This window comes from Lotus japonicus, chromosome 1, assembly GCF_012489685.1.
Source record: "Lotus japonicus ecotype B-129 chromosome 1, LjGifu_v1.2".
Classification (NCBI taxonomy): domain Eukaryota; kingdom Viridiplantae; phylum Streptophyta; class Magnoliopsida; order Fabales; family Fabaceae; genus Lotus; species Lotus japonicus.
The window spans coordinates 11,958,045-12,030,133 of NC_080041.1; the positions used below are offsets into that span (position 1 = coordinate 11,958,045).

Here is a 72,089-nt window from a genome sequence, read left to right on the forward strand (position 1 = left end):
AGACAAGTGAAGAATGATCAAACAAAATGAGTGACACGTGTATATAGATCAAACAAAATGTAAACCTCACAAGTGCAATAGATTATGAAAGAATTTGATCCTTTCAAGTTCTTTCTTCCAAAAAATAGTTCCAACTTATAACTCTATTAATATGTTATTATCTTTAAATTTTACAATTAGTATCAAATAATCTTAGACTTATTGTCCATCGAGTCAACCCGGTCCCGTCCTAAATAGACCCGTCCTAAATTGGACCCGCATAATGTTGGGTTGCTTCGGGTCTAGGGACGGGTTAGGGTCTACGAATTGACCCGTTAAATATTTAGGGCCGGGTTAGGGTTAACCAAAACCCGTCCCAACCTGTCCCTTGTACACCCCCTAGGTTTATCGTTATCAATGCTAGTTGAAACACTTATAGGCACTAAGTAACTAATGGTGACTTTTTAATAATTGTAACAACAATCTTTCATACTATTTTTTGATACATCGGAAAGATATAATCCTTCATACTATAAATACATGTGTATGAGATGCAGAAAAATACAACAAAAAAAATTAAGCCCGTCTAAACTTCCTCTTATTCTAATTTTCATCTAAGTTATGCAGTAGATAACTTATCATATACTACCTTTATTTGTGTGGGTTAATCTCTATTTCCACGTATTGAATACCACCAAAGGTTGCAGATCCTGCACATATATACTTCAACAATTTTGTCTCTAAGTAAATCAAAAACACATCCACTCCAGAAATCAGAATCCTATCTAGCAACAATACCAAACAGATCTCATGAGTAGATATAGAGATTTCACAGGGGATAAGAACTAGTCGAACAGATCTTTTACTCTCCCCAATTATAAAACCAACAACCTAAGTTACTAGGCCGGTTGCTCCTTCACCAGCAGTAAGCACCGTGCATGAAATGATTCGGGATTAGGAAACGACAATGTTAATTTGTCGCTTAACACCATCATCCTTGTCAGCTGAATATACAATCAGGACACAGCTCACATGGCTCTGCCCATTGGAGACATGAAAAGATTCATGTGATCCCAGCAACCACCAATGGGCTACCACTCTCAATTGCATTAAGAATTAGAATGTTGGTCGCGTCTTCCTGCATATCTTAGGTATGGTTGGGACTTGGGAACATGCATCTTGGTGTTCTATTCCCATATATATTGCCGACATAATTACCTGAGGTTAAGTGATAGCGTATCTTGCATACTACAAGGTAATCCATTTAAGACATGTGTGTATCTTGTCCTTTGTTAATAATTGTTGAGTAAAAAATAAAGTATACGGAAGTGTATATGTGCCTACTAGAAGGTAACGAAATTTGAGTTGTGGGGTAATCCCCTATGTGTGAACCTCCCCTTTTTTAGTAAATTGCAACATTAGTACTGGATTTTTCTTTTCTTTTTGTTAGCTTCACTAATTTAAGTTCTTTTTCATCTTAATTGCTTCACTTTTAATTTTATACTAATAATGTTTCTTTCACACTTCTAAGAGAGGTGAAAAAAGGTGGAATGAGGAGAGAGATAGGAAGAAAAGAAAAAATAAGAGAGAAAGAGTATGAGATGTGATAGATGATAAAGGGAGAAAGATAGAAACAAAAATAGGTGGAAATAGAGTATTTAAAAAATGAGATGTGTATATATCATTACTGTTTCAGAATACACTTCAAACTCAATAAACTCAAGGCTTAAAGAAATTGGAGGGTTGTGTGCCCATTGCGGCTCAGATCCCCAACACACTTCACTGATATAATATGATTTATTCCTGAAATTATCTCTCGACATGTCCTCTTTGATGAAACTCAGTTTCCCTTTAAACACATGCCTCCCTCATCCACCTCGGCCCTCATCCACCTCGGCCTATGACTGCTTCACTGATGACATCCATCCCTCTATTATTCATCAGTGGACCACTCCACCTCCTACTCCGACTCCCCCAGATCCCCACACCATACCACCAGCCACTATGCATCCTCCTTTGACTGGCTCTTCGACAGCTACGACCTCACCCTCTCTTTCTCCCTCTCCGGATCATCCTGATACCTCTCAGCAACCTACACCACCGGCCCAACCCGCTCTTCCTACTCGGACCATGGCCACCCGTAGCATGACAGGTATTTACAAACCCCGAAAGCTTTTCAACCTTTCTGTTTCCATTGATGATCCGACCATCTCCCCTCTACCTAAAAACCCTAAACTTGCCTTGTCCGACCTTAATTGGAAATCCGCAATGCAGTCTGAATTTAATGCTCTAATTAGAAATAATACATGGGATTTGGTTCCCCGACCTTGTGATGTTAATGTTATTCGCTGCATGTGGATTTTTAGGCATAAAAAGAAATCTAATGGCTGTTTTGAGCGTTACAAAGCTCGTCTTGTAGGTGGTGGCAGGTCTCAAATTGCAGTTGTAGATTGTGATGAGACATTCAGCCCTGTGGTGAAGCCAGCGACTATTCGCACTGTTCTCACCATTGCTCTCTCCAAATCTTGGCCCATTCATCAGTTGGATGTTCAGAATGCATTCCTCCATGGTGATTTGCACGAGACTGTCTACATGCACCAGCCGTTGGGTTTCCGTGATCCTCATCATCCTGATCATGTTTGTCGACTGAGGAAATCTCTTTATGGTCTGAAGCAGGCGCCTCGTGCCTGGTACCAGCACTTTGTCGACTATGTTTCTACCATTGGGTTCCAGCATAGTGCTTCAGATCACTCTCTTTTCATCTACCGGCGTGGCTCTGACATGGCATACATCCTCCTTTATGTTGATGACATCATCCTCACCACCTCATCCCATGACCTTCGCAAATCCATTATGACACTCATTGCCTCTGAATTTGCTATGAAGGATCTTGGCCCATTGAGTTATTTTCTCGGGATTGCCGTGACTAGACATGCAGGTGGCTTATTCCTTAGTCCGAGCGCCTATGCTCGAGATATTATTGCACGTGCCGGCATGACTTCGTGCAACCCTTCTGCTACTCCGGTTGACACCAAGCAGAAGCTCAGTACATCCTCTGGCACTCCATATGAGGATCCCGCTATGTACCGCAGTCTTGCAGGTGCTCTCCAGTATCTCACCTTCACTCGCCTTGACATTTCATATGCTGTTCAGCAGGTTTGTTTTCACATGCATGCTCCTTGCACTGAGCACATGTTGGCACTAAAGCGCATTTTGCACTATGTTCAGGGTACCTTGCACTTTGGCTTGCACCTATATCCGACCCCTATTGAGAAGCTTCTTTCTTATACTGATGTTCATTAGGGTGGATGTCCTGACACCAGACGCTCCACTTCTGGTTATTGTGTTTTTCTTGGTGACAACTTCATCTCCTGGTCGTCCAAGTGCCAGCCTACTCTGTCTTGTTCCAGTGCAGAGGTGTTGCTAATGTTGTTTCGGAATCTTGTTGGCTCCGCAATCTCCTGCTGGAGCTTCATTTTCCTCTTTCCCATGCTACTTTGGTGAACTGCGACAATGTCAGTGCTATATATCTATCTGGAAATCTTGTGCAGCATCAGCGTACCAAACATATTGAGATGGATATCTACTTTGTTCGGGAAAAGATTGCACGCGGCCAGGCTCGAGTTCTTCATGTCCTTTCCCGCCATCAGATAGCTGATATCTTCACCAAAGGCCTTTCTCGGGTTCTTTTTGATGATTTTCGGACCAGTCTCAGCGTCCGTGAACCTTCCGCTTCGACTGCGGGGGTGTGATAGAATATGATTTATTCCTGAAATTATATTGATTGTGTTCCTGTAATTAAGCTAGGCAAAATAGGAAATAATTTGACTTTTGTATATTCAGTTTTGTATTTATACCTAATTGCTATCATTGAGAAAGGCACCCATTGAAATCATACTACTCTCTTACATTCACCATCACCATGAGGCGCCATAAATCCAATAGATATGTTTGTCATGCGTGAAATTAATAATCACAAAACTCCTAAATAAATACACCCTCTGGTCACTATTATAAGCAAAAAACAACATTTTAGATTCATTGAATAAATGATGCACTAAAAAAAACGTTATTTAGTGGGGTTTTTTTTTGCACTTAGCGGGGGTTTTCAACCCCCGCGAAAAACCCCCGCGAGTTACTTAGAGGGGGTTTTGAAAAATCCCGAAGTTACACTCGCCACAAATTATTAGCGGCGTTTTTTAGCAAACCCTGGTACCTGCATATGTATTTAGCGGCGGTTTTAAACCTCCCTTATCCGCAAGCTTTTTTTAACGAGAGTTTTCAACCTCCCTTAATTGCAAGAGATTATTTACAGCTTTAAATCTCCCTTAAACCTCCCTTGGCTACTAGAGTTTATTCTAGGGACATTTTTAACCTCATTTAATTGTTGAGTTTACTTATTAACCATTTAAAGAGGTTTTCTAAACATCCTAACTAGTCTGGGTATAGAGAATTGCTTTGGATTTAGACTCACGAGATGTTGACAACAACAAGGCATCACCATTCTCAGACATGTACATGTACATTGCATACAAGTGCCAGTGATGAAGATTTGGAAGCATACTTTCATTGCCAGCAATGTTAAACAGCAGAGTCCAAGACTTGTGAACTTCAAACTCTTTCATTTGCTAAACCAAAAAATGCAAGTTGTTGTCATTTTGACAAATACATAGGCAACCACTGATCAAGAATTGTATTACTCAAGAACCATCTAGCCAGAAGAGTCTGTAGTGCTTTTGATAGTAAAAAATGGATATGATAAAGAAAATATTTTAATACTGTTACATTCGATTTCCTTTCATTCTGTTAAGTGAAGTCAATATGGTACATATACAACTTTAATTCACTCACATAACCTGTATTATGCTTATTAACTGCATAATTCACCAAATCAATTACTACTAACATTGATAAGAACATACCACAGTACTCTTTAACTTCAATTCCAGATCTAATTGACAAAGCACATTCACACAATTATATAACATGATAAACCAGTAGCCTAGAATTACCATTTTAGATTCAAAAGCTTACACATGAGCTATTTCTACCCTATAACAGAGGTTCTACGAAATTCAGTATTATCATCATCCACAACAACAATTATACAACATACCGTTGAATTGAGTCCTGGGCGATGAAGATAGAGCAGCGAGCAGACAGCAGAATCCAAACCCTAAGTATCAAAATCAGAACTGGCCAATCCAAGCGTGAAAAAAAAATCAAAAACAAAATGAGAAGTGCAAAAAGATTGATTTTAGAACCCTAAATCGCAATCTGAAAGAGAATTGAGAAGCGAGATCGAAGGGAGTGGATGAAGATAAGGAAACTTACTTGAACTGCCGCAACGTTTGCGTACAGCTTGAATTTAGAGTCGAAACAGAAGAAATCGGTGGAAATCGGGAGGATGGAATCAGGTTGAAATCGGTGGAAATCAGGTTGAAATCGGTGGCAATTGAGATCAAATCGGTGGAAATCGAGTGATAATCTGGTTGAAATCCATGGTTGAACGAACGAGTGAGAGTTGAGAACGAGAACGAACGAGTGGGAGTTAATTAATGAAAAATTTGCGGGAGTTATTAAAACCCCCCTTAACTATTAAAAATTAACGACTGCTAAAAAACCCCCACTAAATAACGTTTTTTTTTTGTAGTGATGTATCTAGTCATTATTATAGACTAGATACATCTTTTATTAAATGAATATAAAAATTTATTTTTTGCTTATAATAGTGACCGAGGGTGTAGTCGTTTATGACCTCTACGATCATTAATCAATTATTATGTCATTTAAGGACCTAATAAATCACCTCAAACATAACACCTAAAGCCAAAGCCCAAAAGACATATTTAATCTTATAAAAGATCATAGTAAATAGGGTTAAGGCATATTCACTATATTAGTAACACTCAGGGTCGGCCCAAAACTAAATGAGGCCTAAAGAGAATTTTAAAGTGAGGTTATTTTATCTTAAAAAAATATTTCTTTTTAAAATTGGGGGCTTTTTTACTTATTAATTTTAATTTTGGAGCCGTTTTTTACTTAGTAAAAAAAATTGGGGTCTTTTTTACTTAGTAAATTTTTTTATTTTTTTTAGGCCTAAAGCCCTTACTTGGGTGGCTTTACTTGGACCAGCCGTGGTAACACTGCGAAGTCTTAGAGCAATACACATAACGATTTTTAGATGACCACAATTGTATTTAATGTTTTTTTTTTACTTCACATATGTAGAGATCAAAACAAACAAAAAGTCACTTTTTTTTGAAATTAACAAAAAGTCACTTTAAAACTTACTCCCTCCATTCCTATTTATCTGTTAAGGAAGAGAAGATTCACACAAATTAAGGAAAGCAATTAATTGTGTTGATTTTCATAAAAGTATTATTTGTTTTCCTATATCACCCTTTAGAATGTATTTTATCTTTCTTCATTTATTGTTTATGTAAAGACATTTCTTGGAAAAACATCAATTAATGCTTTCTTGAAACTCTAAGTGGACAGTTATATAGGAACAAAAAAAAATCTTTAAAGTGGACAGTTAATAAGGAACGAAGGGAGTATATGTTGATGAATGTGCAAGACGCCTAACATCAGCGGACCCAATCATCTTATATAATTTTATGAGTGTAATTTTGATGGAATGTTGGAATTTTAATGTTTGATATCACAATCTTTCTTGGAGTTCCGTTACTTTTAACTTAAAGTTATCAAGATCTTTAAAACAAAGTTATCAAGATCTTTAAAAAAAAGGATAAGTGGGCTGGAATCAACTTGTTAATCTTATCTTCTCTCCGTTACTCAACAAAACGAAAATATCTTTGATCACAATTGGAAATCAAATCAAACATGTATTAGGAGCAGTGAACTTGAGGGTTTTTCGCACCATTTGGCCACGTATTTTCTGCCAAAGAAAATGAAGATAAGCACTAGACTTTGCAGTCAATATCAACAACCTACGCCTTACGGTTACAATTTTCCATCCTATAGAAAATTTGAAAATTAACATAAGTTGACATGCAATTAGAAAATTGAAACCTTATAACTATACACGTATGCAAAGTACAATAATTTTATCGATATTATAGTAACATTTAGATTTTTAACGGTTTGAATCACCAATTACCATAAAGATTATTGTCAAATATTAAAATTCCGAATGTATTGCATGAAAATATCTAGAAATTAAATACATTCCAAAATTCAATTGTTGATAACTATTTTGTAACTCCACATATTACTTGTGACGAAGTTTAACCCTAGAACTCGTATATGTCGAATGAATGTGGACACTATGGGTTAAAAAATAAACCTAGTTTAATATTGACTATAAGTTACAAATGGTGTGAGAGAGGCGTGCGAACACGATTATATAGTTTAGATGTTGGTGATCTTTTCCCAAAGTTCCACCCTCAATTCAATATCCTCTCCCTCCCTTTCAATTCAAGACTCCAATCCAATCCCTCTTCTTCCCCTTCTCTACTCTCTAAATTCATGTCTAAAAGCTATCAATTTCTAAGGTAGTTGTTATTAAATCAACCAAAACACACACATACCCTTAATTAACAAACTCTGTTAATTATCTATCTGCTTAATCTCTTGTGTTCTGTTCTCCTCTGTTTCTTCCTTCCTCTGTGATATTGATATCATGAAGAAGCTCTGTCCCAACCTTGATCGCGAGGACGCGCTCGAAACGGTGCTGGAAGTCCCCATACCGGAGGAGATTTTCACCACCAAAACCGGAACCACCACCAGAGCTTGGCAAAACATGAAGTCATGGATGATGAAGCCAAACATTGAATCCAGATCATCATCACTCTTTGGAGATCGAATCACAGACATCCAGTTATTACTCGGCGTTATTGGAGCACCATTGATTCCTATCCCTACCTCAGAGTTCCAGCAACAACCCTTCATCCATGGCAGCATCAAAACTCAAAACATTGTAAGTAATAGCAAAACAAGCAAAAACATGACAACTGTTTTTTGTTTTTCTTAGAAGAGATTGATCAAAATTGAATGACCCAGTTTTGAATGATTTCTGAAGTTGTTGTTTATGTTGTTTTTGGTTGTGAAGGAGGCTTCAATGGCGAGATACATAGTGAAACAGTACGTGGCGGCGGTGGGAGGAGAGGGTGCTTTGAATTCGGTGGAAAGCATGTGTGCGACGGGTCAGGTGAGGATAGGGACCTCAGAGTTCACGACAGGGGAATGTGGTGTGAAGAGCAAGAAGAAGATGGATAAGGAGGTGCAGATGGGAGGGTTTGTGCTATGGCAGAAGAGGCCGGAGCTGTGGTGCTTGGAGCTGGTGGTTTCTGGATACAAGATCAGTGCAGGGAGTGATGGTAAAGTGGCTTGGAGACAAACCCCTTGGCACCATTCTCATGCTTCAAAAGGCCCACCTCGACCACTCAGGCGTTTGCTTCAGGTAAATTCACTTCACAATTCACCAACTCCTTTTACCCTCAATTCACTTAAACAAGTAGTTAGGTCAAAAGTTCAATTATTGGTGAGTTTTTACCATAATCACACTTGAGTCAGAATTGCAAATACGATTTGAATTAGGGGTGTAATAGGGCTTTAACACAAGGTTTAAAATTAGGGGTGACGTTTGTCGCGACATCGCAGAATTGCGGACAAATGCGAGTTGATGCGGATGCAATTACGATCACAATGCTGATGCATAGACTCCAAAACTTATTGCTTAGGGTGTAATTGAGTCCGTAGTCAAATCACAATTTAATATTGCTGACAAGTGCGGTTATGATGCCCTTATGGTGCCTGCAACTCAAAACTGTGCTTCCAAAGTCTAACCACGCCTCTTTGTTTAATTAATATTTGTTAAGAAATTAGTAAAGAGAGAGATAAGAAGAGAGGAGGAAGAGAACAATAGTGTGAATCAGGAGTAATTTACTAGGTGCGGTCTTCATGTATATATAACATTAGGTAAGAGAGAGTAGTACACTGTAGTACAAGTGTACAATATGGTCCAAGTATACATGTGCTTGACTCCATGATGGTCATCCATTTTATAACAGTTCTCCTTAATGACGAATGTGTCTCATTAAAACCTTACTAGTAAAATTCCTATGGGATAAAAACCTAGTGAAGGAAAAAAAGTACAACATTCTAAAGTCTATTAATAGATTGTACTATTTATCCTTCACTAGATTTTATATAGGGTTTTTAGTAGTAAGGTTTTAATGAGGCATATTCTTAAGAGATGACTAGTGTTATAAAATGGATGATAATCATGGGTCAGACCCTGTATGCTTGGATCACACTGTACACTTGTACTACAGTCTCCTCTATTAAATCTAATGTTATATATAGATGGAGGCTGCAACACTATTGTTCTCTTCCTCATCTCTCTTTACTAATTTCTTAACAATATTAATATTAGTTTCTTAATATGATTTCTTCTATTTGCCTCTAGTGTGTATCTGAATTGAATGTCTTTCTATATAAGCTCATGTTAACTCTAGAATTCACATTAGCTCCAACCATTCTTTCAGATTTCAGGTTTCACACACTTTGGTCTGACTAGCTCTATGATGTGTTCCCATTTCACACACTTCCTCCATAAAAGCGAGTCTGGATCTTGTCACCCTCCCTCATCAAACACTGCCTAACCGAATCCCAAGTTGCTAAATAAAACCAAGTGCTTTCCATTTTCAAAAGAACCAGATAAAACAATGTTAATTTTTAAATCAAGTAAAGGGTCAATTTACATTCCTAATTCTTTATCATAGAAATAATCTTAGCCCTCCAACTGTGTGAATGTCTATATTTGACGAAAAAAGTCAGCAATTTAATAAGTGAAGCCGTGATGCAAGGAAATTCCCTTCTCATTAAGTATTCCAAAAGCTAAAAGTCTAAAACTGGAATTTTCCAATTAAGTAGCTGTGATTGCCAAATGTCAACAACATGCGTCATCAATTCAATTCCTCAGTGCATGACAACCTTAGTTCCATTTTTCAAAATATCTTTTTTACTTTTCTTTTTTGCTATCCTCCAAAGCCTTTTAATAGGTCATAGTGATGTGGATACAGGCTTCTTTTGGCCATTGCATTGTGATGAAGGTTCACAATCATATAAAGATATCATCTTTTCTTTATCACTATAGAAAAACACTCATATATATATATTGACTGCAATAATGTTAAAGTGTCACATTGATTAAAGATTTGATCAACAATTCAACATGATTATTATAAAGGTGGAACAATCTTCATATTTTAGCTTCTAGAGTTACCTTGTTTTGCACCATGAGCTACTAGCAATCTAAACACACTATCTACATATTTGGATACACAGTAAAAAATTACGATGAGCTAAAATTACCTTTCATATTTTAGCTCCTGGAGTTACCGTGTTTTGCACTATGAACTACTGGCAATCCAAACATACTATGTACATGTTTGTATTCAGAGTAAAAAATTATGATGAGTTAAAATTACTATCCCCAGAATAACTTAATTTTCTATGTGATTTTGTCTTTCTATAGTTTTCCACTGTGAATTTGAACATGCACTATTACTATGTCCACATTTTGATAATGAAATTTACACATTATTCTGCCAATTCTACATATCTCTGATCTGATAGTTAATGCCTTTCAAAACAGGGTCTTGATCCAAGGTTGACGGCCAACCTCTTCAACAACTCAACATGCACAGGGGAGAAGACAGTGAACAACGAAGAATGCTTCGTCCTAAAACTCGAAGCAGAGTCGAATTCACTTCGAGCTAGAAGCAGCAGCAACGTAGAGATCATCAGCCACACAGTGTTAGGCTACTTCAGCCAGAGAACAGGGCTTCTAGTCCAGTTAGAAGATTCCCACTTGCTCAAACTCAAATCCCCTGAAAGTGACGATACAATTTTCTGGGAAACCAACACTGAGTCTTCAATACAAGATTACAGGACAGTGGATGGTATCAGCATAGCACACTCCGGGGTGACTTGGGTTTCGTTGTCGAGGTTCGGCGAAGGAGGCCCTGTTGAGAGCCATTCGAGAACTAGAGTAAAAGAGGTTTGGCAAATTGAAGAGGTGGATTTTAACATCAAAGGGTTGTCCATTGATTGCTTCTTGCCTCCTAGTGATTTGAAGAAAGAGGAAGAAAAAGGGGTGGTGGCAGCAGAGTGTGCTTCTTTAAGATTACAAAATAAGATTAGATCTTCTTCTGTCAAGATTAGTGCTTCCAAAGTAGCTGCTATTAATTTGGATGATTCGTAATGTGATTGATGCTTAAGATGAATTTATTGCTTGCTAATGTGTAGTGCTAGTAACTAGTAAAGGTGCAAAAATACTTTTATACATTTCAAAGCTGCAAACCATTAACTTAAGACCAGAGTTTTAAATTGTTGACGTGATTGTGGTTGCATGCATTGTGAAATTAAAAACAAATGAGGGTTTATGTGGACGTAATTGCGAGGTCTCGATGCTAATGCGAGGACTCCAAAGCTTGTTACGTTGCAGCTGCAATAGCTGTTGTGGACCGCAGTATGAAACACTGCTTAAGATCATAAATATTCTTATTCTATCGGTAGTGGAAAAAGCATAACAATTTCATAAACTACACCTTATAATTTCTTTGCAAGTGATTTTAAAGCGACCAACCGGAGAGCCACATAAGCTCTCAAAGCCAAAGCTTAATGAAGATATATACATTACACTTCATAGTTTTTTTTTTTTGTTCAATTACACTTCATAGTTTCTTTATAAACTTCCCATGTTCCTTCTGATGATGCGGGGGTGGCGGAAGAGCCTTCGAGAGCTGCTGAGAGGGTGGTACGACAGGGGAGAGGCCGACCAAAGAAATGTTTTTCAGAAGGAAAGCAGAAGAAGGTTGTTGGACCTTGTTCTGCTTTGGCCTCGTGGACCCTGGTGCTTGAGGTTCTTGCTTTGGAGTCGCCGCTAATTCTTCCTGAGGCGTCGGGGTCAGTTGGCGTTATGATGAGAGCCAAGAGAGATTTGGTCATTGCAAAACATGTTGGAGTTGTTTTTATAGGGACCGATGATGAAGTCCTTTAGAGCTACGCTCATCTAGTAGCTAATCATCCGAGGTTATATGGAGGTTCTTAGTGGTTTTGGTGCTTTTGTCCTGGGTGCTTAGTTTTTTGGTTAGATCTTGCTAGTGGGTTCGGAGGGTTTTGGCCTAGGTTTTTGTTTTGGGCTTTGTTGTTGTATAGGGTCGTTTTCTCGTAGGCTGTTAGGGTAGTTTTCTTATATATTAGTTCTCTAATAGAAAAGGGTTAAGTTGGAATGTTGACATTTTTTTCTAACATTTCAAGATATAACTTTTCTCTATTTTTGTTTATAAAATTTCCATTCCTAGTTTAAATTAATTTATAGAAAACAAGAGGAATTTCAGCTAATTTTAGGGTATCTTAATAGGTCAGCTTAATGTTGCAACGCTAAAGACAGCCAGCACTCAAATCTGGAGCTAGTTAGATAAGTTTTAGTTGAGATAATTAGAATCTTCCCCCAGAAAAACTCAATCCTATAAAGTATATTTCAACATGACATAAATGAAACAATGACACATTAGCAGAAAGCAAGAATATTAAAATATACCGATTTGAATAATATCAATCCCTGGCTCTCCAATCTCATACTAGATTTTTTTCTTTTTACAGCAAGCTTATGCAAATCCAACTTACCCCTGGAACATAGCAGAGGGAAGGCAAGAAAATGAAGGGAAAAGAACACCCCAGAAAGAAAGAAAAAAAAAGGCAAAATGAGGAACCGTTATTTTAAGAACGTATAATCCGCATTCGGCATTTTTCAAATTATTCAGCACATCAAAATTTAGTTAAGTAAAGTCCACTCAAGTGGACATAGTAAGGGACTTCAAACCACCAACATTACAAGTTGGCTACACTCAAATTAACACTGGATTGAAATGGGGGACAAACAAGATGAAATGACTTGGTGAAGCTTTAGGTCTAACTGACTTCCAGTATTATGCATTCATGTAATGACGGTTGGAGCAGATCGACCAGTGAATTCCTCCATCTTTGAAAGTTTCAATGCAACCTCCACAAGAGGAGCTAGCGCTTCATGTGAAAGTCTCCCAATCTTTGATGGATCCTTCTCATATTGCTCAATGTAGAGTCGAATAGTTGCACCTACTGATCCAGTTCCAGAGAGTCGGAAAATCTAGGGCAGGAAATTGAAGGTAAGAAAACAAATAATTAATAGAAGTCATATATATGAGGAAATTAATAATTGAAATGCAAGAAAAGAAAGAAAAAAACTTTTTCATATCTAAAAGTCCACCTGAACTTTCTACTTCTCCCACCAAGTTAGTAGCAAAGAGGCAGCAAACTTACCAATCGTGATCCATCCTCGAAGAAATATCGGATGCCCTGATGAGATGAGATGGAACCATCTACAGGATCTTTGTACTCAAACTCATCAGCGTTGACAACATTTGAAACATCTGACCTGGCCCCCTTAACAATCCTAAAAAGATAGCAATAAAATTTATAAACATTTGTAATGAAACACAATTAAAGTAGTGTTGGAGCACTAATATTGACATACTGATTGACTTCTGAAAGTGAGGATTGCAGTTTCACCAAATAGGCCATCAGTTCCTTTGCTGCACCTGCATCCACATTCTTTAAGGGGGGAAATTGAACTGGTTAAATGATTGCCAAATCAGATTATATCAAAGTACGAGAAAATAAGTGTATCATACTTCATAGTCATATCGAGTATAATAATGGCGCCCATAAGTAGCCCAATGCTGGCGCACTATGTCTTCAACTGTTATGAGTTTGTCTTCAAGATTATCTTTATTTTTATATGCAAGTATAGATAGCCAGGCCAAAACTGCCCAGATACCATCTTTCTCACGAATGTGGTCCGAACCTATCCACAAACATGAGAATAATCACAAGATGAAAAAAGCTGAGTAACGCTACAAGTGCTTTTTCTAATGCAATATCAAACACGTACCAGTCCCAAAACTTTCTTCACCACAAATGGAACATAATCCAGCATCCATTAAATTACCAAAGAACTTCCAACCAGTGGGTACCTGGCTTTGAATAATAAACTAAATCACTATGTGTTTACAAACCACTAATTAGCACTGTCACACTTCATTGTGGCACAACAGTATACCTCAAAAAATTTCAAATTCAGATGTTTAGCTACGACATCCAGGGCAGCAGAGGTTGGCATGCTCCTACAAAATATCATAGTTCAAAATTGGTATATATCAGTAACAGTAGGGGCAAGAGCTGAAGTTACCGAATAAGATCAATTTGCTAGGAAACAAGCTCAAGAACCAATGGCAGATTAGAACTTTGGGTCAGTTGAGCAATACGTACCAACAACTATAAATATATATCTTTGAATTAAATTATCTTTGAATTAAATTCAAACTATAAATATATATCTTCAAATTAAATTCAAACAAATCCTTCCTGTTTCATTGTCCAACTAGAAACATATTTATTAGCTCTTTTTGCAGCAACTAGCTAGATAATTAAAAACAGTTTATTACCAAGCATATATAAGCATAAATTAGCCTGTCATTACTGCATTGCACATACAGACATATGCTTGCTTGCAAAAACACACACTGTTGAAAGTGGGAGTGAAGCTTAGATGTGATAGAAACCTGGCAACTCCCTTTAAGCCTGCAGAAAAGTATGGTATAGCTTCAACAGCATTTGCAGCAATAATGGCCACAGAATCTGAAGGAGTGACAAAAAACCTAGCAAAAAAGAGGAACGTAAATTACAACCAAAAGTTAGATAAAATTTAAATTTATCACGAATGAAGGGCTCCGCTACCTTTTACCAAGTATCATGTTGCGATCTGCATCACCGTCAGCAGCAGCACCAAACTCTGGGGGCTCATCTTGAGTTTCAGATTTGCCCAATCCCATGCGAGCAACCAACTCCTTTGCATATGTCAAATTGGGGTCAGGGTGTCCTCCACCAAAATCTTCCTGTATCGAAGAAAGTCATCCAAAAATCAAATTTAAATCATCACTATATCATTCAGAAATCAGAATACTTAAAGCTTATCATTATCAATAATCAAGGAGGGAATAAGACCTTTGGTGTACAGTTCAGTAAAGAGCTTTCTTGTGCGCCAAGCTCATCCACAAAAGTACTCTTTGCATAAGCTCCACCAACTCCATGCAATGCATCAAAACTTCAATAACATTACAGGAATTTACCATTATGTTTCGTGGTGAAGAAAAGAACAAAGACGAACATTATATGACAAACTTAAAAACAGCATATAGAAAATATACCAGAATGAGAATTTAGGAGATAACAGCAGTTTCCTGATAGCTTCAAAATCAAAAATTGACCTGTAAAATTTCAATCAAGGGATAAGGATCAAATCAGTGGAAGCACATAGGAAGATAGAATGTTCGACTATCTTATGAAAATTAAGATTGCAAATTGCAAGAGCAACTGGCTCATAAGCAACTCAAAACTGAAGACTCAAAAATGGGAAAGGCAAGAAAATTTATCAAAACAAACTTTTACAGCATGACAAATTATTGAACATTTTCTTCCTTTAACATTCTCCGGTTTTGCAGGTCAAGTGGCACCATCACATGACATTTATAAATCCATCACCATAAAACTCCTACATATGAATGCAGAGTGAATTGTAATATTAATCCTGTAGAAAATCTTACTTCATCAATTTTATATAATCACTTGCTGAATCAAAAACCTCAACGTCAAATGGTCCTTCAGGGCCTGTAAAGTTTGTAACACCTACTTTGGTGATATCCACCTGGGGAAACAAATTGAGTATCAGGAACAAAGTTTAGGTAGAAGTAGCACTTAGCAGTCTATGTTAGATTAGATAAAAAAGGAATATTTATAGCCAGGTTGTGAGCAGTACGTCTGGCAGATCTTCAGCAGTCAAGTACTCCTTAATTGTTGTTGTGTTTTCATATATCTTGTCAGTAATTCCCTCGGGTGCTGGTCCACCATTTTCCATGTTATATTTAATTCCAAAATCCTGCATAATTGAAATCAAACAATGAAAATCATTCAGAGTTAATTTCATAGGCAACATGGTCTCACCGTGATAAGATACATGAGATTTACATTTGAATCAATTCATTGTTTCTATTCTATGTCTTTGGAAACCAAGCCTCACATCCATCTACTTGATACATTAACCTTTGAAAATAATCATCTTATTAGCTTTTATTGTTTCTTAATGATATCTAAAGAAACTGCTATTTTCTATGCTCACTATCATTTATCTATTATCTAAAACTGAAAAGTAATTCACCATGGTAGAAAGCTTACTTTCCTTTTTTTTTAGGGAGGGGAGAACTCAGGATTGCTTTTGTGACCAAATAAACACTATCTTAAATGTTGACCTAGACCAAGCTTGCTACTCAACTTCCCTATAACTGCGTTTTATCCCACTATTTCTTGTTATTTGGTCCTTAACATTCCAATCAGAATCAAACAGATCCTAATAAACAATATCATCCGAGGCCCACTAGCTACCTTTACCCGCTTTGGATGTTTAAAGAGGCGTTCAAAAAGTAAAAGATAAAAGGTATTATCACATATAATTTATTCATTCAAGCTCAAAAAGAGGCAAGAGTAGTGTTATCATGAGATTCCATGATCACTGTTAACTATTACCAGGAACTAGAACATGAATAGAATATTAGGCAAGCTACATGCTGAAGGTTAGGCAACTTGGTTCAGATATAGAAATAGAATGTGAGAGAGATCCACACTTAAATTCGCATACCAGATATCATCATATAAAGTAATCAAATTTAATTCCAAAATTGATTAAAAGTAAAACATGAGAGTAACTTGCCTCCTCAGGGCCACCAGGGTTGTGACTTGCTGTCAGTATAAATGCTCCTGTTGCCTTGGATCCCTGTACAGACAACACAATTTTTCCATCCGTTGTTTTTCTTTACTTCAGGAGAAAAAAATGTTACCTTAATGCAATCAGAAAAATCATGGAATACCTTTGGTGAAGTAAAGAAAAAAATTCTAGGCAAAGAGAGAATCAAGGGTAAAGAAAAGGAAATTACAGAAAACATGTCTTACATCAGCCCCAACTCTTTCACGGATAACAGCAGATACTGCAGGAGTTGAAAGCAATCCATTTTGACCAACCCAAACACGTCTTACACCATTTGCTGCTGACATTTTAGTTATAATCTGCATATTTATAAAAAAGCATTCATGATGCACAATTTGATATTGAAATTAAGAAGACAAGCAAGTGAAGTATAGCCAGATACATATATCCCTAAGAGATGCATAAGCAACGTAGGATAAAGAAACAACTCTCTTTTTCATGAGTCTGAACTTTGTAGCAGGAAAATAGAAATTTGGTTTCCATATCCTTGTATTTGTAATGTCTTAACCTGTACTTTTTCATTTAATAAAAAGGAGATTATAAATTTAAGACCAAAATCATTAATATTTCCAAGAGATGATAACTGAGAAGAGGTGCAATGCTATCAGATTAGTCAAAATGCCTGCCTAGGTAAGATGTACTGGACAGTACTAATCAAATATCAACGTGAACCAAAGACTATTAACACATCAAAGCAATGCAAATGAGAATTTTTCCTAACAAACGATATCAATCTGTCAGCACTTTACTAACAGCATACTCGATAAATCAGATATTTAGACACCAAGTAGTAAAAAATCACCTGAATAGCTTCTTTTGAATAATAACGACCATCGCCAGATACAACTAGTGTTGCGCCTACAAATACAGAAGGAATAGTTCTCATAATCCCACAAATGAATTATAATTGAAGCATGAAAAGGAAATCAGTTTCCAACAAAACATATGAAGTTCCACATTAACCTTGAAAGACAAAATATAGCGAATTCCTTGTTAGGATCAAAAAAATCGCAGATTCATTCGTAACCATTAGCTGCTGCAAGTTTGAAGCAAAATAAGACATCAAGGACACCTACCTCTAACTTTTTCCGCCGTTAGCGCATTGAATATTGCCTGAACAAAATTTTCGAGGTAATGAGGCTGCACGAATACTTTCACCTGAAAATATCCAGCCAAACCAACAATCAGATATGAAACAGATATTGCATACAGAAAATTCAATTCAACATGCAATGTGATTGATTCCAAATGAGTAAGAATTTAACACATTGAGTTCAACTTAGATCTAAACAGTTTAGTTTAACAAAAATCCACAACAATCACACACTAAACAGTTTGGTTTGGTTGATCGTGAATTGCTCTAGATGAAATTGAAATTTGATAGAAACAGACAAATCTGCATATCATCTAGCTTAGTTCGTTCTGATCCAATCACGATTGTTATTCAGTCATATCATGCACAAAGCGTAAACATCAAATGATTAAGAAAATAGATCGGATTCGGAATTTCTAGATATGAAGCAGAAATAGATCGGATTTGGAAGATAACAGTTGTTGATGGTGGAAGAAGCAAAGCAGAAATGTAACCTTCTTGCGGAGACCAGAGGTTCCAGGCTTCTGGCCATCGATGGGAGTGGTGTCTATGCGTGAAACGTTGAAAAGCACCATGGCTATCTGAACAGAGCAGAGCGCAGAGAGAGTGAGAAATGAGAAAGACGAAGATGAAGATGAAGATGAAGATGAAAATGAAGAAGAGGTGGTATCGAACCTGAAGAGGTGGAGGATGATGCGTTATGAGCTTCTTACAGAAGCAATGTAATGAGCTTTATTGGGATGATGTTTGCGCGAACACAAATAACAGTAATATAGTGGTTTTGGAATTTTCTGTATTTGTTGGTTTTGGAATTTTTAAACCGCCCCATTTTATTTCTTAACCACTGATTCTATCGGTTAAGCATCGGTTCGATCTCTAGACTGTGTGTGTGAAGAAAGGTTTCTCATATTCACTTAACATGATGTACGAGCACCGAAAAATTAGTCTCATGATTGTCAGCCGTGTGTTACTTTGGAAAACTAAAAAAAACTACTAAGACATGTTAAGAATTGTTTAGTCTTAAATATAAAAAATAAAATAAAAAAATCTAAGAAATGTAAACCAGTTAGGTACGAGTTATCTATAGAGTCACAATCTAATGGAGAGGGATTGTTTAGTACTACCAACAGAGGCTTAGATCCACGGATTAACATTTTAAATCCATGTACCATATGTGTCCATATCTGTATCAGCCATTTGGTAATATTCCACATCGAAAAGGTTTATTCCATTTTATCATATGATGTACCTAATGGACCTAACCACATGTCAATAACTCCCCCCTTTTTTGGGTTAGAAAAGAAGGCTAACGCCCAGACAATAGTGACATCAAAATCTAAAGGATGAAACCCCTAAATCAGGTGAAACATATAGTGAGGAACATTTTCACTGTTAAGTCAGCTAGAGTAATTAACTACTCTGTTAGCCAGTTAAGCAACCTACTCCGTTAGTGTAATTAACTTCATACTTCATATTGTCATAGGTCAAGAGTATGAATAGGTTATAGTATTATTAAGTGTCATTTTTAAACTATTTATTTTGATTCATGACCTGTATAAATGTGAAGTTGATTTAGAATGTGTGATGTAAAGAGAAATATAAGATTTGGTGAAGAACTCAAGAATTCTGATTGTTTCTGTCGGAAATACACTCAGCATCTTTTAAGAGTGCTCAGGAACTTTTTTAAAATGAGAAAATGATTTGTTGCTACAAAAAACATGTTGAGCGAGTGGAGATCGAAAGCCGTTGAGTGGGTCTGAAGCAATGTCAAAAGATGCTCAGTGCTCTATGCTATCATTTTCATATAAAATTCATCTTTGTTCAAATTTAGAGAACCCAACACTCATAGGAGAGAAGAAAAGAAAGGAACTTTGAAATTTTTGGACCTTTCATTAAACGAACGCTACAATCTTATGAGTCTGAATTAAAATTAATCACGCAATATTCTAATTACTAGACATAGAGCTACACTTATTCTTAAAACGCCTAAATTGCATAGTTTCTTAATCAAGTGATTTAGAATTAGAGAGTTATGGTGACTCATGCTGATATCAATAAAATAGAGTTGAATTATGTATTTAACCACTAAATACACAAAAATCATTCAACGACATCTAATCCTAGCAAGTTCACATACCTTTGTTTCCCATCATTTGACTTACTCTAGTTTACTTTGATGTTCTTATAAAAACCACCAACCTATTGCAAAACTATCATTTATATTTGTTATTTGTTAAACAACATAAGTATTACGGCTCTCAAAAACAATAAAATGCATATCTATTTGCTACGACCACCTCGCGTCAATTTTACAAGCATGTTTAGATTTCAATTGAGATCAACTTAAAAGCACTTTCAATCCAACGGAATCTAAGAGTCACTAAATTGAAATTCATATTTTTCGGTTAAAACTACTGTCTTAGAACGTATATAAACTGAAAACCAAACACACAATTATTCATTACCAATTCTCATCCTCATTTCACTTTTAGGGAAAATCCAATTTTATCAGCAATAAACATTTCACAACTAACCAACTCATCCTAAAATATCCCAAACAATTTTTTTGGGTAACTATTTAAAACTTCTTTTTCTCTCTTATATCTTTTTCACGCATTTTTTCTTTCTATTTCACTCCACATTTTCTATAAAATAGATTTTACAGTATTTTTTTCTCTAATTTCTCTTCTTATTTCACTGGAGTGGAAATGAAAAAGGAAAAGAGGAGGAAACAAAATATTGGTTTATGTAAGATTGAATTCTACTTTAGAATAAAGATAAAGGATCACATGCTTCTTAATTGGTTTATGAAATAACTCTTTATTGATACATATCAAACTTCTACATTCACCTCAAGATCAAAGCCTTACATAAAACCCATACATAGACACAACATTAACAAACACAAGATACGACAGTTCACTATTACAACAACATTGACCTCACACTCGTTCCAGAGACACAGATTTAACCAGAAATCTGAATAGACTTAACCTCAGGCTTCTTCTCCTCCTCCTTAGGAACAGTAACAGTGAGCACCCCATTCTCCATAGCAGCCTTAACCTGCTCCATCTTAGCATTCTCCGGGAGCCGGAACCTCCTCATGAACTTCCCGGAGCTCCGCTCAATGCGGTGCCACTTATCATCCTTCTGCTCCTGCTCCTTGCTTCTCTCCCCGCTTATCTGCAGCACCTTCCCGTCCTCAACCTCCACCTTCACTTCCTCCTTCTTCAGCCCCGGAAGGTCGACGCTGAACACGTGCGCCTCCGGGGTCTCCTTCCAGTCCACGCGGGTGTTGGCTATGGCGGTGGTTTCGCGAGCAGAGGAAGGGAGGTTGGAATTGGAGAGGGGCAATCCTTCGAACGGGTCCCATGTGTCTAGGGAGAAAGGGTCGAAGACGTTGCTCCGTCGACCGCCGAAGAAGCTTGGAATCAGAGACATGGTTGTGTTGAATGCGTTGGTTTTGATTGAAATTGGAAGTTGGAACTTAGTAGAAGGAATAGCTTTGTTTGTCACTGGTTTTGATGTGGAGCGGAAACAGATCGAGTGAAGCTTTATATAGAAGAGAAGTTAATGAACCTGGGATTTTCTGGAGTTTTCTGCTGATATGAGATAGGGACTTTCTACATGTTTCTAAACTTTTCTTTCTATTTGATCATTTTAAGATTTTTTTTACTTTCTACGTGTTTCTACACTTTTCTTTTTATTTAATCATTTTAATGTTGACCCTAAAAAAATCATTCTAATATAGTAATACTAGTATTTTTACCCGTGCACGGGGTTATTCATTTTCATTTATCGTGTGTATTTTTTCTTTTTAAATTTGTATTTTTTCTTCAGAATTATAAAAGATTATTGAAATATGAAACTGAAAATAATCAAATGACTAAAGCATAGGTGACTGAGTCATACCTTGATATCGAAATCGACACATGTGGTGCAGAGGGCTGGTAGAATGATGTTTCTCTATTGTGAGTTGCTATTTTTTTAATCTTTTGTTTGTTTTCCTAAATGCTTGGTTGATGAATATTACCGACTCCACCAAAATTATTTTTAATGTGTTCTTTAGTGTGTTTATTTAAGTTAGAGAATTCTATAGGTCATGATTAATTATTTTGGATTTATAGAATATATTAATTAGTCTTAATGTTAATTCCTAAAATATTTAGAAATGCTAAAAAAATCATTCCACAAACCTAATTAGTATCATAATTGTCCCCGAAGGTTAGTTCAAGTGGTAAGAGCTAGGGGAAATATAAGTTGGGTGGGGGAGGTCTTGAGATCAATCCCTGCAAGGTGCAATTAATTTTTTCGATGTACAAAAAAGGAAATTAAATGGCATTTATTGCATGTATTTTTTTTGTTTTATATTAAAAAAATTAATTCATGTTTTATATTAAAAATATATAAAAAAATAAAAAAAAATCATCTTATATATCACCTTTTCACTATTAGGTTAACATATCATCTATATCTATATATATTAGAAAAGAACAACTTCTAGCATGACGTGTCGCTCTCACAGGCCAAGTTAGTGACGTGTCGCTCCCAGATTAATTCTCACATAATATTTTACATGTAAGCTCTTTCTCCTTGGCCCCACTTGCCACATGTGCCCTGATTTTTACTTACCGTATTTCTCCTTAATAAAAAAATACATTTTTAAATTTTAGATTTGATTAGGATTTAGGTTTTTTATTTCTTTATTTTATCTTAATTTATTTTTGATTTATTTTTAGAGCATTAATTAATTTTTATGGTATTTTTATTGAATTTTCGGATTTTTAATTAATTCCGGATTTTATGAGTTTTTATTGTGATTTGCTAGATTTTAATAGTTTTTATATATTTTTATTTAGTACATTTTTAAATTTTAGATTTGATTAGGGTTTATGTTGTTTATTTTTGTATTATATCTTAATTTATATTATTATTTATTTTTAGAGTATTAATTATTTTTTATGGTATTTTTATTGAATTTTCGGATTTTTAATTAATTTCGGATTTTATGAGTTTTTATTGTGATTTGCTAGATTTTGATAGTTTTTATCTATATTTATTTAGAACATTTTTAAATTTTATATATATTAGAAAAGAACAACTTCTAGCATGACATGTCGCTCTCACATGTCAAGTTAATGACGTGTCGCTCCCAGATTAATTCTCACCTAATATTTTACATGTAAACTATTTCTCCTTGGCCCCACTTGCCACATGTGCCCTGATTTTTCCTTACCTTATTTCTCCTTAATAAAAAAATACATTTTTAAATTTTAGATTTGATTAGGATTTAGGTTTTTTATTTCTTGATTTTATCTTAATTTATTTTTGATTTATTTTTAGAGTATTAATTAATTTTTATGGTATTTTTATTGAATTTTCGAATTTTCAATTAATTCCGGATTTTATGAATTTTTATTGTGATTTGCTAGATTTTGATAGTTTTTATCTATTTTTATTTAGTACATTTTTAAATTTTAGATTTGATTAGGATTTATGTTGTTTATTTCTGTATTTTATCTTAATTTATATTATTATTTATTTTTTATGGTATTTTTATTGAATTTTTGGATTTTTAATTAATTCCTGATTTTATGAGTTTTTATTGTGATTTGCTAGATTTTGATAGTTTTTATCTATATTTATTTGGTACATTTTTTAATTTTAGATTTGATTAGGATTTATGTTGTTTATTTCATGATTTTATCTTAATATAAAATCTGTGATAAGTGATTTAAATCAATAATGCATCCCATCAGCAAAAACCCTCTTAAAACCCTGCCTACCTCCACTATCTCCTCCATGGAATTCATCTCCTCCATGCAATTTTCATCTCATCTCTCAACTGAACGGAACCACCCCCACAAAATCGTCTCATCTCTCAACGGAACCACTTTGCCATCGACTTGCAATCGCATCCCTCCGATTTGCTGCCTTGGATTGATTGGGAAGGTTGCAGATGGAGGTTTCAAATTATTTTCTTCATTTGCTTGCATAATATGTTATGGTTTTTTTCAATTTTATTTTACTTTACCTTTAACTTTCATTCACTCATGTTTGACTTCAAGGTCAATTTCGTTCATCACTTGCCATGCTAATTTCAAATTCTTTTCTTCAGGTTTTTTTTTAGAGATATTCCACCAAAAGAGATTCTTTGGAAGCCATGGATGGTGAGTCCATTTTATATTCTATATGGAATTTTGCAATATTTTGATTTGTTTTTTATGTTTTTTGATTCTCCTTTGTATGTGATTCTACAGGAAATATTTTATTCTATTTTAGAGTTATTTTTAGAGTATAAATCAATTAGGATTTAGGTTGTTTATTTTTATCTTAAATTAATTAATACTCTAAAAAAAATCCGAATTTTTATCGTATTTTTATTAAATATTTTTTAAAGATTTTGTTTTGTTTTTATTGTCAATTTGTTAGATAGCCTCTCTTATGTTGTGCTATTTTATCTTGAAACCTGAATTTTAAAAGATTTTCCCTAATTATCTAAGATTTAAATAAATTATATTTTGAAAGAAGATTTACTACTACTCCTTACTAAATTTATAATGATGGCTTCGACTCCCCTCTTTGTCACGTTCCATGACTCAATTGGAGAGCTGGCCGGAAAAATTGGTGAGCATTCTCCATTTTCCTCTTCAAATTCCTTCTTTGCATAGTTTTGTTTATGTCTAATCTTATTTTGACTCGGGTTATAGGTGATGGTTCCTCCAATCTACCTACGCGTGTTGCTCCAAAATCAGTTTCTTGATATAATATTGTAGGTTGAAATGATTTTCTTGATCTAAGACATATTATGATTTGTTTTCTCAAACTATGCTAAGGAATGAAGAATGCAGGAGATTTCAAAAAAAAATTAGAGAAGAATTGTTGAAGTACATTAAAGGCTCGAGATAGAGTTTGGGAAGGAAAAGCATGTGGCTTAATGCTTTTAATTTCTGAGGTAGGAGAATGAATCCTTTTAGTTAAAAGTTCTTTATGTCTAGCATTTGATTCATAAGATTAATGTATTGGTTTGAAGCTACTTATGTGTCTGTTTTTAATTTTATTCTTTATGTGTTTTGGTTGGTTCAATTAGGCTAATTTGAATCAAATGCCTTAAATAAATCAAGGCACTACTTGAAATAAGGTATGAGAAGCTAGAAGAAGGAAATGAGTTGTAGGTAGGAGAATAGAGAGACAGAGAGGGAGAGGAGGGTGATTGCACACAAAGAATGCTAATGAAGTGGATATGTTACTTTCAAACAAAAGCTATATTGGATAAGATTTGAAAAATAATTTAAAGAAATTTTAAAATTATTTTTCCAAGAACTCCTATGCCATTTTGTTATAGCCTTGCTAAACTATTCAACTAGGTTCTCTAATGCTTTGTTTGATATGGTAGTGAAAGAGAAGAGAGAAATAGAGGAGAGAGAGATAAGAGTTAGTGTGTTTGATTGGCAAGGGATGAGAGATAAAGGGGCAGATTTTGTGGGTCCAATGTATTTTTTCAATCTTCTCATTTTGAGTAGACATAGAACAAAGTTTGATCAATTTTTTTAGCTTTCCAATTGTAATCTTATTTTTTTGGTTATTGGGAGGGAGTAATCTTATTAATTTATTAAGCCTATCATTGTTTTTATATTTTGATATTTTTATTTTTATTTAAATGTCGATTCATGGCAAACTAATTCCCTCTCTTATTCTCTATTTAACCCAACGATGGGAGAGAATCTACGTCATTATTTCTCTACTATCACAGCTCTCATACAAACAACTTATATAATTTACTCTATACCACACGTATTTCTCTATACTCATCACATTTTGTTATATTTTTTATTAATGTCAACTCCAACAATCAATTTGTCGTGCAACGCACGGGTAAAAAACACTAGGGGATAAACAAGGGGTAGTTTCAAACTCCAAGCGCAATGTTGTCTACCAAGAAGTTTTTGAGAACATATGAGTGGTTAGTTTAATTTTTTATCTTAATAGTTTTTTAATACAAACTGACTTCTAAGTGACCTAACTTTATTTCATTGTTAACATGATGTCTATGACATCTTATAAGTTGATGAACATCTGATGCAAAAATATTATTGTCGGTTTAAGGTTCGTTCTATTTTCCCTTACAATGAAATAATTCTTTATTGATTAAAACAAGTATGTACAAAGTCTGATATATATCTTAAATTTTGTAGGCACCCTGCAATATTGGCTCAAACATGGATGACTTGAAATAAAAAAAAATGAGGTCATACTTTATGATTTATCTTTCACAATTCAGATTTGTGCTACTATCACGTTCTTTTTTTTCCATGATTAATATGTATTTATCATCTACTTTATTGGTGATTCTTTTTTGTCCACTTTCCTTAGCATTTCAGACTCTTCTATTTCATCTATTGTTTAATAATCACTTTTTTTTTTAAATTAAATATGTAACAGAATCACAGTTGTTATCTAATGTATTGACACGTTGAATTTTTTGAAAAAGAATCACGTGCTATTTCTTCCATTTTCAAAAAAAGAATAATTTTTTAATGAATGTACTAAGGGTGGAATCACGTTGTGGTAATAGGACAGTCGTCACCCTTAGACATAAAATTGTTACTTGATATACTATAAAAGATCATAAACTCCCTATATATTTCGGCTCTTCTCCTTTAGAAGACAAATTTCAAGTAGACGAATCAATATATATTTCTTACACATTTTATTATTATATGCAACTAAAGTAGTGTTGACAAACTACTAATAAAAAAGTCAAACTTTTTTTTTTGAAAGATAAATATATATATATATATATATATATATATATATAATATCAAAAGGCTTGAGAGATAACTCTTAAGCAGGAAATACAAACCAACCAACACCGGCGGAAAAAACCCGAAAGTACACCCAAAGATCGAGCCAGACAAAAACCAAACAGAAGAAACCCAAAGACAGAAAGATAGGAAAACCTAGAAAGTGCCGGAAAGAAAACAGGACAGAGCAAACAAACCAAAAAAAATTTTCGATATATTTCATAAATTTTGTAGGTACCTTGCAATATTGACTCAAACTTGGATGACTTGGTATAAACACAAAATGATGTCATACTTTATGATTTATCTTTTACAATCCTGATTAGTGTTACTATCACATCCTTTTTTTTTCATAATATGTGTTTATCGTTTGCTTTATTGGTGATTCCTTATATCTATTATTTGTGTCATTGTTTTCATGTTCATGAAGAATGTGAAACGATTTCATCTTTATCTCAATCAGGCTTAGATGACAAGTCTTTTGGTCCACTTTGCTTAGCATTTGAGACCCTTCTATTTCATATATTGTTTAATATATTTTAAATAATCAAATAATTGATTGATGTATCAAATACGATAGAGTGATAGACATATTCCCCGTTCAACGCGCGGGTAAAAAAACACTAGAATTTCCCCTTCTATATTGATTTATGAAATTTATAAGATTTTGTTTCTCTGATAAATGAGAATCCATTGAGTAAGATGATTTGCATTTAAGTCTGCTCTGAAACCTAAAAGTGGTTGTTGTTTGTATTTGCGTATAATTTTCAATTGTATGTTTTAATTTTAAAGTACTATAATGCTATCTACGTGAGATTTTGTTTTATATAAAAAGTATCATTATACTTTTTTTATACAATCATTATATTCTAAACTAATTAATTTAATTTATTTTAATAGAATAAATTTAATATAATTAACTTTAGTATTATTTTCAAAATTTTAAGAGTGTATATTTATATAAGTATATAACTATAATAATTTGATAATAAGAAAAGTAAGAGGAACACAAAATATTAATACATATGTACTATAAAATTATGACATGAATTTATTAGTGCTAACAAATTAGAGTTACGAGATCTCACGGGGAGAAACATTTTACATGAAAATGAAAATTTGTACGAGTTAAAAAAAAATAAAATTCATTTTCTATAACTTAAGTGTATTTTTAATAATTTAAAAAATAATTATATATTTATGTATTGTTATATATCTAAAACACAAAAGCATTACCCTTTATGCAACACGAGTATACATCTTCACAAACAAAATTCAGTTATACCTCACATATGCAAAAATTAAAGCTTTTGGTTTATTAACTTCTGTGTTTTTCAAAATTTGTGCTCTTTAAATATCTACATCTTTATTATGATTATTCTTACATTCTTAGCATCTTAAATATTTATAATTTAAAATATGAATCGATATATCAAATACAATAGACATATTCCCCGTGCAACGCACGGGTAAAAAAGCACTAGTATTTATAAAAAGAACTTAAATTTTATTTTAAAACATGGACAACGAGCCTCTTCCACGAAATTAAAGATACTGCATATGGCAAACTCAAATTTCAAATTGCAATCTGAACTCTGAAGTAAGGGGAATAGAGGAAGCACTTCCAAATACCAAATCCATATTTATTTGTGCTGTAGTACCCGTAAAATCATACAGTTAGTTTTTATGCGGAGGTAATTCCAAGGTTGTAAAGGTAGCAATAAAGAAGTCACAACCTGTAAGGCCCCGTTTGGAAGAGTTTATTTGATAGCATAAATTTTTATGTCAGTTTGAGAGAGCAGGCCATAAGCTGTTTTGAGCTTATTTTCATAAGCTATTCAGGATAATTTATGAAAAAGAGCTTATGCTGATATATAACTTATTTTCAATTTATTTCAATAATTTTATTAAAATAGCTTATGAATAAGCGCTTATGCCATAAGTGCTTATGACCATAAGCTAAGCGCTTAATTAAGCTGTTTTTAATAGAATAATGTACTAAAACAAAGTCAAGCATAAAAAGTAAGACAAATAATTAGAATATGAACTACAACTTTTTATCAATGGGCAGACTTTTATAAGGTCTGCATTAAACTCATTAAAAAATGGTTGAGCCAATAAAAATCAGCAAGCTTCAAATTACGGTATGTGTCTCTCTGCCAATATCATAAATACCAATTCTTTAGTATGCATCCCAAGAAGGAAATCCCTAAGATGTACACGGGAAATATATTTCACAACATAAAATATAGGCACAGACCCAATTGCTAAATGCAAAGACACCCATCAAAGCCACATTAAGCTCTTAAAGTTACAAAACCATTTTGGTGAATTTTATGATTTTGGGAGCTGACCCTGAGGCTGCAGTTGGGAAGCATGCATGTTCAGTGCCTGTGTTGTAGTGAGCAAAAGTCTTAGAGAGGAGAGAATTCATCAGCAATGAACCCATAAATTTATTGGATGGAAGATTCAAAGTGCCAAATAACATGAAAACCCAAGCTAGTCAGTAAAATAAGTGATAAAACAACCATTGTTGTTCTAATTATGCATTTTAAATAAATAAAAAACAGGAACTACAGGAAACCTGATATTGAAGAAGGTTAGCATCAGAGTTCCATTTGGCTAACCTTCTATCTACTATCTATATATCATTTATGAGACTCATCCATAGCTATTCATCTTCAGCTCTTCTAATTATCTAATTAACTAATGGAATAATGGTTACATAAAACCAAATTCACCTATTGTTGAAAGATTTTTTTACCACTCTACGTTCGAATCTCTCAAGACTCAATTGTAGTATAGTAAAGGGTTTTGTCGTATCCACTGGGAGGTGTAATACTTATGTCATTCAATAGCTAACAAACTCAAATGATGGTTAACAGAGATATTAGGGGTTTGTTTAAGAACATGAAAATATAAAGAAAGCAGATAAAGTAATTGGATTCACCAAGGTAGATAGTTTTGCTGGGATTAGAGTTTCGTTGTTTGACCTCTATGTATTCTATTGATTCACATACAAATATCGTTCTATGCAATTGATTCCTCCCACCATTTCTTATCTTACTACCCAGTCCCCCGGCGTAGAAGATTATCAACTCAACTATATTAACCTTTAATCCCTTGATCGATTAACAATAGTGAGTAGCATTAAGCATGGATGTTTGAATAGACTAATGATCTAACTCTATCCCTAGACCTTAGAATCATTAGATGATTTTACCTATTTCAGATTTAAATAGTTAGATCCCACCATCCTATTAAATCTAAATTCATGTTCTAGGTGATCAATCCAAAACAAGCATGAAGCACAAGGTAAAAATCATTGAATCATGGAAAAGAAACATATGATTAACTCTAGTTCAAACTCAAGAATGTGTGAATTCCCTACACAAGTTTGAATCAATCAAAATACCCAAGGGGATCAAACCTAAGATGTAGCATGAAGCAAAAGAGAAAACCATTGATTATTTAGCATAGAAACATGAAATTTGCATGAAAGGAAATCAAATAGATTACATGAGCATCAAAACAACTAGTTCTAATCCCAACAAATGAGAAATTAGCTATCCATGTCCATGGATAGCTTTACAATCATAAAAGAGAAGAAGAACGATGAAAAACCGAATACGTGACGGTTCCCCGACGATGAAATTGGCTCCAAAGCCTTCTCCCAAGTCTCCTATACCTCCCTTGATGCTCTCCTTCGAGTTCTATCTTTCCCTAAGTTGTGGATTTCAGTTATGGTCCCAGAAGTTCTCCTCTGTTCTGCTTTAAAATTTCCTTTTAAATGGCAAATTTGGCACGACCGCTCAGCCCCTTTTCTGGCCGCTAAGCGCCCTGTTACTTTAGGGATGGGTTTTCTTTAACCGCCTTGAAGACGCTCAGCCCATTTCTTGGCCGCTCAGCCCTTTTCTGACAGGAAAAAGGAGCTCAGCTGGTTTTTAAAGGGCTCAGCTGATTTTTCCCAAACCTTCCAAAACTCTTTATCTTTTCACCAAATCTTCATCTCTTCACTAGATTCATGTCCCTACAACAACAATTGAGATTGGATCTCCATTTAAACACATTCTAATCAAAAGAGAGTCAATTTGCAAGATAATTTCCATAAATCACATAGATAAGTGCCTTAATAACAATGGAAAACTACGTAAAATTGGCACTTATCAACTCCCCCCAACTTAGCACTTTGTTTGTCCTCAAACAAAAGGTAATGACTTAAATCAAACAAGCATGACTTAAACTTTTTCAAAGCTCAATTTGCAAGATCTCACAAAGATTGAATCAATGATCCAAAACAGAAACATGATGCCCACAAGAGAATGCATGACATTAATACAACTACTTATGCAACCTGAAACTCAATAGGCATGCAATCAATTACTCTTGATCAGGGAACCACTCAATCGAGTCAGGATATAGCATGTAAATCAGGCAAGGTCTGTGTTTCGCTCATGTACATCACTGAATCACATAAGTCAAGATTGTTACTTGTCTCCTCAATCATCAAAACTACATGTGAAATCAAGGATCACTAAGGTCTTTACAGGGTTGTAATGAGGCTAGGCTTCAAAGAGTTTTGTTTTTCAGGATATGCAAAGAAACTCAACAAGGCAAGAGAGAAATCACACTTTACATTCATGATATTCACTCCCCTCAACTTGCTTTAAACCAACTCCCATTCACCATGTTCAATTCAACTCAACCCTTTTGTTTTCTCATCAATCTCTTCTTTATTCTCTTTTTGTTCTTGTTGCATTTTTTTTTCTTTTTTCTTTCTTTCTATTTTTGCCCTTTTTTTTTCTTTTCAAGCATACTCACATTTGAAAATATTTACAAATACATTGAATCTGAAATTGCACAAAAAATTCAGCTCAAGAGCCTTCTCCCCCCAACTTGCATACAACTCACACTAGTGAATGCTCTCTTAGCCTATCGAGCTTAGGAAAGTCGTTGTTTTTCTTTTAGGGATAGGGTTATAGTGAAGAACAATACACAAAACATTCAACATTCAGGCTCAAAGGGGTAACAAATGGACTTCTATTGAAATAGGAAGGCTATTTAGCTAAGTAGCTATATATACATAACAAAATATGCCTTGATCCTTTCCTATCAATTCCATGCAGCCAATGATATCAGATACTCAAACAAAATCAACCATGCAAAGAAGTGATGCTCTCTCAACTCACAGTGTATAGGAACACTCCCTCACAGGCTAAAAAGTTTCAAATAACCCTGATTTTCAAGTAATTTTCTTGTTATGCTTCAAGAATTCCAAGTGAATAATGCAATCATATCTAGTCATGACATCAATGAGTGCAAACACAACTTCTATCATAGAATCACTAAAATCAATTCATTTTAAGTACAGATCAAGGGCTTCTCACAATAGTCATGCTAGTATTGAAAACAGTCAGAGAAACATGAAATCTAGGGCACAAGTGCTATCTATAGAAAAAAACTATACTATTAAAAAGAAACTAAAAACAAGGTAAAGTGGACTCCCTCATGATGTGAATGCTTTGAATCCAAGATCACTACTCAAATCCTTGATGTCTCACTCCCTCCTTGAGAAATGGACTGTCCTCAGGCCAAACTGTATGATTTTATTGTTAATCTGTCTTACAGTCACTTGAAACATGTTAGAATAAAAGAGAGAAATGAGAAAATAAAAGTGTTATAATAGTAAAAACTCAAGTTCATATGAAAATAGACTTCAAGATGTTTCCAAAGAGTGGTCATTTGCTTAAACCCGATAAGAAATGAAGAAGTTATGTACATTTGAAGTAAAGCATGTATTGCTGTTTCAAGGGTGGCGCTGAGCGCCCAAACCTAGCGTTGAGCGCTAAAATGACAGTGAATCCATTATGCTTTGCAAAATTCAGGGCGCTAAGCACCCCAAATAACACGCTAAGCGTGTTTTGGACAGAAATAAGACCTGCATAATGGTGTTGCAGTTGAAAAATCTGGTTTTTCACAAGTGCTATATCCAATGCTTGTTCTAGACTAAGTTTTCACTCCTCACCTTCACTCATCCACTCTAAACACTCATTTAAACTTGCTCAAATCTTTTTCAAACTAAATTTTCAATCACAAATCCAAAATCAAAAGATCAAATTGACAATTTTCACAAGTGGGTAGGTCAAATTTTGAGTTTTGAATTTTCAAAGCATGCCAATTGATTCTTTCACATCCATTCATCATATGAAACATGTCTAAGCCTTAAAAATCCACACTCAAGCTCAATTCATCAGTGATTTGCAATCCAAGCTTCAAAGTCAAGTTTCATGCATTTCCACAACTCAATAGGCCAAATTTTGATTTAAACAATTTTAACACATGCCATTTGGTTCAAACACATTTATATACCCTATGAAACTTGTGCATAACTTAAGATTAGAAATTGAAGCACATTTCGCACAAAAGTCACTCTAAGCTCCATTTAGGGTCAAATTTCACTTATTTCACAACTCAATACCTTATATTTTGAACTTCTTACATTTCCTTCATGCTAGGCCTCAAAACGATATATTAACATTATTTAAAACTTGTTGAGAGCTTTTAGATACACAATTGAAACGCATGGCATCATAACTCACTCCATGGACATGACAATCACAAATAGACCTTCATTTTTGCAATTCCATCACACATCAAGAAGTTCACTAAAACTTATCCTAAAACTTGAAAAACAACATTCAAAACACATTATGAGATGGTTCACAAGCAATAGGAAGAAACTTTGCATAGTTTATGAAGAAAATACCATAGTGGGACTTGTTTTTCACTTAAGACCACACAACCACATACCTCAGATTTTACAATTCATACAAACCTTGCATACCATCAATCCATATGCATGATAAACACTTAGTTGAACCTGTAGCAACCCCTAAACTCAAATTTTGAACAGAAATTTCACATGATCCAAATTCCATTCAAATTTCATGCATTTTCACAAGTCACCTCCTCAAATTCAAAGTTTATCATTTTCGTTGCTTCCAAAGCTTATGAACACACTCAATATATCTATCAAAACTTGTGAAGCACCTTAAAGCACACAATTAATCAAAGCTTCACAAAATCACACTACCACTTACTAAAACACATAAAAACATAAATATAACAAAAGCAATAAAAACACTGGGTTGCCTCCCAGGAAGCGCTTGTTTAAGGTCATTAGCTTGACGCTAGCACTATCATGGTGACCACAAACAAGGATTATAGTATAACCCCTTCCTTTTTTTAGGCCTTTTGACTTGGATTTCATCTAATTTTATAACAAAGTATTTCCAAGCCATCAAAAACTCATTTTTTTTCTTTCTTTTCTCAATCAAACCCAATTCACCTACATTCAACTCACATGCCAAGGTATTTACATGCATATGAATGAATGAAAATTTAAAGTTCTTTGAAGAATTTGATGGAACTTGTTCATCAAACCTATCACCAAATACAGAGTCAATATGCTCAACATTAATAATTTCATCATTGCATTGGTGATGTGATATGCTATCAAAATCTTCAACGCTTACCTCATCCTCATCATGTTTTACCTGTGGAGGGCTTGAAGGAATCGGTAAGTGGTGAAGGGTTGGATCTCTTTCTTCTTTTTTTGATTTTTCTTCTTCTTCCTCACTTTCTTCCACTTGTGCTTCAACAATTCCTCTTCCATGTTCAGCTACCATGTTAGCTAGCTTTCCCAATTGATCCTCCAAGTTCTTGATGGAAGCCTCAGTATTCCTTTGATTAATCATTGACAATTGCATAAATTGCACCAATGTATCCTCAAGCTTAGAAATCCTATCCTCTTCGGAGGGATAGTATGTTTGAGACGATTGAAACATTTTGAAAGTAGTGATTCAGAAGCTTCTTGTTGCTTCTCCTCTTGAACTAGCTAACTAACACAAGAGATTAGTAACAACAAGGAAAGTTAAACTGAAAACAAAAACTATACACTATATTCACAATCATTCAAGAATGAAAACTATTGCAATGCAATTAGTATTGGCACACCTCCCCGGCAACGGCGCCAATTTGTTGAAAGATTTTTTTACCACTCTACGTTCGAATCTCTCAAGACTCAATTGTAGTATAGTAAAGGGTTTTGTCGTATCCACTGGGAGGTGTAATACTTATGTCATTCAATAGCTAACAAACTCAAATGATGGTTAACAGAGATATTAGGGGTTTGTTTAAGAACATGAAAATATAAAGAAAGCAGATAAAGTAATTGGATTCACCAAGGTAGATAGTTTTGCTGGGATTAGAGTTTCGTTGTTTGACCTCTATGTATTCTATTGATTCACATACAAATATCGTTCTATGCAATTGATTCCTCCCACCATTTCTTATCTTACTACCCAGTCCCCCGGCGTAGAAGATTATCAACTCAACTATATTAACCTTTAATCCCTTGATCGATTAACAATAGTGAGTAGCATTAAGCATGGATGTTTGAATAGACTAATGATCTAACCCTATCCCTAGACCTTAGAATCATTAGATGATTTTACCTATTTCAGATTTAAATAGTTAGATCCCACCATCCTATTAAATCTAAATTCATGTTCTAGGTGATCAATCCAAAACAAGCATGAAGCACAAGGTAAAAATCATTGAATCATGGAAAAGAAACATATGATTAACTCCAGTTCAGACTCAAGAACGTGTGAATTCCCTACACAAGTTTGAATCAATCAAAATACCCAAGGGGATCAAACCTAAGATGTAGCATGAAGCAAAAGAGAAAACCATTGATTATTTGGCATAGAAACATGAAATTTGCATGAAAGGAAATCAAATAGATTACATGAGCATCAAAACAACTAGTTCTAATCCCAACAAATGAGAAATTAGCTATCCATGTCCATGGATAGATTTACAATCATAAAAGAGAAGAAGAACGATGAAAAACCGAATACGTGACGGTTCCCCGACGATGAAATTGACTCCAAAGCCTTCTCCCAAGTCTCCTATACCTCCCTTGATGCTCTCCTTCGAGTTCTATCTTTCCCTAAGTTGTGGATTTCAGTTATGGTCCCAGAAGTTCTCCTCTGTTCTGCTTTAAAATTTCCTTTTAAATGGCAAATCTGGCACGACCGCTCAGCCCCTTTTCTGGCCGCTCAGCGCCCTGTTACTTTAGGGATGGGTTTTCTTTAACCGCCTTGAAGACGCTCAGCCCATTTCTTGGCCGCTCAGCCCTTTTCTGACAGGAAAAAGGAGCTCAGCTGGTTTTTAAAGGGCTCAGCTGATTTTTCCCAAACCTTCCAAAACTCTTTATCTTTTCACCAAATCTTCATCTCTTCACTAGATTCATGTCCCTACAACAACAATTGAGATTGGATCTCCATTTAAACACATTCTAATCAAAAGAGAGTCAATTTGCAAGATAATTTCCATAAATCACATAGATAAGTGCCTTAATAACAATGGAAAACTACGTAAAATTGGCACTTATCACCTATCATCTGTTACAAATTAATACTAACTTTTAATGTCTCTCATCCATTATAAAATAATCACTTTTAATGATTTTCCACACAAATTACAAATTAGTCACTTTTAATATCTCTCATATGTTACAAATTAATAACTTTTAATGTCTCTCACTTGTTACAAATTAATCACTTTTAGTGATTCTTCATCATCTATAGCAACTATATCTCTTTAGACTCACCTACCAATATTAACTTACTCCTTCTAATTCCAAAGACTATTTTATCTAGTCTTTCATCAGGAACATTTGTGGTTCATTTTCCTCACATGTTTCAACCATAGCTCAACCAACAATGCATAAACAACCAATGAAAAATCATTATCAAACCTTGGACACCACAATTGAATTGGGAAAAAAAGGACTTGAACCTTATTAAAACCATGATGGGTCTCAATCGCAAGCTTAATCTTCTTTCCATTTAGTCTAAAGTATTAACAGGTTACAATATAAGCAAAAAGACAAAAGGCAAAGGGAGTGACATAAGGGGCCTCCATTTTAACCTCACCAAACGTCTTAGATCAAGTTGCTAGAGCCTAGAGAGCTATCGAAGATCAACAAAACAAACACATATTGAACGTAGTGAAAAAAATAGAAAAGATGAAGGAATTAGAGGACTACCCATGCAATGCTCTAATTTTTTGAAGGTTCCCTCTAATGGAGCAAATTTTCTGTTAATTTATTAAAGCATAATCACAAATAGCATACAGAGTTTCACAACCCTTCACTTGAAACAATTCATCCATTTCTAGGACTTCCCTTTTAGACTGCACAAAGAGCAATTCTAACTAATACAAATTACAAATATAGCATTTAACAGTGGTTTTAAGCCAATGAGAAAATAAACCTTTAAATACTCATTTTCAATTACAATTGATCTCTCCAACAGACTCCATTAAGTTGCAATGTCCAGTCTTCTCCCAGTAATAACCTGTGGGAATCACAATGGCATGACTAAGCAATTCTTAATCCACAAATTAGGCTTTCAGACAATTGGAAAGATGGACCGTCAAACACTACCATAATCAAATAGCAAAGATTTTAAATAGTGACCTTATATAGTAATTAATTCAACGTTATCGTTTTTTGTGAGGTTTAAATTACCTTTGAAAGGATTGTGCCTAAATGAATTAATGGCACTCACAAAGAACAGCCAATTGCTCTAATTTCACAGATATTAGAGACGAATGGTTTGACAGTTGGAATGATGGAACTAAAAGATCATATAGAATTATAGATGGAATTTCAGTTGCTTATGTTTCACCCGTTGCACTTTGATGAATAGCCTGTTTTGGATATATGAATAGCCAAGGGTCTTTTTTATAATTGAGAACTTCAATAATTCACAATAATAGGAATACCTTATTTCTATATATCATACATTCAAAATATTGGCAAATTAATTCCAAAATGCAAGAGGGATTAATAAAATTAGGGACAAATAAATTAAGAGGGTCTGTTGCAAAAGAGAACAAAAATTGCAAAAAGAGATGTAAGAACAAAGGTGCTTACCGGTGTGGACGACGATGAAGGAAAACTGGAGAAGAATGCTGGAGGGATTTGAAATTTCTTTGCCACCTCTGGCTTCTTCAACTCTGCAGGGTACATGTGCTAGTGTTTATGATCGAATGAAGGTTATGGTTTGGATCTCAACCTCACCTCTGAGTTGTCCCATTCTCCGTGTCGTGACAGGAAACTTTGGTCAGACACACTAATATCTTGCAGCCTCAACTCTGCATCCTCAGATCAGCTATTTTTTGCAGCCAGAGAGAAGTTGCCAAATTGGATCCTCTGCAGCATGATTTGACTTCACTGAAGCAAAATCATAGCCATTAGTTTTTGTAATCAATGACTAAGATTAATACAAATAAAAAAAATATTAAATTAAAAGGTTCATGTCTATTTGTTAGATGTAGAGGATGGAGAGGCCGTAGAGGATCTAAACCCAGAAATCGCACACAAAAAAGAGAAGGAATAGAATTTTATTTTAGCCAAAGCAGAACCAAAAGGTAGATAGAAGACGGAATTGAAAGGTGAATTTGAGGTGAGATTAACAAAATAGGAAGAAGAATGTAGTCAAACATTAGGTAAAACAAAACTGCCCAAAACAAAAAGAATTTTAATTTTTTTTAAAAACCAAACATAGAACACTCAAAATTTATCCTAAATGACAGTAACTATAAGCGCTAATGAAGATAAACCTTTATGCTGTCCTATTCTCCACGCAGTCAAGCTCCATGGTCGAACACGAACATTGACGACTCTGCATCCTGAGAACAACAATTTTTAGTTGCCTGAGAGCAATCACATTCAAAGGCCCTGAAACATATTCAAACCAAACACACACAAAATACTGAAAGGAGCCCATAAAGAGGTCAAAGGAAGTGAAACATCAGAGAGAACCAAATCCAAAACTGTAATGAGAGAGCTAGAGAGAGAGAGAGAGAGAGAGAGAGTGAAATGAGCACAAAGAGTGATATTAGATCATGAAATTCGGGAGATTGAAGGGAATGAAAATTGAAAGAAGAGAAAGTGAGATTGACGTCTCACCGCAGAGACCAAAGTCACCCAAAATCGATAATCTATTCGACCTTACCACCGCCATAGTCGACAAAAACATGTAAAAGAATCAGCCACAATGCAGGTTCACATACATAAGACTGGTTTATAGAAATCGGGTGTGAACAAAAACTCTAAAAATTGAAGCATGTGTGTTACCTATTGGAAGATGAATCGCGAGAAGAATGGTGAAAGAATAACGGAAATTTGGGAGATAAAACGGGAGAAGTGACTTGCCAGGATAAAAGACACTAAGATCAAAAAGGAACAAACGGCTGGGATTGAATCTTACAATAATACTATAAATTTTTACTAAAATACCCATGCTGAAATTTAGATTGTAGTGCAATGGATTATTGAATGACATAATTACCCTCCAAACTGCAGAAACTTTCCCTTTATATATAGTATAGATAGATAGATTAGACTATCCTCCTAATTGAGTTTTCAATTTAAAGTTTTTTTATTCAAAATCTTTGCACTTTAATTTTATTTAAGGAGAATCAAATATATATTATTCGATCAGTCATATTGATTTAATGTAACAATTTTTATCATATATTATCAAAATAATGATATATTAAACATATTAACTTTGAGATTTTTTTAAACTAAAACTTCAAAATAATAGTTTTTTAGTTTTTGTCATTAGAAGTATTTTATCTATTGATTGAATTAATTTTCTTTTAAATGATTTTTTATATTTGAATGATAATATCTATAAAAACATACATGTTAATTAGTTGGATCCCATTATCCCAATATAGTTTGGAAGGAGGGAGGAAAAACAAATGTGAGCAAACTTCTCCTTTTGACCATTTGTGCTATGAGGTGTCCTTCAATAGCAAAATGATATATACGTGGTGCTGTAGTGGCAACTTGGCGAGTCTCTCGTGGCGTCCGGTGTTAATGCCAAGGATGCCCTACATACGTCCGTTGGTTCGTGTGATGTGAGCCATAGTAAGAGATTCTTTCACCTTGCAATCAAATGACTTCAATTTATGATGTTTCTTCTTTGATAACCATTATAGATAGACAAGAGAAAAATCTAACAACACGCACTTTGATTTTTATGTGCATTACCTTTTCTTGTATTAATTAAAAAATTAAAACAACTATATATCATATCCTACCGTATTGCCGTATTGGGAGTGAGACTCATTAATTTATTAGATCCTACTTGAATTTCTACATTTTCTGATATGCTTTGTTTTGTTTGCAAAATCATTTTGGTCGTTATAAGTCATATTCTAACTTAAATGTTCTTGCTGAGTTGATTTAATTAGTAGTCCAATGAGAAACATTAGAGCTATGATTTTGAAGAAAAAAAAAATAGGTTTAATTGCATATTTGGTCCCCCACGTTTATAAAAGCCACGATTTCAGTTCCCAACAAAAATTAATTGCATTTTGAGACCCCGACATTAGCCTCCGTTTGCAACTTTGGTTTTCTGTCCAATTCCGTCAAAAAACTAAACGGTTTCTGGAACAAAAATTAATAAAAAAATACAAAATCCATAGTCTTCATCTTCTTCAAACAAAACCCATAATCTTAAAAAAAAACCTTCAACATAAGAGAATCAACCCAGAATTTATATACCCATCTTTGCATGAGATTAAACCCACCCCTAACCCAAACTAGAGATCTCAACTGTCATCAACCTCTAGTTCTCCGCCACCGTTCCTCGTCGTAACAATCACCGCTCCTCGCCGTCACTTCCACGAACCAGTCCAAGGGGGGAAAATCCTCTCCAAACAGAAAAAGAATTAGAGAACCCCCATAAGCATAAACAGACCTATTGTCCATGCTCGAATTTCTGGGTATGCTGCGATTGTTGTTGGTTGAAAACCCATATCTGAAAAGGTCGATGGAAAGGAGCAATTTTTTTGGTGGTGGGTGACATCTTGTTCCTCTCCTTGCTTCCCTTTTTTTGAAGATGAATATCTGAGCAGGTCATGGCTTGTCAGATCTGGAATTTGGGATGGTGCGTTATGGGTGTGGAGGCAAAATGAGGGAGAAGGGAAGAAGAAGCTAATCGATCAAGACAAAGATTTTTCCTTTTCATCTTCTTCTTCTGGTTTTTGCTTATGGGTTCCCCTTCCACCCTCCTCCTCTTCAATCTGCACTCCTCTCTCTCTTTGTTTCCCTCTCTCTTTGATCTCTGATCTGCACTCGTCCTCTTCAATCCAGAAGCTTCTGGAACCCATGTGTTTGTGTGAAAGAGTGGGGTTTTGTTTTTTTTCTCCCTGGTTCATGATAATCTGATTTTTTGCATGCTTCGTGTTGTGAATTGTTCCTTACTTGGAAAGTGATTTAAATGTTAGGTTGAAATTTTGATTGGTTGTATTTGCACAATTGCACATGAAGAATTATTTTAGTACTGATGATAATAATTGAATCGAAGCTTGTGTGGTTTTGGTTTACTGCATTTAGGACTCTGGTGAAGATAATTGCACATTTTCTGGGTTTTTGGTTGTATACCATGAACAAGAAGATGAAGATCATGGGGGAGAAGATGAATGTTATATCTCTAGTTTTTTTTTAATTTTTTATTAACTTTTTCCAGAAACTGTTAAGTGTTTGACGGAAAACCAAAGTTGCAAATGGAGGCTAATGTCGGGGTCTCAAAACGCAATTCATTTTTGTTGGGGACCGAAATTGTGGCTTTTGTAAACGTAGGGGACCAAATATGCAATTAAGCCAAAAAAAAATAGTGTCACTGTGTAAGTTGAAAGTAGTCTTCTAAACAAGATATAGAGTTAATTCTTATTTTTTAAAGACGAAGGTTGGCAACACAACAGTATAAATGCAACATACTAGATTTCATAGGCTACTTCGCAAAAACCTTTAGTTCAAATCCTAGAGGTTATGCACCATTATGGTGTCACCATAGTCAGCGGCATTCGCAGCCAAGATCAACGTCACTTGTCCTAGTTTTGTGCATAATTCTAAGACTTCTTCGTCACTTCTTAACTCAAGCCGTGGAGGTTGTGGACTGTTATGATTTGTCTATTGTGGTCGGTCGAAATTATTAAATATATAGACGTGGGTCTATAAATACCAACCTCATTGTAATATTTCATCATCTTTTTCAATATGAATGAATCTTGGAATCAATATTTCAATTCTTCTATCAGCTATGTTTGGAATTCTTTATTGGATATTCATGTTCCTTACATGGTATCAGAGTCACTACCGAACTAGCTTTTGGATTAAGTTAGATTATCGTTCACTGATTGTGATTGGCTCCACCTTTCACTCCTTTAATAAATCGTAGTTCGAAATTTGTGGGTTGGCCCTAAATAACTTTTAGGTTATTACATAATTCCATTCTCATCATTGCGGGTTAGATGTATGTTCATTTTTTCATAAATAATAAACAACACAATAAATCTAACATTAATAATCGTTAAACCACTATATAGTAGCATTCACGGCCGAAATATCACAAGTACCGCCCCGTCCCGGACCATCGCAAGGAAAACTATAACCAAAATCTTTTTTATCCGGCATTAATTTGGAACCACGCGACACCAAAATGTTTAAACCGCCACAAAACATTTTTTTTAGTTTCCTCATTAAATTTTCACTTTTACGGTGGTCTAAAACCATTATAAATTATACCGATGTTATATATATATATTTAACTTTAAAAAAACCGTCATATTCATTCCTCAAATAAATCTATAGCAACCGATATTTACAATAAAATTTGCATCTAAATTCAAATTTTTTAGTTATTCATTTTTAAATCAAGAAATATCTACAAGTATGTTTAACCAATTTTTTTTTAACTTCTGTTTAACCAATTTAATTGTAAATATGCAAGAGTATCATTAATATTATTAATATTATGTGTTATTTTCCTTTCAATTCCAACTATTGTGAATAGAAACAAAATTAGTGGTTATGACCTCCGACCACTGAATGCGTTAACTATATGAGGAATGATTAGTTTCACGACTATTATGGATGCTTGTTTAGGAGAAAAGAAAAAAAATAGGGTTAATACTTAATAGTCAAATTAGTCATTGAGTTATTAAGTAAATTTGATATTAGTCTCTTTGATGAAAAAAGACGTTTACAAACTCAGGACTAATTTAAACATTAACCCAAAAAAAATATTATCATTTCCCCTCCTTTAAAATTTAAATTCTTTTTAAAATTTAAATTCACGCTTGAAAATGGAAGACTTGGAACCACGTGTACTCATTCTTTTGGATTCTCGTACCTCTCTCTCACTTTATTCCAAGCTGGCTTCACACGTCACCCAAACCAAGATCTCCCACCTTTTCAAGACGAAAATACCCTCACTCTTCACAAGCGCAAAGTCCAACATACCCCTCATCACGTTACGTGGCTATCCTTTTTTTTTTGAAAAGACCAAAATGTACATCATCACTCTTCCATCTTCTCGAAACCTCTTCATCATTCTCCAATGTCCATCACCTAAAAAAACACCCCGCAGAACCCTCTCAACCATTCTTCCCCTCTCTCTGAACCATCTCGAACAATCCCAAATGACCAAAATACCCTCCCCCTCCAATATATATACCCTCACATTCTCACAAGTCACAACCACCTCAACAAACAAAAAAAACCATCATCAAAAAACAGAGTCAACAAAACCTTCAAGCTATTTCACTCACTCTCAATCTCAACAACAATGTCGCTGATTCCAAGCTTCTTCGGCAACGGGCGAAGGACCAACGTCTTCGGCCCATTCTCCCTCGAACTATGGGACCCATTCCAGGACTTCCCGCTGGCAAGAACCACCACCGGAGGTGGCGAGACAGCGGCGTTCGCGAACGCCCGCATTGACTGGAAGGAAACACCGGAGGCACACGTGTTCAAGGCGGACTTGCCTGGAGTGAAGAAGGAGGAGGTGAAGGTGGAGATCGAAGAAGGGAGAGTGCTGCAGATTAGCGGGGAGAGGGTGAAGGAGAAAGAGGATAAGAGTGACACGTGGCATCGTGTTGAGCGGAGCCAAGGGAGCTTCCTCCGCCGGTTTAGGCTGCCGGAGAATGCGAAGGTGGAGGAGGTGAAGGCGGCGATGGAGAATGGGGTGCTTACTGTGACTGTTCCTAAGGAGGAGGTGAAGAAGCCTGATGTTAAGCCCATTCAGATTACTGGTTGAGAAGCCCAATGTCAGGCCCATTTCTCTTGAGCTCTTGCTGGATCACATGTCATGTGGGTGTCTCCTAATAAAAATATAGAAAATGAAATAAATGTATGTGTGTACCATGTAGTTTTTTTGAAATTTGTGTTATGTAGTTGAGTTGGAGCTATATGTGAGTGACTCAACTCTATATACTTTGAATGTGTGAGCTTGCTCTATTATATTAATATTTGTAGTCTTATGCAAAGAGTTTATGAATATATAAAAATTTCAAGTTTCTTTTGATTAATTATGACTCAGGAGTCGTTTTCCTTTAAGAAATAAAATGCATGAGTTACTTTTGCTTTTTTTTTCAGTTTGTTTATTCTAGAGGTTATACAATCTTACAAAAGAAATAAGTACAAATTGAAAATAAAAATGTTAATTGGAAATACAAATTTTTTTTTGAACTAATTGAAAATACAAATTGAATCATGCTAAAGGGGTAAAATCTATGGTGTCACCCTTAAAAAGGGGTTCACCCATGCCCTCATTGAAAAAACTTTCATAAAAAGGAGGACACTGAATACCTCTTTAATTTCCACCATTGATATAATATTTATAAAATTGAATGGTTGAGATTGAATCAACAAATTGACCAAAATACCCAACTTCTTCACTTCAAAAAAAAAAAAAACTCTTCTTCTTTCTTTCTCCCAATCTTGACAACCACCTTCTTCCAATGTCTGACCTCCTCCGCCCACGATGCCACAACAATGTTGACTACTTCCGCCTCCCACAGCCATCACCCCACCCCCACACCCACACCCCTTTCATGGAGTTCGAAAATCTAACCCAAAACTCGCTCATCAAACACCTCCTATGTTGCTGCGGCGTCGTGTTCGACGTGAGGCTCCACTTAGACGACATTTGCCACCGGTCGAAGATCCGCGACGGCCGTTACAGCGTCTCTCAAGGGTTCCTCACCGAGTGTTACATGCACGGGGCAATCGTGTTCTGATCCGCAGTGAAATCGTCGTTGTGCAGCATGCACAGAGCATGAGTTCGTTCCTTCCTCTTCCTCAACCATTATTCCAGATCTGTGCTTCATTTTTGGTTCACAGAATTTTCCACCTCTGTTCATCCTCTTTCTTTCGCTTAGACATCCAGATCTGTTTTCTTGATGAGTGGGTTTTGCTTTGTTTCACTTTTCAATGTTGTACCATGTACTTGTGGATTATATTCAACGACTGTGGGTTCATAATCAACAAAAATACAACCCAGATTTGTTTTCTTTGTCATCTACTTGTATGGTTCATGTTCAACGACTGTGAGTTATATTTTTGTTGATTTTATTTTGTATTTGTGGCTTTGGGCTTTGGTTCCAATACTCTATGGCGTGGCTAGCCAAGGATTTGAAGAAGAAACTACAGATCCTTATTTTACTGCTAAAAGAAGAAACTCAAATCCTTATTTTACTCATAGAAGAAGAAACTACAGGGGAAGAAGACAAAAAATTTAGCAGGCACTTACTGTAGGTTGTAAACCGCCAGAATATTTAAGGGACAAATTTGTAATCTAACATAAAAATTTTGGGGGACACCGGTGCATCCCCTAAAATGGGATACACTGTAGTCTTCACCTGCTAAAGGTTGCAAATTAAAAATTAAAAAAATTCAAACGATTAACATGAAAATAGTTCTGTTTTCTTGTTTGGAAGTTTTTTTCTTTCTTGTTTTTGAACATGAAAACATTGTCTTGAATCTAAAATATCAAAACAAAAGAACTAGGGTGTAAATAACAGAGCTTGAGAAATTTCTAGTCGGGGGATTCGTAAAACTCACTACTGATACTAGGATTCGGCCAAGTTATAACTGGATTAGAAAAAATTGATTAGGAATGAGAGGCATGAAGCACACCACCATCTTAAATTAGCTGTGAGTTGGTAATTAAATTAGATCTTTACTGACTTATATTTGCCTTAGAAGACATGGTCAAGACGTTACTACAACATGTCTAGAGTTATAGGTGTCTGTTTTCTATGAGATTAATGTCCTTTTCAAGATGTTGTTTCCATCTACAATTGTGGTTAGAGAGAGCAATATATAATAGCAATGTTTAAATAGTTAAAAAGACATATCAAATATACATCACCATAATTAAAATTATATACTAAAGTCAACCATTAGTCAACTCTTTTTAATCTCACATTGTGTAAACTCTTACTCTTTCCCTTCTCTTCTCCCTATATAAAGTGAGCTTCTTCTCATGTTTTATCATTCAATATAATCTACCATCAATGTATATGATTAACACTCTTTTGAGTATATAGTGTTTATCATAAAACATTGGATCCGTAGCAGGATGATTAATGTTGCTATTCGTTAAAGACATTGATCATCCAGCTGTGAATTCAATGTTTTACGGTAAACACTAAGTTGCTATCTAAATGAACGGGTAAAAGATTTAAATGAGAGTTTGGACTTTGTGTTAGAAGTGTTAATCTTAGACCTGGGTCATCGATTTTATTGATTTATAAAATATGAGAAGAAACTCCCTTTATAAATATGAGAAGGAACTCCCATTATAGGAGAAGGAAGAGTGAAGAATATTTTTAATGTGAGACACTGAGAGTAACAAAAGTTTATTAATGGTTGACTTTAGTGTAAAATTTCAATTTATGGTAAATTTTGATATGTTTGTTAAGTGTTAACTATCCAAACAATGGAATCACTTCTTGGTCTCACGAATCTCAATTGTAAATGGTAAGAACATTTTTCAAATGCAGTCTTGCAAATCGGAACCTATAACTCTAGATATGGTTTATTAAATGCACACCTATATGAACATGTTGTACCAACATATATTGACTTTGTTTTTCAAGGAAAAAATGACTTAGTGAATTTTTAATTTAACTCTGTGTTTCATAAGAGTTTAATTTGTAGAATTTTTTCTAACTACACATATTTCATGTTTCAAATAAAAATTGTGCAATTCATTCAAATTTAATTCTTGGCTTAAAAGCACATTTGGTCCCTCACGAATATCAATTGTGCAGAATGAGTCCTTAAACTAATTTTTTAGCAAGCTGAGTCCCGCACTTTTACACCGTTAGTGACAGTTGGTCCTTATATCATTTTCCGTCCAAAAACTAACGATTTGGGGACCAAAAATGCAATTAAACAAAAAAATTAATAAAAAAATGGGAAATCAGTTGTTCTTCATTTTTTTTTTCCAGAAATCACATGATATTCATCTTCTTCCTCTTCATCTTCATCATCTTCAAACCTAACAACCCATAACTATGTGCCACATAATAAACCCAACCTAGAAAATCCACAAAATAAAACGACCATACTCAAACCTCTCATGCACTTACATTCTGCCATTTCTTTTCTCCTAACAACACAAGGCTTCTTCAATTCCTCTGTCTTTCCCTCTTCCCTTTCCATATACTCATTCCCCTTTCATTCCTCAATATTCATCAGACCCACAACACAATCACAACCCCTCACGCACTTACTCTCTTTGTCCATGAGAATTTCCTCTCTTTCACCCCACCCCCACCACTGCACAACGCACTACCATTAAAGATGAAACTCCCAAATTAGCTGCATCTTAATGATTTCACAACCCCCCCCCCCCCCCCAAATCCAAAATTCAATAACCCAAATACGAAGAAATTTTGCCTCCTCGTCGCCACCGTCTCCGTTTCATCTTCCGCCCACCATGCCTGCGAACTGGTGTTGCCGCTGTCGTCGCCTTCGAACTACGGTGGAGGAAAATAAACAGTGAGGATAAATGACGGAGCTTTATTAACCTACTTTGGGAGATGGGAGGAGGAGGAAGATTTGGTGCGTGTGTGGAAGAGGGAGAACGAGAACCCTAAAAAGGGGGGGGGGGACCTAATAGAGGAAAGGGTTTATCAAGTTTTTCGTTAGATATGAGAGGAGGGGAAATAAGGGAGAAGAAAAAGAGAAGAGATTGGAAGAGCGAGGAACCTGGATTGGAAGAGAAGAGGGGAAAGCTTGGCATTCTTGCGGATCCTGAGAGTGAGATTTTGGTGAATGGAAATGAATTTTATACTTTGTTGCCTCAAACTCAGAGAGTGTTTGTGTGCGTTGGAATTTCTGGTGCTCACTCTCTCTTTTTATTTTTCTGGGTTTTAGTTTTAAAGATGATGAAGATGAAGAGGAAGAAGATGATTATCATGTGGTTTCTGGAAAAAAATGGAAGAACAACTGATTTTCTATTTTTTTTTAAGTGCACTTTTGGTCCCCAAATTGTTAGTTTTTGGACGGAATATGCTATAAGGACCAACTGTCACTAATGGCGTAAACGTGGGGGACTCAGCTTGCTAAAAAATTAGTTTAAGGACTCATTTTGCACAATTGATATTCGTGGGGGACCAAATTTGCTTTTAAGCCTTAATTCTTTGGAGATGAAATTTATAAATAACCACCAAGATTGACTCAAATAAGCTTAAGGGGGTCATTTCACACCTTCCTTTTTTAGTACTAAAAATGAGTCGGATAAAATTTGTGCTTGTATTTGTTACAAATAAATAACTTTATTCTTATTTATAGGGAGAGTCTCGTCTAACTACAACATCTATCAATCTTATTAGAGCAACTCTAACGGGAGTTGCTTAGTAGGGTTGCTTAAATTAAGAAACGTTTCTTATTTTTCTGCTCCATTGGAGCTTGCTGAGGTGGCGTTGCTTATAGCTCAAAGCTAAGCAACGCTCCTTAGCTTGCAGCCTGATTTAAAAAATTATTTTCTCACTCATTCAGCAATAGAATGAATTGCAGTTAAAACAAGAGGAAAAGATATATCAGTGAAGATGCAGAAGCAAGAAACAGAGAAAATCCGGAAAATTCACAAACAGAAGTAAAAAAAAAATCAAAAAAATCAGAATTTACTACGGACGAGAAGGGAGATGAGCACAAAATTAATAAAATTAAAATACAAATTGTTGAAAGCCCCAAACAGGAAAAAAAACCAAAAAAATTAGAAATTTATTACAATAGAGAAGGGGGAACAACAATGACGGAGATGTGGATATGAGCATTGACGACGATGGTGTAACATCGACTTCGGCAACGGCGATGGCCTATTGCATGTCTCCGATCTGTTCTTTAAACCCACAATCTCGAGATTGAACCTCCGATATGGGTGTGGGAAGCTTTGATCTGTTGCTGGAAGCGTTGATTTGAATCTCAGAGAGAGATGAGAGACGTGAGACAGACTAGGGACGTGAACGGTGGTGAAAAGAGACGAGGGTGTGAGGTTGAAGAGAGAAAGAGATGCTTGGATGGTCGGTGAGTTCTGCTAGGGATAGGAAATTGATTTGGGAGAATGAATAAAAAAGAGAGGCTAGGGTGGGGAAAAGAAATTGGGGTTGTGTCGTTTTGACACATTTTGGGCCGTTTGGCCATATTGCCCATATATAAGTTTTTTCAACTTTGCCCATATATAAGTTTTTTTTACAAGATCAATCACCAATCATTTTTATTATTGTTTCTATCTGATTTTTTTCATTAATATTTAAATTTAAATCATGCTTAGGTAGAAATATAAAATATAAATATATGAGGTATAGTGGAGCCCAATTAAAAGTAAAATAAGCAACTGCCACTGGAGCGAATTCTGCATGGGTTGCTTATGAGTTGCTTAAATCCTATGTGGCAGTCTGGACTCACCGGAATAGTGTTTAAGCAACCCAACTAGCAACCATGCATTGGAGATGCTCTTATAAGTACTAACTCACATCCTTGCTTTACACTTTCACTTAAGATCATGATGTGTTTTGTGTCTCTCATTCCTGGTCAGCTTCAAGACTCAATCATCTTCGTGTATCAATTGATTCCATATTGGAACAGCTGCTCCTATTCATTTTCAATTTCCAACGTGATAGACTCTGGATTCTAAGTAAATATAATATCTTTTTAAAAAAATATTATCACCTTAAGATCCAAGTATGTTTACTTGTCCAAAATTATGTTCAATTGCAATGCTACATCCACGATTAGCCGTTGTGAAATTACTAGTGTTTTTCATGTTGCTAATAATCTCTATCTTTTTTTTTCACTCCACTAATTTTGAGTGTCTAGCTATATCCAATTAGATGTCTATTCATTGTTTTGATATAATAACTTCACAAGCATGTATTTGTAGATAAGCAGAAAGGGTATACAAATAGGATGGACAGGGGACCCATAAGAAACGTGATTGACGGCTAGATATGGGCCAGAAAATGAGTACAAAAGAAACAATAACAAAACTTGGACAAAAGAAAACAATAACAAAAGCAAAAGAAATATCACCCATGATGTCAAAGCCACTTCTAATAAGCTAGCATCTCTTATTGCATGTTGATTTAAATTATTTTGCAGGCTTTGCCCGGTATCTTGGTAGCAAAGGTAAACTCCATAACAGTCAATGAATACGCACAAAGCTCTGATTAAATGGATAGCTAGAGCTTACTTTTTGAGCCCATATGCCATTCAGATGCACAAGAAAGGGACCATTAATTAATATATTAGTTGAAAAAACTAATCTATATGGATTAATTAAGTAAGAGCATATTGGAAAACACTAAACAGCAATAATTGACTTTTAATGTGGACAAGAGTCCTGTTCTTTATTTTGTTGCTTCATAGTGACAAATCTAACACCCTTCTTCAGTTTTATTAAGAAGTAAGTATATAACGAGACAAAAGAAACGACTTAATGGGGTGCAACCACCCACACCAACCTGTAATTTGAGCTTTCACTAATAATTAATTTGAGAGATTTAAATATCATATTTTTATGTTTGTAAGTGAGTTTCATGATCTACAACAATTGTTGTCGCGAGATTGAGATGTTCGCCTCCGTCATATTTTAAAAGATGCTAATATATGTTTGCAGATTGCCTCGTTAAATTTGCTGCTAGTTTGCGGTGCGATTTAATTATTCTTGCTTCACCTCTTGGGAGGATTGTGCCTTTACTTTTTATAAATGTTTTAGCTTTATAGTTTGTTTACTTTTTCAATTAAAAAAAGGCAAACTTTTACATGTTGGTTGGTGAGAGGGGGTTATAATGTTGTTTGCCTCATACCCAATAAGTGAATACCAAGTGGAGGTTTATGTCATGTCATTTTAACTTATAAAAATTTTAAATTAGTCCTACAACTATTTATATTGTAAATTTTACATTAAATAAAAAACAGTTTTTTTTTTCAGAAAATAAATATTTTTTGGTTTTCAAATTGATTAAAATTAATTAAACATTTCAAGTTTGGGGAAAATTTGTTAACCTAAACTTTCTTCCTCAACTGCTCGGTGTTTCATCTTTCTATATCGTGTTCATCTTCTTCTCTGGCATGCCGTCGTGCTTTGTCGCGGTGCCGTCATGCTTAGCCAGGCTGGTCTAATGAGAGGTGTTGTTCCAATGGCACTCGCTTACAACCGTAGGAGCGCTACTCCTGATTAGAGTTTTCGTTTTTTTTCTTCTGGAAAATTGAATGATTGATCTCTTAGTCAAACCAAAATGATAAAAATAGTCGTAACTGGAGATAGGATTTGTTGCATAAAAACTCATACTATTATATATTGTAGTTCACCATGTCGGGCCATACCTCACTGCGAGGCAATATGCTATCATGATCAGGAGCACCATTTGGTGTTGCAGGTGTCAACATCTATTGGTGATGTATATTTAAAGAAACATAATTTCTACATAGACCCTATTTTTCAGCAATTTGGAAATCAAGGAGGCATGTGCTCAAAAATGAAGTTGGAAGAGGAAGAGTGGGCAGCGGTGATGGAGGTTGCGGCTGGAACTTTTGAGAAAAGGAATGTGGCGCAGAGATGAACAGTTGTGGCTGGAACTTTTAGGTTTAATTTAATTTTTTTTAATTTCAAAAATAATTCAGATATATAAATAGTTGGGGGACAAAATACAAAAGTTAAAAAGTTTAGGGACCCAAATTTAAAACATAAAATGTACTGGTCAAATAGATGACTTGGCATCTTAGCTCCTTACTATTGGTTACTATAGGGGGGTATGGCTACTGGTTAAAACACAAACAGCATTTTTAAGTTTGCCTTAAAAAAAACTGGAAGATATTATTATTGTACTTCAAGATTACTACGCAGACACAAAAGATACGATTGTGAAAATAATAAAACTAAACTAAACCTTTAAATAATAATTCATTACAAACTAGGTGAAATAAGTTATATTTTTTACTCTATATTGTATTTCTGAAATGATGCTTAGAGATATATATTGTGTGGACGTACAATCGACATACATTTTAGCAACAGTTTTTAACCGCTACAAATATTTCAAAATGTTAAGAATTATTTCGCCACCAAAATGTAGGTCGAAACGTATGTTTGCCTATAATTACTCATGTTGTTTACAATATAAGATTAGATACGGCTTGATCAATAGGTCGAAGTTAGGTTCGCGGAACATGACGGGTTATACTTATATAATAACACTTCATTTACACCCCCGATTTCATTGACACTTAAAAAAAGAGGTGAAAATAAGAGACAAAAATACAAGGTGTATGTGATAAGTGATGTTAGAAAAAAAGAGAAAAATATGATGAAAAAATATGTGAAAATGATATTTGTTCTTCTATGTTTGTTTTTCTATTAGTGTGGGAGGCAATGAACTTTTATGCACATTAGGAGGCATAAAAACCAAGGGATGTGAGAAGTTAGATTGGTGAAATGTTGTTTTACATTTACTTATCATTTTTGTACATATTTGGTTTTCAAGTGAAAATCACATTTAGTGCATTGGAATGTCAAATTTCGAATGAGGATCCAACATGAAAGAAACTTCTGACTATCGTTGGATAGAACCAAGCATGCCCTACACAAACACACACTTCACAATGTGAACCTTATGAAAGCTTAACCGGAACCAAAACAACCCAAGTTTAACCCAAGAATACAATGGTGAACATGGTTTGACTGATTTGCTCATTCATTTTTATACATAGAAAACTTATCTCTTTCCATCAATGATAAAATTAAATCTCTCTCAATCTCCCCCTAATCTCATAATTCTAGAGTCGTTGACTCATTCACATAAACTATATCTTTACAAATATCAGGAATACATTTAAATAACTTTTTAATTAAGTAATTATCTCCAAGTGACGATTAATTGTGTTTGGCCTTGCCTTCCAACTCAACATTTACATGTCAGTCGGGCTGTTAATTCTTTAAACCCTCAGAGAAAAAAGGTTAGCAAAGTGTGTGAACTATGTCTCCTTGTAGTTCTTGTGCCAAAATGTAGTGCGTTTTCCCGCTTCAGTAAATCGGTCAGAAAAGAGAGTAAAGTAATTTAATTTACAACCGACCAAAGTCCTCTAATCCCAATTCAGCATCCGCACCAATGGTCCAACTTTGGAGAGAAAATTAATGTAAGTGATTAAGCTAAAGAGAATGTGAGTCATGAGTAGGGATGGCAATTTTGCCCAAACCCATGGGTACCAGCCCGAACCCGATCTGATTTGACGGGCAAAATCCGAGTTGACTAGATTTGGGTTTGGGTTTTGCCCGTTACTGTAGCCATGTATGGGTTTGGGTTTGGTATTAGTTAAATCCGTGCCCATACCCACCCAAACCCGAACCCAAAGATACCCGAAACATAAAATTACAAAAAAACCCTCATACATATATATATATTTATAAACTTTGTTCTTAGTGTTTGATGATTAATTGTACTTTTGTATGTTTGAGAAATTAAACTCTAAACTATTGTCTCACTTTAGTGATGGATGAGGATGATGAATAGTATTTGTTTTTTTTTTCTTTCTATGAATTTCACTTTTTTTTTTATATGAAAGTAATTAAGTTCTGGATTGAGTTGCTACGTAACTAATGTGTTTGAGTTTGGGTTTCGGGTAAATCCGAAACCCAATGGATTTGGGCATGAATTTCATTTTATCGCCCATAAGGTTTGTGTTTGGGTTTGGGTTCTGAGATTTGGGTTTAGGTTTGATAATTGTAAAACCCGTGTCCGATCCTACCCGTTGCCATCCCTAGTCATGAGTGAATGCAATTAAATCATTGAGCGACTTGCAAGCGCTAATTAAGCTAAAGAGAGCACACAGCTAAACTCAACTTGAACTGTCAGCAACTGACAAATTAAAGTTCCCTCGGGTCCCAAAAGACAGCTACCTATGCTTATTCTCCATTGAATAGGATGATATGAGCAAAAGCAGCTAATAAACCAATTTTTGGTTCCTAAACAGATAAACATTGCAACAAGTAACACTCAAAAAACGAAATTGCATATATGGACAGTGAAACATTCTGCATTAATTATTTGGGTCCTCATTCCTGATTGTACTAGCCACACGCACACATGGGATTTTATTTGATCCGTTTGATTCAATAAAACCAAAGAAATGAAGCTGCACCGTACCGTACACTTCCTCTCACATGCAGACTCAAGATCCCTAATCAAGGCAACAACTTACAACTCATCTGCCATATTAGTATTCTCTGTGTCAAAGAACTTTATAGCTGTAATCCAATACCAGCACCACCAGTCAACAAAAAGATAGGATCAATACAAGAAATGTTCTGGACTTTTATGTAGGGGAAAATCAAATTTGAGAATGACAGTTTTGTTCAGCTTAGTTCTTCATTTTAATTAATATTTGGATGTAACAAAAGTTCAAAAAGAGGCCTTACATTTAACATGTTACATGTAAAAGATATATAATGCATATTCATAAATTGTTACACAATTAATTATAAAATCCGAATTAACTCTGAGAAAATGCTTAAGTGAGTAATTTTTGTGTTTAAATTTGACTGTTTTAAAAAAGAGATTGATCCAACCATGCTATACATTTTGGTTTTAATAAGTTTTTATCCTTGTAAAGTTATCATTCTTTATTTTTGGTTACTGAAATCTATTTCCAATTTTTCATACTATTTGCTTTGAAATTTATTGTCTTCAGCATTTTAAGTAGTGGAAAAATGATACCTAACTTTTAATGATTTACTCCCTCAATTCCATTTGTCTCGTATTGCTTAAACGTGAATGCAAGTTAATTTGGTCAATTTTCAGGGAGCGTAATATCAAAGTCTCCTTGGTTTCATTAATATTTAATATACTTTCGTGAATGTCCTTTTCATGTTCGAAAAAGAAAATCAAGATTCCATTTGCCACGTAAGGAGGGATTAACAAGATTCTACTCGGCATTAATCATGGTTATTTAAATAATCCTAAGGAGGAGTGGTAGAGTAGTGCCACTACAAGTAATTAAGTAAACATTAACTTGTTAAAATAATATTTAAAGACACTAGGTTAAAAGTAAACTCCAACAACTCATTATCAACAAATTGTTAAAATATTTTAAGAGTGAATTATCCAATTGGTTTCAGAAAGTGTTGGACCTTGGTAAGTTCATTCCTAAATTTATGAAGTATCATCTATGATATCCTGATTGTGTAAAATATCGGTCAAGTTAGCCTTTGTGGTAAGATAAAATGTTGATTAAGTTAGTTTCTAAGAGAAAATCTTGACAGACAGTTTACACAATTAGTAACTGCGTGGTATTTCCTTCTTCTAGAATGAACTTGTCAGCATTTAACACTTTCAGAACTGATTTTACCATTTACTTAATATCTAATATCTGCAAAAGACAATCACTGTAGATCTAATTTACCGGGATAAAGATGTATTGACACCTCATTTTCATCCATACCTAAAATGATATATAAACACAAGAAAGAAAATTGAAAGATGTGTGATATGAAAGGGAAAAAGTAAATATGAAAAAAAGTGAGTGAAATTAGAATAAAAGAAAAAATTGAATGTAAAATAATCAAAACTCAAATTAACGTGTGCTATTTTTCTTTTGTGTGGACTAAGGTATACACCGCTGAGTTGTGACCATGATATATATTTAATTCTTATTGTCAATTATCGTCCCACCTTAGGGTTAAGAGACGATATAAGAAACTATCATGTCACCCATCTTAATTCTTCTTTTTATGTACAAGACTCACATACGAGAACTCAGCTGCATTGTAATAATTGTAATAATATGTTTGGATGTAATTAACACACTCCACTTATGTGTTAAGATGATTTTAAGGTCTAAGCATACAACCAAACATGTTCTATGTAATATACTGGACTGGGCGGGACATAAAGAAGATTATGTCCCGCCCAAAATGAACAATAAACCATTAAAGATAGCCATGGCGGGAAGTGTGACACAACGAGCTTCATTGCCCTCCCTTAGATGATGGACCCACAAGCCAGCTGGAAGATTCCTTTGGATTTGTCTTATATGTACAGGGATTTGGGCCCTGATTGTCAGGCCCAAATATAGGAAAGGTCCATATCATGACCACCCCCTCTATAAAAGGGGAGGTCATCCACTTGTACGAAACCAACTTTTCAGCATTAATGAGAATATTCCTTTTATGGTAGTTTTGCTATTTTAGTGCTCTGCTAGGGTTTACTTTTTGTCTTTCTCTTACGTAAGCTTGCCCTAGTACAGAACATTGGCGCCGTCTGTGGCTCTGACTTAGCTCTTCCGGTGACAGAAGGAGGAATTGCGAGCCATGGAGACTCGTTCATGCGGCGTGGGTCGACGCGATCATCGCCGGCGCGGTGGTGGTCGACACGGCGGTCGCGGCGGCGGACGAAACAACAACCGTCCCGTACTGGACGAGCAAGAGCAGGAAGCTTCCTCGGAGGGGGTCCACTCAGTGGCGCCGTCGCCAGCGTCATTGGTGAATGCAGCTCCGGGAAGACCTTCAGATCTGATCGCTAAATCAGATCCAGGTGTTCGGCGGCGTTCAACGCCGCCTGAATATGTAAACTTGGAAGATCTTAAAACCACTGCTCCACGGAGAGCGCAAGAGGCAGTGACAGGTATCACGCCTGCGGCTTTGCAACAAATGTTAGATACCTTGCAGAAGGTGCAGTCCCAAAACGAGCAGTTGCAAGCCCAAGTTGAGTATCTTACTCAGCGGCAGGATTTTAAGCAAGAACAACGTCTGGAGGCGGAGGATGTAGTTGAATTTCAACCTTTTGTTCCAGCCATAACTAGGGTGGACATTCCAAAGCACCTGCAAACCATGGCATTAGACGCCTTCTCGGGCGAATCTGATCCTATGGAGCACCTTAGATATTTCAATACCAAAATGGTGATCGGCGGGGCGACGGATGCGGTAAAATGTCGATTATTGCCCTCCACGTTCAAAGGCATGGCGATGCAGTGGTTCATTCGACAACCGCCCTTCTCCATTGATAATTTCACTGATCTGTCCACGAAATTTCTGACTCAATTCTCCGCCAATAAAACCACAAAGGCAACAATGTTTGATCTTATCAGCATACATCACCAACCAGGTGAGAAATTAAAAACCTACATGGCACGCTTCAGCAAGATGGCGGTGCAGTTGGAGGATGAAAATCCAGATGTTTGTTTGGCGTCATTCAAAAATGGCCTTCGGGCGGGAGATTTGAATAGAGACTTAACAAGGCGACCGGCGAAGGATATGATGGATCTTCGCGCTCGTGTTCAAGAGTTCATATTGATCGAGCAAGATGATCAGAAGAAACAAGAAAGAGAGGAAGGACGCAAGCAGTCTCAATCTGGCGGTGTTTCACAGGACAAATCCAAGGCGGGGAAGGAAACCAGGATAGCGCAAACCCCCCGTGTACCAAGACCGGGACCATACCAAAACTCTAAACCTGGCTTTCAAAATACATGGCACAGAAATTCACAAGGTCCCACTGCTGCCACAGCTGGTCAGCCTGGTGCTTTGCCAACGCCAGTCCCACTTACTAAGTTGAATGCACCCTTAAGTACCATTTTAAGGGCGGTTGGGCAGACCAACGTTGTGCAGTACCCACCACCCCCACGGCGGCCGCCAGCTAACGTGGACACCAATAGGTGTTGCGAGTACCACAAGGCGTTGGGGCATACGACAGATAATTGTTGGAATTTAAGGCGGGAAATTGATCGTTTGATTAAAGCTGGCCATTTGGCAAACTTTGTTAAAGACACAGCAACGCCGGAGGTAGCTAAGATCACTCAGGGGGACAAAGGCAAAGGTAAAGAGATAGTTGAAGAGTTGGGCGATCCTGTTGGGGAATGCTCATCTATTGCAGGAGGATTTGGCGGGGGTGCAATTTCAAGTAAGGCTAGAAAACGCTACGTGGCGGCAGTACACTCAGTACAGGAGTCGAACGAAGGCGAGTGTTGGGTGAATCATTCCCCTATTATATTTACCCCTCAGGATTTCGCGCATGTAATTCCTCATGACAACGATCCAATTGTGGTGACAATCAGGGTTAACAATTATGTGACAAAGAAAGTATTCTTAGACCAGGGATCTTCGGCGGATATCATCTATGGAGACGCCTTTGATCGCCTGGGACTAAAGGCATCAGATTTGAAACCATACAAGGGAACTTTGGTGGGATTCACAGGGGACCGTGTCAGTGTGCGGGGATACGTCGAAATTCCGACTGCCTTTGGAGAAGGAGAGTTTGTCAAGAAATTTCAAGTAAAGTACTTAGTATTGGCGTGTAGAGCCAATTACAATGTACTCTTGGGGCGAGACACCCTCAACAAGGTCTGCGCAGTCATCTCAACTGCTCATTTAACTGTTAAATATCCCGCCTGCAACGGGAAGGTCGGGATATTGCGTGTAGACCAGAATGCAGCAAGGGAATGCTATTTGAGAAGCGTGGCGCTCTATGGGCGAAAGGCCGCCAAGGAGAGCCATCGAATTACAGAAATCTTCTCACAAGAAGGATTTAGCTTGGACCCAAGAGACGATGCTGATGATTTTCGCCCACAACCTCTGGAAGAAACCAAGCAGGTGCAAGTCAAGGACAAGCTTCTAAAGATTGGCAGTAGTTTGACAGCAGAACAAGAGGAAAGACTAATCACCCTTCTGGGTGATAATCTAGATCTCTTCACATGGACCATCAATGATGTACCAGGGATCGATCCCAAGGTGATCACTCACAAACTAGCCATACGACCAGGGGCGACCCCAGTCATCCAACCAAGGCGAAGAATGAGTGAAGAAAAGAACAAGGCTGTACAATTAGAGACTGAAAAATTGATCAAGGCCCGCTTCATCCGTGAGGTACAGTACCCAACGTGGCTCGCCAATGTTGTAATGGTCAAGAAGGCCAATGGGAAATGGCGAATGTGCACGGACTACACAAGCCTGAACAAAGTGTGTCCCAAAGATTCGTACCCACTTCCCAATGTTGACAAACTTGTGGATGGAGCTTCAGGGAATGAACTTTTAAGTCTCATGGACGCTTATTCGGGCTATAATCAGATTATGATGCACCCCTCGGATGAAGAAAGTACAGCATTTATGACCAATCAGGCGAACTATTGTTACAAGACAATGCCTTTTGGTTTGAAGAATGCAGGAGCTACGTACCAACGGCTTATGGATAAAAAAATTTCAAAACAAGTAGGCAGGAATATGGAGGTGTATGTGGACGACATGATCGTAAAGTCCGCCAGGGCTAGTGATCATGGGGGCGATCTCAAAGAAGCGTTTACTCAGTTAAGAACATATCAAATGAAGTTGAATCCTGAGAAGTGTTCTTTTGGGATCCAGGGAGGAAAGTTCTTGGGATTTATGTTAACATCAAGAGGAATAGAAGTGAACCCTGATAAGGGAAGGGCGATCTTGGAGATGAAAAGCCCAACAAGTGTAAAGGAGGTTCAGCGTTTGACAGGGCGAATGGCCGCCTTGTCACGTTTCTTGCCAATGGCGGGTGACAAAGCGGCCCCGTTCTTCACATGTTTAAAAAAGAATTCAAAGTTTCAGTGGACAGAGGAATGCGAACAAGCTTTTACCAAATTGAAAGAAACATTGGCCACATTACCAGTACTCTCCAAGCCAACACCAGGCGTTCCATTAGTGCTCTATCTAGCGGTTACTGACAAGGCGGTAAGTACGGTGTTGCTCCAGGAAGAAGGAAAAAAGCAGAAAGTTATATATTTCGTGAGCCATACTTTACAGGGGGCAGAATTGCGGTACCAAAAAATTGAAAAGGCGGCTTTGGCGATTCTGAAAACTGCAAGGCGCCTCAGACCTTACTTCCAAAGTTTCCAAGTCAAAGTTAAAACTGATGTTCCCTTAAGGCAAGTACTTCAGAAGCCTGATTTATCAAGGCGATTGGTTAGCTGGTCAGTGGAGTTATCAGAATATGACATACAATATGAGCCAAGGGGCCAAGTCACAGTCCAGAGTTTAATTGACTTCGTGGCGGAATTAACACCCACTGAAGGAGAGAAGACTCAAGGAGAATGGGTCCTGTCTGTGGATGGATCCTCTAATAACATTGGAAGTGGGGCGGGAATAACAATTGAAAGTCCTGATAAAATGATCATTGAACAGTCTCTCAAGTTCGAGTTCAAGGCGAGCAATAATCAATCTGAGTACGAGGCTCTGATTGCCGGCTTAAGGCTGGCCATTGAGTTGGGAGTCCAGAAGTTATTTATCAAAGGAGATTCGCAGTTAGTGGTTAAACAAGTGAAAGGTGAATACCAGGTGAAGGATCTGCAACTGTCCAAATATTTGGAAGTGGTGCGCAGATTGATGATGGAGGTCAAAGAAATCAAAATCGAACATGTCCCGAGGGGACAAAATGAGAGGGCTGATGTGTTGGCAAAATTGGCAAGCACAGGGAGATTGGGCAACTACCAGACAGTCATTCAGGAAACCCTGCCTCGCCCGAGCATTGATTTGGTAGAAATAAAGTTGAAAGCTGTAAAGTCAGTCAGTGAGGGCGAGCTACCTTGGATGGAATCGATTAAGACCTTCTTAGAGAATCCACCAAAGGAGGATGATTTGAACACGAGAACAAAACGCAGGGAAGCCAGTTTCTACACACTGGTGGATGGTGAGTTGTATCGGCGAGGAATCATGTCTCCTATGCTCAAATGTGTCGATATCAAGGACGCCCTCGGAATAATGGCGGAAGTCCACGAAGGTGTGTGTTCTAGTCATATCGGCGGGCGATCCTTGGCAGTTAAGGTGATAAGAGCAGGATTCTATTGGCCAACAATGAAGAAGGATTGTTTGGAGTATGTTAAGAAATGTGAAAAATGTCAAGTCTTTTCTGACCTACACAAGGCTCCACCAGAAGAATTAACAACCATGATGGCGCCTTGGCCGTTCGCCATGTGGGGGACTGATATCTTAGGACCATTCCCTGTAGCGAAGGCACAAATGAAGTACATCATCGTGGCGGTTGATTACTTCACTAAGTGGATAGAAGCCGAGGCGGTGGCGACTATCACAGCCGCCAAGGTCAGGAACTTCCTGTGGCGAAGGATTGTTTGTAGATTTGGGGTCCCCATGGCGTTAGTAATGGATAACGGAACCCAATTCACAAGTAGTGCTACCCAGGAATTTTGTGCAGAAATGGGAATCGAGATGCGATTTGCCTCTGTAGAACATCCACAAACCAATGGGCAGGCTGAGTCGGCTAACAAGGTTATCCTGAAAGGTTTAAAAAAGAAACTGGATGAAGCAAAAGGGCTTTGGGCGGAGGAACTACCAGGCGTTCTTTGGGCATACAACACCACTGAACAGTCAAGCACAAAGGAAACCCCGTATCGTTTAACTTATGGGACTGACGCCATGCTCCCTGTGGAAATTGAAAACCAAAGTTAGCGAGTGGCTCGGTTTAATGAGAATGACAACGGAGAAAACTTAATAGCAAATCTAATCATGCTGCCCGAGGAACAACGAGAGGCTCACATAAGAAATGAGGCGGGAAAAGTGAAGGTGGCAAGAAAATTCTCAACGAAAGTAGTGCCAAGAAAAATGAGGGTAGGAGACTTAGTGCTCCGAAAAAATACAATACCCGATAAACACAACAAACTTTCACCCAACTGGGGCGGGCCTTACAGGATTATTGGCGATGTTGGAGGAGGAGCTTATAAGTTGGAACAACTAAATGGTCAAAAGGTTCCACGAACATGGAACGCCTCTCATCTAAAGCAGTATTTTAGTTAATAGAAACAACAAATGTAAATGAAGTCGCACTCTTTTTCCCTTTCTTTGGAAAGGTTTTTAATGAGGCGACATTTGTAATGAAGGGACAATTGTTCCCATACGAAAGAAAATTAATGAAAAGATCATTTCAACAGAATCGCATATATTTTTTAATTTATATTACGAGTTCATGCAATGCAAATCGTATCAAGGTATGCAATACCGCGAGTAAACCTTTCGGAATAAGAGAGTATCGCCTTCAAAAGTTAAAAGCCTTGGCAATTCTAGTGGCCACTAGAAACCAAGCCTCGTCGAAAAATCGGCTAAGGTATGTAAACCAAAGTAACAACGAAAGTTGGAAACAACTAAAACAACGAATGAACTTAAAATGATATCCATTTAAAGTAGGGAAAAGGGGGCGACGCCCATACATGATTTGAAATGAAAATAAAAGACAGGGCAATGCCCAAAGAAAAATTTCAACTTCATAAAATAAAAACAAATTCAAGCCAGGTTCTCGTTGTTGGCGTTGTTGCCCTGGCTTGTCCCAGCTTGAGGATCTTCCTTCTCTTGATCCTCATTCCTGTGCTGCTCATTCCCATCCTCGCCATCTTCTTCAGGCTCACTCTCATCATCGAATTGGGGAAGGAGGTCAAGGCTAATGTCATCATCACCAACTACTTGACCATCCTTGATCTCCTTCAGCCACCCAATGCGGGAAAGATCAAAGCCCGGCTCAACTACACTGATCTGCTCTTTGGCCGCCAGAAAGCCTTGAGCATATTGGAGAGAAGCACGCCCTATGATGGAAGCATTCAGGCGATCATATTTCTTTTCCAACTTTTGATATTTGGCTTGAATGGCAGTGTGCTTGTCATTTATGGCTTCTTTAAGAGACTTGGTCTTTTGAAGAAGCAGGTCCGAAGCAGCCAAGTCTTCAGTTAACTTAGCACACTTCTCCTCAGCAGATTTCAGCTTTTTGTTGGCAGTCTCAGCATCAGTTTTAGCCCGCTCATAGACTGTCTTGTAATCAGCTGCCTTCTTCTCAAAACGGTTCTTGGCTGAGATCATCTCCTTTATACACTGAGCTATTCCCGCCACAGTGCTGGCGGCAGAAAGGGCGTGATGGATCGCCAAAGAAGCAATGTTGGGGGGACCTTGACCCGAAACATCCTTTTGGATCCGGTTGTCAAAGGTACGGGTCATAAAATCCAGCCCGTTGAAGTGAGGATCATTCAAACTTAGCAAAGGGGGAGGAGCCTCGCCACCAATGGCTGAACTAGGGCCAACCTGGCCAAATGGAGTTGGTGGGCGGTTGATCAGCGCGCTTGAATCTTGTTGAGGGGGCGGGACATTGTCATGTCCCTTCTTTTTCTCAGTTGGATGACTTTTTGGATCGAGAGTCGATTGGTGGAGAGGCTTACCACCAGCAGCACCTGAAGTTTTTTGACGTTTAGGGTCCCTGACGTTGTCAGAACCCGAAGTACCTTCATTCTTCTTCTTCTGTTCTGTTTCGGCGGCCCTCTTCTTCGCCGCCGCAGCAGACTGGGCGAGGTATTCCTTCATCTTGATTGGGTTCGCGTCAACCTTGCTTTTTCCCATCGTAGCTGTATGGAAAACACCAATTAGATGAGATACATGAACAAAAAGAAAAAGAAGTTACGTACAAAGATTATAAACTTACTAAAAAATTGATTTAAAGTGCCGGATTTCGACGCCTCAATCAAGTCGTGACCAGAAATTACTGGTAGTGTGCGGAGGTAATCGGCGACGCCTTGTTCAGATTCATCCAAGGCGTCGTATGAAACGGATATTTTTCGGCGAGGGTTCTTTGTCCAGTAAAAAGGGAAGAGAGGGTTATTGTCGGAATCTCGGAACAAGTTCTTTATTTCGGGCGACTCCATAACTTTAAAGTATTTCTTCTGCCATACTTTGTAATGGCTTTTAAGGGCGGTGAACCGACTCATGTTCTTACGGGCTAATAGTGGAACCCATTTCACAGAAGTAGGTTTAGTGGTGACTGATTTATAGAAAAGGAAGAACAAAGGATAGGTTGGAGTGAAACTCAAGTGTTCACAAAGAATTTCAAAGCAGCGGAGAAAACCCCAGGCGTTGGGCTGGAGTTGGCAAGGCGCCACATTCAGAAAAGAAAGAACGTGACATATAAACGGCGAGAAAGGAAGTTTGATGTTCAAGTCTAAGAAGAAATAGCCATAAACAAAGAAGAAATCGGGCGATTCATCGGCTGGTTCTTTGCGCAACAGAACACAGTCATCTTCGCCACATGGGAGGACATTCAACAGATGATCTTCATTATTCGAGGTGGCGGGATTTATCTTCGTGAACCCTTGAGCAGATATTCGAAGCGAATTAATGCTCCCAACGCTGCTCCAGATAGAACGCAACAGACATTTATCTTCAACTAAATGCACGTCAGAGCGTCATTCAGGTGAAGACAAATCTCCATTAGAGGAGAGAATTGAGTCTACAGAGCCGGCGGGACCGGAATCATCATGGGTAGAAGGCGAGGAGTGAATTTCAATTATAGAGGGGGCGACAACTTCCTCCTCCGTGGAGGGTGAAGAAAGTTCTAGGGAAGAAAGGCTAGCGTTTGGTAAAGACATGCGAGGCAGTTTCATAAACAGAAGAAAGAAGATGAACAAACTAAAAGTAAAAAGAAGATGAACAGAGTCAAAAGAAGAAAGAAGATGAACAGAGTCAGAGAAAAAAGAAGTAAACGAAGAATCTCAAGAAAGAGAAAAACTAACCAGGGGAAGAACTGTGGATTTGAGAAAGGAGAACGTCGGCGATAGGGGAGCACCGCGCAATGACGACGGCCGGAGGAAGAAAAGGTTCACCGGAGTTCAAAGAAGAGAATGAAAGCTGCGGTGAAAAGGTTTTCAGAACAAAAGTTTTAAGAAAGTGAAAAATGAAAAGTGAAAAGGGGTTTTTATAGAGAAAAAGGAGGAGAGAGAATGAGTGGGGGAAGATCGTGGGTTTGTGGGATTTGAAATTCGAAAAGGTAGGAAGCGAAAAGACATTACTCCTCGAGACGCACAACTGAAAATTGCATTTATAACAAATGATGACGAAATCCCGGAAAACAAGGATACGTGCGTCAGTTGAAAAGATGTGATTGACGGTTATGATTAATGGCGACATATCTTTGAAACGGCAACAAAGGTGGCGAAGCGTGAAAATGGCGATGTAACAACGAAAGCAAAATGGCGATGAACGAATAAACAATAGAGGCGAGCTACTAGGTAACATGATGAAGACATTTCGACTCTTTACTCGAGTCTCATGTCTTGGGGGCATGTGGACTGGGCGGGACATAAAGAAGATTATGTCCCGCCCAAAATGAACAATAAACCATTAAAGATAGCCATGGCGGGAAGTGTGACACAACGAGCTTCATTGCCCTCCCTTAGATGATGGACCCACAAGCCAGCTGGAAGATTCCTTTGGATTTGTCTTATATGTACAGGGATTTGGGCCCTGATTGTCAGGCCCAAATATAGGAAAGGTCCATATCATGACCACCCCCTCTATAAAAGGGGAGGTCATCCACTTGTACGAAACCAACTTTTCAGCATTAATGAGAATATTCCTTTTATGGTAGTTTTGCTATTTTAGTGCTCTGCTAGGGTTTACTTTTTGTCTTTCTCTTACGTAAGCTTGTCCTAGTACAGAACATATACAACTAGCCAGCACTAAAACATTTTTGTTTTTAACATAACATGATAACAAATATACTATCATATCCTAGTTTAATCTTTTTCAAAAGTTTGACCAAGTCAATATGCAAAAAGTAAGATGCTATGCTCCAAAATCAGATCACAAGTTTCAAAATGACTAGTCTTGGGGCTTGCTTCCTAGAGGGAAAAAAGAGCGGGAGAACAGAGGGATATTGGGGGCAGTACCCGAGACAGAGGGCCCCACACACTGTGCCTACTGTTTCTGATTGAACCCCATCAAACCAAACGTACACACAATTTTCATTCTCACACAATCCATATCCATCAATCTGCCAACTCAGCTCAGCAAGCAAAGCCTGCATATTTGTTTTTATGGTTTGGAAAAAATCTTGAAACCAAACCAGTCTCTTTCAATGGGGATTTCAAATGAGAAATTTAACCATTTTACCAGTCTCTCACTTTCTCACTAACCTACTAACATTGGTTGATTAAGACATTATTCAATAAATTAATTTAAGGTCTTTATTAGATATGTATATAAACAACATATAATTGCTTTTGCCAAGAGTCATAAATTCCAAAACATAATGAACAAATTGGCTTTAGATGTAGGAACATTATGGTGAAATGGGAAAAGGAGAACAAACAGTAAGGAGCATCATGGGCAATTACACAAGAGTATCATTACTACAAATAGCATAACTTATTACATACTATTCTTTAACCAGCAAGAGCTTCTACAAAGACTTATGGGCAATCTTTCAACACTTTTTCCTTTGCTAATTCTAACATAAAGCACTTTACCCTTCTTCCACCAACATGATTCAAAATGGAAGAAAACGACCCCCTAACCTTATTACAAACAATAATTATTATATCAATAATCAACCCTAACTACTATATTTCAGTTCACTGTTTCTCCATCTAACAAACAGGTCCCAAAAGCTGCATCTCACAAAAACCGGATGATTTATTGCAACTAAACTAGCCCAAACACATTCTTCATCATCATCTTCATATATTAATAGTGAAAAAATAAGCTAAATTGCTAAAATTTCCTACCACAACCCTAATACTAATAGCTTCACTACTAAAGGAATTGAATCTTGTTTTGAAGTATCATCAATGGAGTTAGTAAGTCCATTCCTGAGGCAAGCGAATTTCATAGCTCGCAGCCTCTTTTCGCTGCAAGATTAATCTCTGCTGCATGAGAATAGCATTCCTTCTTGCAATCAAAGCATCTGCAAGAAAATAACACCAAAATCACACACAAAATACAAACAAGTTATTTTTTCAATTGACTAGAGATTCACTCACTCACTCACCATAATCCACACCAAGATCATTCAAGAGGCGTGGTTGTCTAGCAGCATTAAGTTCATCAATGTTCATGTTCATGTTCAGAGCATGGATCACCTTAGCTGGAACCAGAACAGGTGCACAATCTGAAATAAAAGACAAACAAAAGTTAACAAAAGAGACTATTAAGAAAAAAAACATTAAAGAAACAAAATTGGTGGTGGTGAATTTTACTTGTTTTCTTGCAAGATTCCGGAGGAGGGGCCCCATATTGTCGAGGTAAGAACACCCCTGTTCCAGCACAACCCCTTTTCACACCAGATCCACCCTGTGACCCGGGTCGTGACCCTGACCCGGATCCGCCAAACGGTGGCTGGTGGTTTTGAAGCTTGACCTGAAGTGGGTGCCATGAAGAACGAGGCAAAGGGCGCACGCATTTTGCATTCTCATAGCCATACCCCAAATCACGCACTCTGTTCTGAACCTGAACCTGCTGAGTTGACCAGGTGGTGGTGCTCTTGGCTTGTCTTCCCCACACAGAACCACACTGTGGCTGCGTCTTCTCCACCTGCTGGTACTGAATCTACAAACAAAAACCCCAAAAAAACAATAAAACACCATTAATGACGTGAGAAAACACAAACCCATGAAGGGAAATAAGGCTATTTTTCACATGCAGGTTCATGTATGCATTTTCACAAACAGTTGGAAGGTGATTCTCACCTGAGAGAGATTCAACGGTGTGTGGCGATTCCCCACCGCAATGGGTGGGGGAAAGGCACTTCTACTACCGCCGCCGCCGCCGCCACTGCTACCCAGTTGTCCTCTGTTTTGGAAATCAAGCCCGGAAGCCTCGCCGGTGATCTTCAACCTTGCCACCTGCCCCGCGGCGGCGGACAACACATCCCAGGCGTCGTTTTCAGACAGCGACGTCGTCGTCGGCGACGGTACCCGGGTCGACCCGTTTGGGCTTCCGTCGCTCCAACCAGACCAGCCTCCGATCCCGCTGAGCGTAGACTGAGGCGAGCCAGCCATGGCTTGCTGAGTCTTGTCCTTACTCTGTAAGAACCAAGAAGAAAAACCGAAAGTGAGCGTTTGAACTATGAATCAAAGAGAAAGAAGAAAGCTCCAAAGTGCTTGCTTACCTCAGCCATGGGAACAGTGAGTTGCTGCTGCTTCCGAGTTTCGTGACTCAGCCGGCGAGTCAAGCCGGCGAAGAAATCCTCCTCCTCGTCGCTGTTCTCTGTCTCATTCGAGTCAACCGGTTCAGCTCCGAACGAGTCAAACTCGTAGGGGAACTCAGAAGGGAAGCCGAACGCGGCGTCCAACTCAGCATCGAGCTCAGCATCTTCTGTAGGTTTAGCCATCGGAGAGGGAAACCAGAGAAAACGGGGTTTAGAGAGAGAGAGGGTTTAGAGAGAGAGAGTGAAGCCGTTATGAGATGAACGAGGAAGATGAAGTTTATTGTTGTTGCTGGTTGAGGAAGTTTGATTTAATAATGATCCAGCTGTGAAGAGTGTGAATGTGCTGTGTTAGCAGGCTAAGGGACCCAGCAGAGAGAGCAGGGAAGAAAGGAAAAAGAAAAGCATGAGAGAGAGAGAAAGAGGGGATACAGTGTAGTAGAATACAAGTGAGTTGGAGGATAGAAGAATGTTGAGGACAAGTTGCTTTTATTATGGTTATAGGGTCCCCTTCGACACTTCAAAATCAAAAATATTTCTAAATGGTTTGTTCGTTCAGTGGTTCAACACTTTATCTTTGACGTGAGTGATGAAAACTTTGATTTTCAACTTTTTATGAATGGATAAAGTGTGTGTGTTTGATTTCAAATCTCGAGAGATCAAACGTAGATCTAGAAATAAAAAAAGCAACTATTTCTTACTTCTGAAAACGTGGATCGGGCAAAACGTGGATCCCGGATGAGTTTTTCAAACATGCCCAAACTCTGTCATCGTTCTCTATTGCTTAGCATGCGTGTGTTTGGAAAATTCAAGTCAATTCGAAACTAGTAGAAATTCACGTTAAATTGAAGTAATAAGTAATTACTCTCGGAAAGATAGAACCATGTCGAGTAGTGTTGAATTTGAAACGGAACATACTCTTTTTTAATCGGTCAAATTTTTCCTCAATGATTTGATTATTGAATCTTCAACTCTTCAACTCATATGTTTTTCAACTGTTATCTAAGCTCTTACCATCAACAATATTCTTAATGTACTGATAAGGTTGAGAGTTTAGTTTCACAATTACCGAAGAAATTTAGTTAAGATTGAAATAAAAATTATTTAAAATATCTCAGCAAATCACTTTTTTGAACACTCACTTAAATACTTTTTATTTGATTAATTAAATAAGGTCATTTTTTCAATTTAACAAAACTTACATAAATTTTAACTAACTAAAATAGTGTACTGATAAAATAGCGGTGACCTATAATATGTGCTATTTTTTAAGTGGTGTAATTTTACGCCACGTACATTTACCTTATTATAACAAGTCAACATATATTATTTAAAAGAATTAATATATAACAAGTTTTTAATAATGTTTATTTTATAAAAAAAAATGTATAAACTTACTACAACTAGTCAAAATAAGTGGTGTAAAATTACAGAGTGGTGAGGGAGAACCTAAAAATTGAAATAATTATCGTTTGTATTTCTCAAAATATTTTGGTGAGACATTGGGAGATGTTGAAATTGCAAACAACTGGAAACTGGAACAATGGGCCAGTGGTTGGGACATTTGTCCTTGCATGCAACCCACCTGCCATTTGTCCTCTCTATCACACACTACTAAACTTGAATCTTTAAATTAATTATTTTTTTTTTGAAAGAAAATCTTTAAATTAATTAAGCGGCAAAGACATGCTTTCGATTATGGGGAGATGGGAATTTTACAGCTTCTGATTCTTCCTCTTGGCATGGATTGATTATAGTAGGATAGTATATTTTAGCAAATCAAATTTCAAACTATTTAAATTTGTGGTCAATTTAGGAAATTACTATTCACTCACCTAACTCCACCCAACTCCATTACTTTTTTTTGTCCATATTTGGTTCTAGTGAAATTCTTGGGCTTTGGCTAGATTCACTTTAGAAATTCTTAAGCCTCTGACTCTTGTTTTAAATTATTCCTAATGTTGTTTCTCTTGTGGTTGTGCCTAGGAGTGTACAAGGGACGGGTTGGGACGGGTTTTGGTTAACCCTAACCCGACCCTAAATATTGATCGGGCCAATTCATAGACCCTAACTCGTCCCTAGACCCGAAGCAACCCGACATTATGCGGGTCCAATTTAGGACGGGTCTATGTAGGACGGGACCGGGTTGGCCCGAGGGACAATAAGTTTAAGACTATTTGATACTAATTGTAATATTTAAAGATAATAATATACTAAAAGAGTTATAAGTTGGAACTATTTTTTAGAAGAAATAACTTGAAAGGATCCAATTCTTTCATAATCTATTGTACTTAAGAGGTTTACATTTTGTTTGATCATTTCTCCACTTGTCTCACATATGCATAATACACACACATGATTTTCTCTTATTAGAGCATGAAAGTGTTCATAGTTTGACCAACGTTTATTTAATTCATAAGGTAAATGTTAAACATTTTAATTTCATCTACATGGTAAGATAAATTTGAGCATCATGTATCACATTTTAATCATTATAACAAATTAAAATTTTATAAAATATATATGTGGGACGGGCCGGGTGACCCGAGTGTCAACCCGAACCCGACCCTACCCGAAGTCGGGTAACTCAAAGATCAACCCGAACCCGGTCTCTTTTAATGATCGGCCCGGGTTGAACCCGGCCCTAAAGGCTTGGGTCGGGACGGGTTGGCGGGTAGGGCCGGGTCTTGTACACCCCTAGTTGTGCCTAGATCTGTCGTTGATGCTGACCTTGTTATGAGGGCTTTATGTAAATTTGAGTGATGGTGGGGTCATTATGTGGAAGTTTATATACATTTTCAAATTAAATGAAGATTGCCATTTTGTTTGCTTGGAAAATGAAGTGAAGGGAGTTGATACCATCCATCTGAGCACCTGCATATGGATAAGATTCAATATTGGAGCTTTATTAATTTCCAAAATTGATATAATGATCCATGATAATGGCCTTTTGCATATATAGAGAATTAGCAACTACTTTTATAGGTAATTTCTCCGCATCATAAGAAAACTAAATTCATGTTGTCATTTTTGGCTTTAAATTTAATAAAACCGACTCGACTCTACTTGTCTTCTTCTTCTCAAATTAGGTCAAAGAATCATTTAACTCTTTGACTCATGTCTAGCTTTGTGGATGTTCCTAACTAATAACCTGACTCATGACGTCGGACCGGCCGGTCCGAGCCTCTGAACGGATCGGTTGTGCAGCAGCTCGTTTTGAACCGGTTTGAACCGGCCGGTTCAATGGTTAACTCGGTGACTCGACCGGTTTTTCATTAGACCGGCGAGTCACCCATTTTATTTATTTTAATTATTTTCTTTCATTCTGTTAATGGGCCTTGCATTTTTTTTCTAAACTCTGCCCACATTAATTTGATTACACTGGGCCTTACGTTTTTGTTTTACAGTAGCTTGATTGGAGTGGGCTTTTCAATTTTTTTCCCCATATTATGACAACAACAGAGTCAAAAATGTGTAATTATATTAAAAAGTGGTGCCAATGGGATTTGAAAACGGGATCTGAAGGTAATATAGCAAAGCTTTTACCACTGTACCATGAAGTTATTTGATAAAATAGTCACGTTTTCTATTATCTATAACTTAACTTCACAGTGCAAGGATTTTTTTATAATTTTTTAATATACACCGAGTCAAGCATTCGACCCAATGACTCACTGGTCCGACCAGTGACCCATTAACTCGGTACCCCCACCGAGTCAATGACCGAGCCGAGTTTTAAAACACTGCTCATGACTATCTCATTTTACTAGATTTTCCTCAAAGCTCTAAGTCGAGCTCGCCACGACAAAACTTCAGAACAAGCTTTTAGTCTATAATGCCATAGGTGTTCAGTTCTAAGAACAGAACCATCTAAACTAGATCTGATTACCATTAGATGCTCCACCCTTCATCATCCTTGTGCTGATCTGGTGCAAGCAATTTCTGTTAAAGCTGGTTTGGATTG

General features: G+C 36.6%; 5 protein-coding genes and 1 long non-coding RNA gene across 8 annotated transcripts; 2 read left to right on the forward strand and 4 right to left on the reverse strand.

Moving 5' to 3' along the window:
* The first annotated feature begins 7,327 nt into the window (after positions 1-7,327).
* On the forward strand, positions 7,328-11,344 carry LOC130733642 (uncharacterized). The gene is made up of 3 exons (XM_057585871.1): positions 7,328-7,921; positions 8,054-8,404; positions 10,604-11,344. Exons 1-3 carry the CDS (start codon positions 7,625-7,627, stop codon positions 11,210-11,212), a joined length of 1,257 nt encoding a protein of 418 aa, XP_057441854.1. The 5' UTR covers positions 7,328-7,624; the 3' UTR covers positions 11,213-11,344.
* A 1,179-nt stretch (positions 11,345-12,523) lies between these two features.
* LOC130733643 (phosphoglucomutase, cytoplasmic-like) lies at positions 12,524-18,774 on the reverse strand. The gene is made up of 18 exons (XM_057585872.1): positions 18,636-18,774; positions 18,455-18,541; positions 17,944-18,025; positions 17,670-17,725; positions 17,053-17,166; positions 16,814-16,876; positions 15,866-15,985; positions 15,654-15,754; positions 15,258-15,317; positions 15,055-15,154; positions 14,788-14,945; positions 14,613-14,708; positions 14,111-14,174; positions 13,943-14,024; positions 13,683-13,855; positions 13,526-13,602; positions 13,312-13,444; positions 12,524-13,138 (listed from the first exon to the last, which is right to left on the reverse strand). Exons 2-18 carry the CDS (start codon positions 18,533-18,535, stop codon positions 12,950-12,952), a joined length of 1,749 nt encoding a protein of 582 aa, XP_057441855.1. The 5' UTR covers positions 18,536-18,541; positions 18,636-18,774; the 3' UTR covers positions 12,524-12,949.
* A 1,958-nt stretch (positions 18,775-20,732) lies between these two features.
* On the reverse strand, positions 20,733-21,503 carry LOC130733644 (18.2 kDa class I heat shock protein-like). The gene has a single exon (XM_057585873.1). The coding sequence runs from the start codon at positions 21,399-21,401 to the stop codon at positions 20,928-20,930; it is 474 nt and encodes a 157-aa protein (XP_057441856.1). The 5' UTR covers positions 21,402-21,503; the 3' UTR covers positions 20,733-20,927.
* Positions 21,504-35,510: 14,007 nt separating this feature from the next.
* Positions 35,511-39,019, reverse strand: LOC130733645 (uncharacterized). Of its 3 annotated transcripts, none has more exons than XR_009017518.1 (4): positions 38,979-39,019; positions 38,462-38,530; positions 37,773-38,072; positions 35,511-37,191 (listed from the first exon to the last, which is right to left on the reverse strand). It is a non-coding gene; the product is annotated as an uncharacterized LOC130733645 (long non-coding RNA). The 3 variants fall into 3 exon arrangements; XR_009017519.1 differs by lacking the exon at positions 38,979-39,019 and adding an exon at positions 38,811-38,965; XR_009017517.1 differs by lacking the exon at positions 38,979-39,019 and having other exon boundaries at positions 38,462-38,961.
* Positions 39,020-43,381: 4,362 nt separating this feature from the next.
* Positions 43,382-44,227, forward strand: LOC130733646 (17.8 kDa class I heat shock protein-like). The gene has a single exon (XM_057585874.1). It carries the CDS (start codon positions 43,486-43,488, stop codon positions 43,954-43,956), a length of 471 nt encoding a protein of 156 aa, XP_057441857.1. The 5' UTR covers positions 43,382-43,485; the 3' UTR covers positions 43,957-44,227.
* Positions 44,228-66,303: 22,076 nt separating this feature from the next.
* LOC130733647 (uncharacterized) lies at positions 66,304-68,582 on the reverse strand. The gene is made up of 5 exons (XM_057585875.1): positions 68,090-68,582; positions 67,668-68,003; positions 67,179-67,527; positions 66,971-67,090; positions 66,304-66,886 (listed from the first exon to the last, which is right to left on the reverse strand). The coding sequence occupies exons 1-5, from the start codon at positions 68,309-68,311 to the stop codon at positions 66,777-66,779; spliced, it is 1,137 nt and encodes a 378-aa protein (XP_057441858.1). The 5' UTR covers positions 68,312-68,582; the 3' UTR covers positions 66,304-66,776.
* Positions 68,583-72,089: the final 3,507 nt, after the last annotated feature.

Bases quoted from the DNA above. Each gene is read 5' to 3' on its own strand.
- LOC130733642 (XM_057585871.1), top strand. From the start codon at position 7,625: ATGAAGAAGCTCTGTCCCAACCTTGATCGCGAGGACGCGCTCGAAACG. The intron at 7,922-8,053 runs GTAAGTAATAGC...TTGGTTGTGAAG, and splicing joins GCATCAAAACTCAAAACATT to GAGGCTTCAATGGCGAGATA. The intron at 8,405-10,603 runs GTAAATTCACTT...CTTTCAAAACAG, and splicing joins CACTCAGGCGTTTGCTTCAG to GGTCTTGATCCAAGGTTGAC.
- LOC130733643 (XM_057585872.1), bottom strand. From the start codon at position 18,535: ATGGTGCTTTTCAACGTTTCACGCATAGACACCACTCCCATCGATGGC. The intron at 18,026-18,454 runs GTTACATTTCTG...GGATATTTTCAG, and splicing joins CCTCTGGTCTCCGCAAGAAG to GTGAAAGTATTCGTGCAGCC. The intron at 15,155-15,257 runs GTATATTTTCTA...ATGTTATTGAAG, and splicing joins TCTCCTAAATTCTCATTCTG to TTTTGATGCATTGCATGGAG.
- LOC130733644 (XM_057585873.1), bottom strand. From the start codon at position 21,401: ATGTCTCTGATTCCAAGCTTCTTCGGCGGTCGACGGAGCAACGTCTTC.
- LOC130733646 (XM_057585874.1), top strand. From the start codon at position 43,486: ATGTCGCTGATTCCAAGCTTCTTCGGCAACGGGCGAAGGACCAACGTC.
- LOC130733647 (XM_057585875.1), bottom strand. From the start codon at position 68,311: ATGGCTAAACCTACAGAAGATGCTGAGCTCGATGCTGAGTTGGACGCC. The intron at 67,528-67,667 runs GTGAGAATCACC...TTTTGTTTGTAG, and splicing joins CACCGTTGAATCTCTCTCAG to ATTCAGTACCAGCAGGTGGA. The intron at 66,887-66,970 runs GTGAGTGAGTGA...ATTTTCTTGCAG, and splicing joins TGATCTTGGTGTGGATTATG to ATGCTTTGATTGCAAGAAGG.